A 72,089-nucleotide genomic window follows, 5' to 3' on the forward strand; every position below is an offset into this window, starting at 1 on the left:
ATTTATAGCAAAAGTTTACAGCGTGATGCAGCTGCAATTGTATATTGAAAAAGACCTGGATTACATGGATCCCACATACACACACAGACACACACATACCCACCCACATACACACACACACACACACACACGTAAGTCTGTGGGGTGAACTTGTACTTGCTGAATTATATTTTACTTTGCTCAAAAACTGCATGAATCCATGTAAGATTCTGTAAATCCCTTTTTTAGATTAGAATCAGTTTGAACATTGGGGCATAGACAGCCTCACTCAGGGCACCTCACACCTTCAATGCATTATCTGAGATGACATGGCACCTATTGTTAAAGTTCATTTGAGAATGTAACTTTAAAAAAAGTTCTAGGATTTACATATGAAAGAACTGAAATCAACACGGTCATTCTAAAAAAATGAGAGACTTTTTCAATATATAATTTCAGTTGCATTACACTGTAAACATTTGCTATAAATTCTGTGTTTTACGATCTTATACTCCACAACCACTTGATGAAAGAGCAGTGCTCCAAAAGCTAGTGCTTCCAAATAGACCTGTTGTACTATAATCTGGTGTTGTGTGATTTTTAACTTTACCTGTTTTTATTTTACTGCAGTGGCAGCACAGTGGCTTAGCGGTTAGCACTGCTATCTCACAGCACCAGGGACATGGGTTTGAACCCAACCTCGGGCAACTGTCTGTGTGGAGTTTGCACATTCTCCTTGTGTCTACATGTGTTTCAAAGATGTGCAGGTGATTTGGCCATGCTAAATTGTCCATAGTGTTCAGGGATGTGTAGGTTAGGTGCATTAGTTGGGGGTAATGTAAAGTAGTAGGGTAGGAGAATGAGTTTGGGTGGGATACGTTTTGGAGGATTGGTATGGACTTGTTGGGCCCAATGGCCTGTATCCACATTGCAAGGATTCTATGAAATGTGTCTGGGAACTGAGATCCTTAAATTGCCTTTCCGTGTGATTACGGACAAAACAAATGCAGATGCTGGAATCCAAAGTAGACAAGCAAGAGGCCGACAGGATGCACCTACTACCTGTATTCACCTATCACTACCTCACCACTCCATCCCTCTCCCCACCCGTAACCCTTCCCCCATTCATTTTATCAGTAGCTCCCCTTCACCCCCCACCCCTCCCCCCCACCACCACCCCCAATCCTGAAAAAAGGTTATACCTGAAACATCAATTCCTCCATTTCTTGATGCTGCCTGGCTTGCTGTGCTCTTCCAGCCTCCGGCTTGTCTACTTTCCTTGTCATAAATCAAATCTTCTGCACATTGCACTGGCTAACCCAACGTTTGTTGGTTTTACTGTGAACTCTCATGTTAGATGAACTTTTCAACACAGAGGGTGGTGCATTTTTAGGGAATGAGCTGCAAGAGGAAATGGTAGAGGTGTGTACAATTACAACATTTAAAAGACATTTGGACAGGAACATGAAGAAGAGTGATTTAGAGGGATATGGACCAAACACAGGGAAATGGGACTGATTCAGTTTAGGAAACCTGGTTGATATGGATGAGTTGGGCCAAAGGGCCTGTTTTGATGCTGTATGACTATTATGCATTAAATTATGGTCTCTGAGCTTTTGTCATACCAAGAATACAAGAATTAAGGTTAAAATTAGGACTCTGTATTTTTAGGGCATTATTTTCTGCACAGACTACATTCTGTTATTGTTAATAAGAAGGAGGTAGCACAAAGTTACTTCCTGCCTGCTTCAACAAGATCATGCACTGAGTAATTGCAAATGCAGGACTCTGAACCTTGTAGGCTCTTCCTAAGGAGAAGCACCAAGATAATTGGTGCAGAACCATCAAATCAGTGGAAGATGGTCTTTGGTCTGACTGAATATGTTTGCCCATCCATTGCAAAAAGCTGTGCATGACCAAGTGTTGAAATGTGGCGTACTCCAAGGCCAAAGAATATTTGCAGAGGCATGCACTAATACATGGTGCAGCCACCGCAATGTTTCAAAATGAGAAGTCAACAGCCTGAGGCCTTCCTACCATCATACACCAAGAACCTGTGGAAAACCACTGTGTTGTATGCTCCAGAGAATGTTTTTACAAGAAATGTAAATGAAGCACGTACAGTTGTAAGTGTAGTTAGGCACCTCAGAGTGCCATGTATTGAAATAATTTGTATTGCACAAAATTTAACTACAATATAACTTCTGCTAATTTTTTGAAGAGAGCACTCTTCAAAAATATACGGTTGTTTTATCCCAATAACTAAAACTCTTCTAAATGGCCCCACTTACTAATAATTGGTTGCTCTCTTCCTGCCTGCCCATATTCTTTATGATTCCCAGCTTTGAAAGCCTCAAGGGAGAGCCCAGTGCGGTTTGGAATCAAGAGCAAATGCAGACTAGAGTTTAGGTGCCAGTGTGGAATGGATTGGAATGACTGTCATTCTGAAATTTTTATGTCTTTATTTTTCTAATTTATTGCTATGATATGTAATGTAGGACTTCTTTTATTTTATTTATTGAACTTTTTCTTCCCTCAGAATTTGTACTTAAGAATCTGTACCAGGTGTCTTTGTACTGAAGAAGGTGCCGTTACATGTGAGAATAAAGTTAATTCTAATTCTAATGCTCTTCTTCCAATCATCCATTTTTATTCCCGCTGTCTCCCTTGCTCCCAATTGTTCTACCCTGCTGTTATGAGGTCTGTTGCTGGCAATTCAGGGATTCCAAATTACAATCCTGTTACCCCTAGAGTTGTCTGTGGACCTTTCAGTGGATATCACCAGTTTACCAATCTAAATGAGGCCAAAGTCCAATATCAGGTATGCATCAAGTCTAAGCTTCCCAGCAATGAGAATGTCCAATCAACAGAAAAATAATTGAAATATACTGAAAAACAGATATCCTAGAGTTTTGTTCAACTACCTCAGTGGTTTAAGAAGAAAGTCCAAAGAATTTCTTTTGAAAGATTAAAATAGCTAAAACATAATTGTGATAATATTTGTGTTCTCATTTAAAATACATAACTATTGGCATCAAAGAATAACATTTGTGGTGATGAGTAGAACCATTAAATGGCTGTAACAACAATAGCTACTTGCATTTATGAGTTACCTTGAAGACAACACAGAATAATTCATTATAGCCACATCAAATTAAACTTAACATTAGGCTCATGTCAATGCAATGGTCAAGAAAGCACAACATCTCAAGTTCCTCAGGAGGCTAAGGAAATTCAGTATGTCCACAAAGACTCTTACCCATTTTTGTAGATGCATCACAGCATGATTTGGCAACTGGCCTTCCTGCAAGAAACTGTCGTGAACCCAGCCCAGTCTATCACACAAACCAGCCTCCCATCCACTGACTACTTGCTGCTGCCTCCAGAAAGCAACGAACATCATCAAAGACTCCTCCCGCCCTGGTTATACTCTCTTGATCCCTCTTCCATTGGGAAGAAGATATAGAAGTTTGAATACATGTACGAACAAATTGAAGAATAGCTTCTTCCCTGCTGTTATCAGACTTTTGAATGGATCTCTCAAATATTAATGTTGATCTCTCTCTCTCTGCACCTTCTCTGTAGCTGTAACAATGTATCCTGCATGCTGTTCTGCTACCCTGATACGTTTTGTATGGCACGATCTGCCTGTATAGCACACAAAACAACATTTTACACTGTATTTCAGCACGTGACAACAATAAATTAAACTCAAACTCAAGCCACACAAGGAGATATTAAGGTAGGTCACAGAAGGTATTTGTAAATTCATTTGTGGGATGTGGGCATCACTGGCTAACAAGCATTTATCGCCGGTCCTTAGATGCCCTTGAGAAGATGGTGGTGAACTGCCTTCTTGAACTGCTGCAGTCCATGTCCTTATGGAGGGAGTTCTGGATTTCACCAAATGACAGTGAAGGAACAACAACGTATTACCAAGTCAGGATAGTGAGTGGCTTGGAAGCATACTTGGTGGTGTTCCCATGTATCTGCTGCCCTTGTTCTTCTAGATGGAAGTGGTCATGGGTTTGGAAGATGTTTCTAAGGAGGAAGGAAGCAAAGTCCTGGGAAGAAAATGTTTATAAAGGGAGTTTAGATTAGGTTCCCTACAGTGCGGAAACAGGCCCTTCGGCCCAACAAGTCCATACCGACCCTCCGAAGAGTATCCCACACAGCTACTCCCTACTAATGCACCTATCACTATGGGCAATTTAGCATGGCCAATTCACTTGACCCGCACATCTTTGAACTGTGGGAGGAAACAGCACCCGGAGGAAACCCACGCAGACACAGGAAGAATGTGCAAACTCCATGCTGTCACCCAAGGCTGGAATCGAACCCGGGCCTCTGGTGCTGTGAGGCAGCAGTGCTAACCACTGAGCCACTGTGCCGCCCCTTTTAGGGCTTAAGCCTCAACAACTGAAAGCATATCCACTGTCTGTGAAATGGTTAAAAGTAGGGATGAGCAAAATTGTAAGTGGACAGAAACCACATATGGTTGTAAGATTGGAGGAGGTTTCATCAATAAGAAAGAAGAGCTCTAAACAAAGATAAGAATCTTGAAAATGAGGTGTTGTTTAACTGGAAGCCAATGTAGGATAGTGAGCAGAGGGTGACAACAACTATTGTGTGCTTGAATGCAAGGTTTTGGATCAGCTCAAGTTTATGGAGGGTCAAGATATAAGAGTCATGGACATGTACAGCATGGAAACAGACCCTTTGGTCCAACTCATCCATGCCGACCAGTTATCCTAAATTATCTCGTCCTATTTGCTAGCACTTGGCCCTATCCCTCTAAACACTTCCTATTCATATATCCGTCTGGATGCCTTTCAAATGTTGTAATCGTATCAGCCTCCACCACTTCCTCTGGCAGCTCATTCCGTACATTCACCAACCTCTGCGTGAAAAAGTTGTCCCTCAGGTCCCTTTTGAATTTTTCTCCTCTCACCCTAAACCTATAGCCTCTAGTCCTGGACTCCCCCACCCCAGGAAAAAGACCTTGTCCATCACAACACCCTCATCTTCTGCCTTGGGACTCTCCAACCACATGGCATCAATGTGGATTTCACCAGTTTCCTCATTTCGCCTCACCCCACCTTATCCCAGTTCCAACCTTCCAACTCGGCACCGCCTTTGTGTCCTACCTGTCCAACTTCCTTCCGAGTCATCCGCTCCACCTTCCTCTCTGACCTGTCACCTTTACCCACACCTCCATCAATCTATCACACTCTCAGCTACCTTCGTCCCCAACCCCAACCCCTCTCATTTATCTCTCCACCCCATTAGCCCACAAGTCTCATTCCTGATGAAGGGCCCTTGCCCAAAATGTTGATTGTCCTGCTCCTCAGATGCTGCCTGACCTGTTGTGCATATCCAGCACCTTACTCTTGAATCTGATCTCCAGAATCTGCAGTCCTCACTTTGTCCTTGTCTATTTACCCTATCCATGCCCTTCATGATTTTATGAACCTCTATAAGTCACCATTCAGCCTTTGACATTCCAGGGAAAACAGCCCCAGTCTACTCAGCATCTCCCTGTAGCTCAAATTCTCCAACCTTGGCAACATCCTTGTAAATCTTTTCTGAACCCTTTCAACTTGGACCAAAGGGTCTGTGACATCTCTGTGACACTATGACTCTAAGTTTCACAACATCCTTCTGATAGGAGGGAGACCAGAATTGGACACAATATTCCAAAAGTGGCCTAACCAATGCCCTGTAGAGCGAAAACATGACCTCCCACCTCATTAACTCAATGCTCTGACAGGAATTACAGGGTAATAGAGGGATATGGGCCAAGTAGTGGCAAATGGGACAAGATTAGGTTAGTATATCTGGTCGGTATGGATACGTTGGACCAAAGGGTCTCTTTCCAAGCTGTACATCTCCATGTCTAAGAAAGGCAACTGAAGAAATGCAAACATCCTGATGTGGCAAAGTAGGGTACAGGACGGCTGCACTAACTGTACAGGTTTTGATCAAGAGACATATCCAATTTATCTCTTACTGTTTCTTGTGCTAAGCAAACTTCCTGACATTTCCACCATTTTCTGATAACATTTTGCTGTAACTGTATTTGGGTTTTGTGTTTGTTTATTATGTGACTTGGTTTCTGAATTCAGCCCAGTTACCTAATTCTCACACCAACAGTGAAGTCCACAGCTCTCACAGGAACTCTCTGCCTCATCAGCTCAGGAATTCAGCAGGAGTTTAGAAAAAACAAGATTTAAGTGCTCCAAGCATTCCCACTTCCCACAAATGGATTGAACTAACAAAGTAAACTGCAGTGTTCACCATGCTGTTAGTACTTTTCTGGTAACAGTAAAAACAATGCCTATTGTCTTCTGGAAACTGTAAATAAACTTTAAAGATGTTTCCAGTTATGCAGGACCAAACTGATAAAGGCACAGCTCTTTAAAGAATCTCTCGTTATAGTGCATCAACTGAAATGCATGAGAACAATATAATTACAACGTGTGAATAGGCTATTCTTTGTAACTTGAGGTTATCAACATCCACAACAAAAGCAGGATACAAGGTAACCTCATTGAGCTGAGAGTAAATGGCCATTTATGATTAAGATTGCAATTATGTGTGATGTTTATCTACGCTACCTTATCAGCGATTTTAGTCCTGTTTTAACATCGAACGAGTTTGTATTATGATCCAAAATGTGATTACAGCGTCAAAAATCTGATTGTGGATTGACTCAAGGAGGCAATAATTGTTCATTAACTTTGTCAAAATGTTATGCTTATCATATAACAAGTACAATTTTGGGTAACAATTGTAGTGAAATATGTTTTGGATTAAATTAAATATATTGTTAAGTAGTCATATATTAAAGAGAGGGCAAGAACATTATTGAGTCAGATTTGAATATCACTCCATGACTTTCTGATCATACCAGATAAACTTACAATGTAGGAGATGGACTTACAATGTAGCCTAACAAATCAGTTATAAACTCTTCTGATTATGCTTACAGGGAGAGGGTGGGTCTGGGTAGGATGCTTTTCGGAGGGTTGGTGTGAACTCGATGAGCCAAATGGCTTGCTTCCACACTGTAAGGATTCTATGATTCTATGAACCTGTTCGGTTCTAAGAGGAGCGTCTGATGGTTCATTTAGAGTGCTGCTCCTCCAGCCACAGCCACTGGCGATGGAAGAGTGGCCTGTTCCAGGTTAAAGTTTAAAAATCACACAACACCAGCTTAAAGTCCAACAGATTTAATTGGAAGTAAAAGCTTTTAGAGCACCGCAATCAGGTGCTGTAAAATCAGGTGGTTGTGGAGTGCACAGTTGTAAGACACAGAATTTATAGCAAAAGTTCATAGTATGATGTAACTGAAATTATATATTGAAAAAGACCTGGATTGTTTGTTAAGTCTCTCATCTGTTAGGATGACCATGTTGGTTTCATTTCTTTCATATGTAAATCACAAAATTAGTTGTGATTTTGAAACTTCTGGCATCGACAGAAGTTTATTTAAGCCGAAAGTATTTCATTTGCTGCACCACGCATCTGTCTGAGTCCTGAAAGTTTTAAAGGTGCTATATCAATGCACGTTCTTCCAAGCAGAGGCCAGGTTCAATTAACGTGGTGCATTTGGACTTTAAGCTCTGTTGGAAATATATGCTATCTTCTTCAAATCAATGATTATTAATGCATAGGAGTATTAAGTCAAAGGTGTGATTTGAGAACAAAGTTTATTTACACTAATGAAACAAATTCTAAGTCATAGCGGAATTTTAAACACAAACGAAATACAACATAATTTATCTTATTCAGCCTTATTTCTCTCCTGTTCTGTATGAAGTCCTGCAAGTTGGTCATTGGACCATCAACTAAACTCCTTAATTCTGTATTCTGATAGGAGAAGGTGAGGACTGCAGATGCTGGAGGTCAGAGTCAAGAGTGTGGTGCTGGAAAAGCACAGCAGGTCAGGCAGCATCCGAGGAGCAGGAAAATCGATGTTTCAGGCATAGGTTAAGAAAAAGAAGGAAGCATATGTCAGGTATAGACAGGATAGATCGAGTGAATCCTTAGAAGAGTATAAAGGAAGTAGGCGTATACTTAAGAGGGAAATCAGGAGGGCAAAAAGGGGACATGAGATAGCTTTGGCAAATACAGTTAAGGAGCATCCAAAGGGTTTTTACAAATATATTAAGGACAAAGGGTAACTAGGGAGAGAATAGGGCCCCTCAAAGATCAACAAGACGGCCTTTGTGTGGAGCTGCAGAAAACTGGGGAGATACTAAATGAATATTTTGCATCAGTATTTACTGTGGAAAAGGACATGGAAAATATAGACTACAGGGAAATAGATGGTGACATCTTGCAAAATGTCCAGATTACAGAGGAGGAAGTACTGGATGTCTTGAAATGGTTAAAAGTGGATAAATCCCCAGGACCTGATCAGGTGTACCCGAGAACTCTCAGGGAATCTAGAGAAGTGATTGCTGGGCCTCTTACTGAGATATTTGTATCATCGATAGTCACAGGTGAGGTGCCGGAAGACTGGAGGTTGGCAAACGTGGTGCCACTGTTTAAGAAGGCCGGCAAAGACAAGCCAGGGAACTATAGACCGGTGAGCCTGACCTCGGTGGTGGGCAAGTTGTTGGAGGGGATTCTAAGGGACAGGATGTACATGTATTTGGAAAGGCAAGGACTGATTTGGGATAGTCAACATGGCTTTGTGCGTGGGAAATCATGTCTCACAAACTTGATTGAGTTTTTTGAAGAAGTAACAAAGAAGATTGATGAGGACAGAGCAGTAGATGTGATCTATATGGACTTCAGGAAGGTGTTCGACAAGGTTCCCCATGGGAGACTGATTAGCAAGGTTAGATTTCATGGAATACAGGGAGAACTAGCCATTTGGATACAGGACTGGCTCAAAGGTAGAAGACAGAGGGAGGTGGTGGAGAGTTGTTTTTCAGACTGGAGGCCTGTGACCAGTGGAGTGTCACAAGGGTCAGTGCTGGGTCCTCTACTTTTTGTTATTTACATAAATGATTTGGATGCGAGCATAAGAGGTACAGTTAGTAAGTTTACAGATGACACCAAAATTGGTGTAGGTGTAGGTGGAGGTGTAGTGGACAGCGAACAGGGTTACCTCAGATTACAACAGGTTCTTGACCAGATGGGCCAATGGGCTGAGAAGTGGCAGATGGAGTTTAATTCAGATAAATGCGAGGTGATGCATTTTGGGAAAGCAAATCTTAGCAGGACTTATACACAATGGTAAGGTCCTAGGGAGTGTTGCTGAACAAAGAGACCTTGGAGTGCAGGTTCATAGCTCCTTGAAAGTGGAGTCACAGGTAGATAGGATAGTGAAGGCGGCATTGAGTACAGGAGTTGGGAGGTCATGTTGCGGCTGTACAGGACATTGGTTAGGCCACTGTTGGATTATTGCATGTAATTCTGGTCTCCTTCCTATTGGAAAGATGTTGTGAAAGGGTTCAGAAAAGATTTTCAAGGATGTTGCCAGAGTTGGAGGATTTGAGCTACAGGGTGAGGCTGAACAGGCTGGGGCTGTTTTTCCTGGAGCGTCGGAGGCTGAGGGGTGACCTTATAGAGGTTTACAAAATTATGAAGGGCATGGATAGAGTAAATAGGCAAAGTCTTTTCCCTGGGGTTGGGGGAGTCCAGAACTAGAGGGCATAGGTTTAGGGTGAGAGGGGAAAGATATAAATGAGACCTAAGGGACAACGTTTTCACGCAGAGGGTGGTACATGTATGGAATGAGCTGCCAGAAGAAGTGACGGAGGTTGGTACAATTGCAACATTTAAAAGGCATTTGGATCGGTATATGAATAGGAAGGAGGGATATGGGCTGGGTGCTGGCAGGTGGGATTAGATTGGGTTGGGATATCTGGTTGGCATGGACGGGTTGGACCAAAGGGTCTGTTTCCATGCTGTACATCTCTTTGACTCTATGACTCAATAAGCCCTTCCTCAGGAATGAGGCTTGTGGGTCTGGGCTGAGAGATAAATGGGAGAGGAATAGGGTTGTGGGGAGGTAGCTGGGAAAGCAATAAGTGTTTAAAGGTGAGGGAGAAGGTCATAGGTCAGAAGGAGCTGTGATGGACTGGTTCGTGACACCCCCCTCCCATTTATCTCTCAACCCCGACCCACCAGCCTCATTCCTGATGAAGGGTTTATGCCTGAAACGTCGATTCTCCTGCTCCTAAGATGCTGCCTCACTTGCTGTGCTTTTCCAGCACCACACTCTCGATTCTGTATTCCCATTCCAATATTACATCATTCTCCTCCATCTCCTTCCATGACACAATAAAAAATATATCTTTAAATTGTTCAGAAACATTTTTTTTCTTACTTCTACCAATTCAACCTACCTTCTCGAATGTTTCCTGATTTTAAGTCTTTTAACCGAGGTCTTTCCAGCTTTGGATGAAAAGTCACCAGACTTGAAAACTTAATGCTGCTTTCTTCTATAGATACTCTGAGATCTGCTGAGTTTTGCCAGCAATTTTTGTTTTGAGTCCCTTCAAGCAGTTTCAGATGAATGTAAGAGAGACCATGGTTTTGTTCCAGTAAGTGCAGGAACGATTTCCTAACGTCCTGGCCAATTTTCACCCCTCAATCATTCTCACTCAAAACAATTGTCTCATTGTTTATTATATTTTTTAAAAATGTTGTCTTGGTGTACTATTGCTGGATTTGTCTATATTATAAGAGTAATTACACTTCAAAAGTATTGAATTGGTTTTAAAGCACTATAAGATGTCACAAGGTTATGAAAGACCCTGGAATATGTTACATCGTTAAATGCTCTTGGATTGAACATCTTATTTGTTCTCAAAAGGGTCTCGAACAGATGTTCTATGAAGCAAGTCTTATAATGCCCAGTTTCCTCTGTTGGGCTAATAGATCGCTCCTTTCAACAACTCATCATACTCTTAAGCCCACTCTATCCAGCCTGAAATCCTCCTTCTACACTTAGGATCACTGTAAGAATACATTTCACACTTAATGGAATTTAAAAAGAGACTAGATTTGATAGACTTTCTGGCTCATCTCAAACCTGCATATATCCTATTAATCCCAGTCTCCTTTTCTTCTGTTCTCTGTCCCTACTGTAATCATTGTATCTCTCAATTTTTCCCTTGATCCCCCTTACACTGAAGATGTTCCATTTCACACATTTATTATTTTCCAATCAGCAAAACTCATTTTAGTGTCTGTATTTTGATGTTTTTTTACAAACACCATCAACATGTAATTACTAACTCATTTACCTTTACAACAGTGTACAGCATTAGTTTGAGGAAAGAAGAGTCTGATTAGTTTTCTTTTATTTGTTCAGTTAATTGATTATTCATTTTATTCAATCAATGCAGCACAGCTCTTAGGAGAAAGTATTGCATAGATAAATGTCCGACCCTTTAACCTTCAACTAGGAAACATAAAATGGTGATAGAAATTCCAGATGACCAATGTGAAAAGCATTCTCATCCAGAGTCCTCATTATGAAGCTTTTACAAGTCAATAAAAAGTTAGCCAATGTCCTAAATTGCCATCAGTGTGAATTGCTTTCTTCAAAGACTGTTCGGCTAAAGTGATCATATCTGTTGTTGATCAAAAAGAAATCACATCAGTTGCAACCTGTTGGTGGGAAAGTATAAAATGTTCTTTCATCGTGACACTCTTTGTCAGAAGTACCTGGGGGCCATACACTGATTCAAGTGGTATGATTGACCCAAAGTTGGTATAAATTTCTCTATCAGTTAATTAGGATCAGTCATGGTCCTCACTATTATGTGTATTAACTTTCTAACTAATAATTTTTTGCTTTCCATCTGCAAACGTGCTCAATGTTGCAGCTTATTTGCCATCATTGTTTGCGGGAGCATTGAGAGGGATGATATTTGACCCATGATCATTAATTTTCACAGAAATAAAGAAAGCAAACTACTACAGGTGTTGGGGATCAGAAATGAAAACAAATGCAGGTCTAGCAGCATGTATTAACAGAATTAAGTTCTGAAGTGAAGAGTCATATTGGAGTTGTTACTCTCTCTCTTTGTTGATGCTGCCAGGCCTTCTGGGTTTCCCCAGCACTTTTGGTTTTTATTTTTGTAGCAATGGCTTGTTTTGGTTCAACTTACTACTATCACAAAGTATCAGAATCATTACAGGAACAAATTACTGCTGATGCTCAAATCTGTACTGCAACTAACAAATGCTGGAGATCATGGCGGGTCAGGCAGTATCTATGGAGAAAGAGCAAGCTAACGTTCAAGTGTGGATGACTCTTTATCTGATGAAAAGTCATCTAGACTCAAAATGGTAGTTTGCTGTCTCTCCATGGATGCTGCCTGATCCACTGTGAACTCCAGCATTTGTAATTTTCAGTATCAAAATCATTGTTGACACAGCATAGTACAAAATTGCTTATTGAAACAACAATGTAATTATATATTGTGTAAAGAAGGCTTTAAATGGAACAAAAATCTTACAAAATGGGCCCCAGAAGTGAAGATTACTCTTATAGATTTTTAACTGGTATTGTGATGAGATTGGAGTAATCCCAGGAAGGAACCACAAGAGATCTTTTGAAATTCAATGAACATTTCCATGGGTGAGCGAAAGCACCTTGTTAATGGTTCCCCAGAAGCTGAGAATAACACTGGCACGATCGCTACACCCTGACAATGAGAGCTGTTCAAGTTAATGGCCGAGAAACTTCAACATGATTTTAGCTCCAAATTAAATAAAAGTCTGATCTGTTGTGTATGCTTAGACAATCCAATACTTAATGCTCAAATATAATTTGCCAGTTTGGGATAGCAACCAGTTTATGTTTTGTTCCTTATAAGATTTGCTGGAAGCAATCATTTTATGCAAAATCCCCCCCCCCCCCGGGAAGAACTCTGAGATACAGAGTCATAGAGAGTGTTCACAAAGAAACAGGAGCTCAAAGTGAAAAGGAGACAAAACCATTGGCTATTGTACAGGAAGAGTTCAGGCAATTGGCAAGTACCATCACTGCAAACCTAGTGAAGGACAATGAACAACCTCTCTCTCCCCCAAATCCTGATGACCAACTGAGTACAACTGTATGGTAATACCAACTACAAAAGCAATCCTATTTGCTGAAGCTGACTTCAATTTTGCAACTCCTTCACTTCAGGCGAGTAACCGGTTTAAAACAACCTTAGAGACTGATCTCACATTCGTCTGTATTAGTACTTCCACCTAGAGTGAGTGAGAGAATGAGGCAAAAATCAGATAGGGGTGTTGTACCTAATTAATGAGGTGAGTTTGGGACGAGAAGATTCATTAGGCCTGATGGAGAGAAACTCTACATTTACCATGGTGAAAATGTTGCTTAGCTAATTTATGGTAGGATTGAGTCCTCAGAATCTAATCTTTAATTGTCACTATTGATATGTTGATTAGCAGGTACTTATTTTTATGTTTGTGCTAAATTGGGTATCAATCCATGACAGTACCTGTCAGAGGGTGAAGGGGGAGAATTTGGGCATTCTCTTTCAATCTGCATGAACTAATGTGTGATATGAGCATTAAATTGTTAGCATTATGAATGACTTATCTTTTTTTCAAAAGACTCATAGTTAATAACCGCACTGCCCAGCTGCAACAGCAGCCCCATCTGATATTAGATCAGATTCCGTACAGTATGGAAACCGGCCCTTCGGCCCAACAAGTTTACACCAACCCTCCGAAGAGTAACCCACACAAACCCATTCCCCTACCCTATATTTACCCCAACTCATGCACCTAACACTATGGGCAATTCAGCATAACCAAGTCATCTGACCTGCACATCTTTGGATTGTGGGAGGAAACCGCTGTACCTGAAGGAAACCCATGCAGGCATGAGGAGAATGTGCAAGACTTCACCAGAGATGGGAATCGAACCCGGCTTCCTGGCGCTGCGAGGTAGCAACGCTAACCATTGAGCCACCATATATTCCAAGGACCAGGGCTGTCATGGAAATAATGCCAAAAAGCAATGCATGAATTTAAAGATCAATGTTTTTTTTAACTGCCCTATTTTTATTTATTTCTGTTTTTTGGCTACAATTCATGGGCGGCACGGTGGCGCAGTGGTTAGCACTGTTGCCTCACAGCGCCAGAGACCTGGGTTCAATTCCCGCCTCAGGCGACTGACTGTGTGGAGTTTGCACGTTCTCCCCGTGTCTGCGTGGGTTTCCTCCGGGTGCTCCGGTTTCCTCCCACAGTCCAAAGATGTGCAGGTCAGGTGAATTGGCCATGCTAAATTGCCCGTAGTGTTAGGTAAGGGGTAGATGTAGGGGTATGGGTGGGTTGCGCTTCGGCGGGGCCGTGTGGACTTGTTGGGCCGAAGGGCCTGTTTCCGCACTGTAAGTAATCTAATCTAATTCAGCAGCTGGTTGACCTGGCATCTATGTTCAGTGAGCAATATTAGCAACAGGCTTCCTCATTGCACCATTTCCTTACCTCAGCCAATATAGTAATTAATGGTTGAAGTAGTGACATGCTTTTATAGGTACTACCATGGCAAGACTGTTGAATAAAATCTAGCCAAAATGGTAAGTCTGAAATCTGGCACCAAGACCAACTGACTGACAGTTCTAATTACACTGACTGCTCCAGTTGCACACATACAAACACAAAGAAGCTACAACGATAAGGCTGTCATTGACAGACCCTGCTCTAATTAAAATGCCTAGGGTGGTTCCTTCCATTCTGGTGATATAATCAGGGCAAGTGCTGTAGCAGTGAACTTCATTCATTTACAACGGGAAAATTACCAATCTAGAGGTCGGCATTAGGCGATACTGCAATTTGTTTTCAGTGCAATTTGTGCCCAGGTTTTTACAACTTATTTCACTGGAAAAGCTAGTTAGATTTTTTTCCCCCCCTGTTCTCCCTGACTACAGCTCGTTCCTTGTAAATTAGTGTGCTGGTTGTTCATTAGCATGCAAACAGCCCACTCCTAGCATGTGTAATGACACAACAGGGTGCAATTCAATCTGGTTCTTAGTTCAGTCGTGGCTGAGTTATCACCCACAGAATTTACTGTAATGTACTGAGAATGGAATAAAGAGATCCGTGCTGTGCAGTATGTTAATGTTAACAATGCCAGTAACTGGGCTGAATGGATGAAAGCCCGACTTTAATGCCGGTGTCCTATTACTAACGAGTTTGGTCAAATAGCTCTCCTCAGAATTGTTATTACCTAGCAGCAAAAATACTACAAGAAAATAACAAAGATAATTATTCATACAAGTTGATGAGATAGACGCGTAGATGTTTCCACTTGTGGAAGAGACCAAAGGGAGGAACTAACAATATAAGGTACTCCTTAATAAATTCATTGTGGAATTCTAGAGAAGTTTCTTTAACTAGATGGTGGTTAGAATGTCAAACCTGTCACAGGAAGTGGTTGAGGTGGATAGATGCATTTTGGGGGAACCTAAATAACCATTAGGAACAAAAGGATAAAAGAGTAAAATGATATGTTTATGGTGCTAGGTGATGAGGTGTGAAAGGAGATTCGTGCAAAGCATTAACTCTGGCATGAACTAGTTAGACTGAATGTTCTGATTCTGTGCAGGGCAGTTCAGTATTCAAAGCCAAGTTTGCTAAACAGAGCAAAAATCAGATAAAATCTCAACAAAAATTACTTTAAATTGTCACATGATCTATGTTATGAAAGGATTACTAACATTTCTCAGTTACTTCTTACTGTTTTAAGATTTCTGCTTGTGGATAGCTTGGGAGCAGATATTTTGAGAAAGATTTTCAGAGATGAACTGATCTGTACTGCTAGACTAATGCCCTTTAACGTCTGACTGAAAGTTATTACTGGAATCAAAGGTTTAAAATTAAAATAATCCATTCTGAAGGAGGGTCACTAGGCCTGAAATATTCACTTGCTTTCTTTCCACAGATGCTGCCAAACCAATCAGATCAGTTATAACTTTGCCATTTTATACAAGGTAAAATCGCAAGCTTCGAACCCAATTTATTTTATGATGTCTTTACAATTTTCCTTTAAAGTCCTTGAGAGTAATGAGATGAGTTTATTATACCTACTTGTCCTAAGCGTCCTAGTGTGCTAGCATTGTTCTCTCGGTAACCATCATGCCAATATTATCCTGTTGGCCATCCAATAGCTTCATGACCAAGTCATCCATTGTTGACTGAAGTATATTTAAAAAGCCTTATCAAGATTTATGGCAAGGATTCACGGCTGCTTCTAAACCTTTCTTCCTTCCTTTGCTCTTTCTACTTATGATTTGGAACTGCCGGTGTTGGACTGGGGTGTACAAAGTTAAAAATCACACAACACCAGGTTATAGTCCAACAGGTTGATTTGGAAGCACTAGCTTTTGGAGCACTGCTCCTTGTGGAGTACTCCACAACCACCTGATGAAGGAGCAGCGCTCCAAAAGCTAGTGCTTCCAAATCAACCTGTTGGACTATAACCTGCTGTTGTGTGGTTTTTATTTTTCTACTTAGTTACTCAGAGGGCTCCCTACCACATGTTCTGACACAAAATATAAAGACAATTGCTAGATATCTGCAACAAGAACAGAAAACGCTAGAAACACAACATGATCTTGCATCTATTCTGATGAAGCACACAATCCTGCAAAATCACACTTTCCTTTTGTAAATGCTGTCTGACTGATCTATTGGATATTTCCAACATTTTCTGTTCTGGCAGGATGATTATTGTCTGGTGTGTCCTGATATTGCAGCATGATGCAGTGTTGATTCTGTTCAGATCTGTAGGCAGAGTGTGCATTTACCCGTCAGTGACTGTGGAGTACTCTCGTCACCAACAATGATTCATCTGACAGCTACACACAGAGCTCTGTCATCTGCTGCAAGGATACCTGCAGCATTCTCAATTCTTTATTATTTGTTCTTTGGATGTGGGCAATGCTGGCAGGACCACCTTTAATGTGTGTCCTGAATTGTCCCGAGAAGGCAATGGAAGTTATTCTCCTTGAACCACTGGTCTCTTTATTCTGCTAATGATTCGACTACAATGCTGTTAGGCAGGGGATTTACAGATCTTGAATGGAATTTTAACAAAACCCACCCATTTGCAACTGTGAAACCAGTAGCAGTTTGGGGATCTCAGCTCATTGATGTGAGGCTTTAACTGAGCCAGGGGTGTAGCACTATAGGAAGGATGTTGTGAAACTTGAAAGGGTTCAGTAAAGATTTGCAAAAGATGTTATTAAGTTAGGAGGATTTGAGGCTGAATAGGCTGGGGATATTTCCCTGGAGTGTCAGAGGCTGAGTCGCGAAAGGCAGTCCTTATAGAAGCTTATACAATCGTGAGGGGAATGGATAGAATGAATAACTGAGGTCATTTCTCCAGGGTAGGGAGTCCAAAGCTAGAGGGCATAGGGTTAAGGTGAGAAGGGAAAGATTTTAAAAGTGACTCAAGGGACAAAGTTTTCATAAAGAAAGTAGTCCGTGTATAGAATTATCTGCCAGAGGGGGTGGTGGAGGCTAGTACAATTACAACATTGAAAAGGCATCTGATGGGTATATAAATAGCAAGAGTTTAGAGGGATATGGCCCAAGTGCTGGCAAATGAGACTAGATTAGGTTAGGATATCTGGCCAGCATAGGCAAGTTGGACTGAAGGGAATGTTTCCGTGCTGTACATCTCTATGGCTCTATGATGGGCAACATTCTGGCCTTTGTTTAGAGGGACACCCAGAAAGAGTCCAGTAATGTGGAGGCATCTTACAATCTACCCTGCACAGTGGAAGCCATGCGGTTACAGTATGCAGGGATCAGAGGAAGTAGATGAGAAAGACTTCGTAATTGTGGAGGCAGATTCACGTGATTGTCAATACACATGTTAATGATGATTATTTCAACCAATACGAGGCATTATTTGAATTCTTCATTCATCTGATTCCCACTTGGGCAGCCAATGTAATCAAAGAACCATTCCACCCTGGTTATAATCTCTTCCAACCTCTTCCATTGGGCAGAAGATACAGAAGCATAAACACATATCCTGACAGATTGAAGAACACTTTCTTCCCTGCTGTTATCAAACTTCTGAGTGGATCTCTCAAATTACAACTTTCATGTTGACCTTGCACTTTCTCTGCAGCTGTAATATTACATCCTCACTCTGTTCTATTAACCGTATGCATTTTGTATGGTATGATACACCTGTACAGCACTCAAAACAAAACATTTCACTGTACCAAGGTACATGTAATAATAAATCAATCCATTAATCAAAATCTGATGCTGGAGCAATGTACAACTGGAAGAAAGCTATGGGGAGCTTTATCTCTCATTCTTTTCCAGAGGTTATGCTGGAGGCAGTAAAGACCAGAGGAGAAATTCTGTTCCCTGTAAATGGAAGAGGATTAAACACCCAAATAAAGCAGCAAGTTGCAACAGATGTCAGAAGCTATGAGTGGCAGGAGTGTGGTGTGACTCATTGTTGGAAAAATGTCAATAGTAACGTTGGAAGATTTGAGCTAGAGGGAGAAGTTGAGTAGGCTAGGGCTGTTTTTCTTGGAGCGTCGGAGGCTGAGGGGTGACCTTATAGAGGTTTATAAAATCATGAGGGGCATGGATAGGGTAAATAGACAAGGTCTTTTCCCTGAGGTGGGGAATCCAGAACTAGGTTTAGGGTGCGAGGGGAAAGATGTAAAAGGGATCTAAGGGGCAACTTTTTCACACAGAGGGTGGTACGTGTATGGAATGAGCTGCCAGAGAGGGTGGTGGAAGCTAGTACAATTGCGACATTTAACAGGCATCTGGATGGGTCTATGAATAGGAAGGGTTTGGAGGGATATGGGTGCTGGCAGGTGGGACTAGATTGGGTTGGGATATCTGGTCAGCATGGACGAGTTGGACCAAGGGATCTGTTTCCGTGCTATACACCACTATGACTCTATGACTCTATGAGTGTCCTACTGTTTTCAGGTGGCAGCCATCACTTTCTCGTGTTCTCCTGCAGTATTTTGTTTGGACCAGTTTGTAGTTACACACATTCCCTTCCCTGCAGGCATCTCCCAAATCCCCAGCTCAGCACACGCCACTTACACTTACCCATTGCAAAGTTTGTGAAGGTTTGGAGCTCAGGTTGAGGTTTAGGGTTTAGGTTTGCTCACTGACCTGTAGGTTTGATATCCAGACGTTTCATTACCTGGTTAGGTAACATCATCAGTGGCGATCTCCAAGTGAAGCAAAGCTGTTGTCTCCTGCTTTCTATTGATATGTTTGTCCTGGATGGGATTCCTGGATGGGATTCCTGGTGTTTGTGGTGATGTCATTTCCTGTTCGTTTTCTGAGGGATTGATAGATGGCATCTAGATCTATGTGTATCTCTGGGACAACACATCTATCCTGGGACAGGCTAAGCAAAGACATGCCAGAGAATTCCTAGAGGCCTGGCACTCCAACCACAATGCCATAAACAAACACATGTGTCGAGGTAGCTGTGGGAGTCGGTGGGTTTGAAGCAGATGTCCATGTGGAGTCGGTCAATGGAAATAAAGATGGAGAGGTCCAGGAAGAGGAGGGAGGTGTCTGAGATGGTCCAGGTGAACTTGAGGTCAGGGTGGAAGGTGCTCATGACATTGATGAACTGTCCAATCTCCTTGTGGGAGCACAAGGTGGAAGATGGATAGTTCCACGTACCCGACAAAAAGGCAGGCATAGCTGGAGCCCATGCGGGTACCCATGGCTACCCCTTTGGTCTAGAGGAAGTGGGAGAAATTGGGCATGCGAAGGAAAAATTGTTGGGGGGGGGGGGGGGAGGGGAGCTAATTCAGCCAATTGAGTAAGTATGTCGGTGGAAGGGTACGGGTTGGGTTGGCAGGAGAGAAAGGTAACATGGACACATCTAGCTCCTCCATTCCTTATTTTTACACCTTCCTCGATTGCAGCTACATTGCTCTCTGCAGCACACTAATGAGAACAGGGAAGCAAACTACAACAATGCTGCAGATTCTTAACAGGGAAAACTAAAAGACTCCTGGAGATCTGACTCAGCACTCAATCTGTTAACTCACATGACACACACCTTGGGCATGAATTCACACTATTCACCTCCATGGACACTCAGGGTCTCCATATTAACTTAATAGGGGCATGTGTTAGCATGGTGGGTATGTGTTAGCATGGTGGGTATGTGTTAGCATGGTGGGTATGTGTTAGTGTGGTATGTGTTAGCATGGTGCGTATGTATTAACGTAGTGGGTAAGTGTTAGCATGGTGGGTATGTTTTAGCGTGGTGGGTATGTTTTAGCATGGTGGGTATGTTTTAGCGTGGTGGGTATGTGTTAGCATGGTGGGAATGTTTTAGCATGGTATAAATGTGTTGGTGTGGTGGATATGTGTTATCATGGTGGTTTGTGTTAGCATAATGAGTATGTATTAGTGTGGTGGGTATGTGTTAGCACGGTGAGTATGTGTTAGCATGGTGGATATGTGTTAGTGTGGTGGATATGTGTCAGCATGGTGGGTATGTGTAGCACGATGGGTATGTGTTAGTGTGGTCGGTACGTGTTAGCACGGTGGGTATGTGTTAGTGTGGTATGTGTTAGCATGGTGTGTGTGTATTAACATAGTGGTAAGTGTTAGCATGGTGGGTATGTTTTAGCGTGGTGGGTATGTGTTAATACGGCGGGTACGTGTTAGCGTGGTGAGTATGTTTTAGCGTGGTGGGTATTTTAGCGTGGTGAGTTTGTGTTAGTGTGGTGGTATGTGTTAGCATGGTGGAAATGTTTTAGCATGGTATAAATGTGTTGGTGTGGTGGGTATGTGTTATCATGGTGGTTTGTGTTAGCATAATGAGTATGTGTTAGTGTGGTGGTATGTGTTAGCACGGTGAGTATGTGTTAGCATGGTGGATATGTGTTAGCATGGTGGGTATGTGTTAGCATGGTGGATATGAGGGATCATGTAGTTGGGTGGGTTTATGAAGTGGAATGAGTTGGCATGGATCCATCATTAGCAGCATAGAGGGGATGTGAGGGCTTGAGAGTTGGAAGTTAGGGGAGTCATATTGTTTTGATTGTAACTGGGCCAAAGTCCCAGTGTTTCAGATGGCTCCACCCCCAAATGAACATCTGAATATTTGGGAAAGATTCTCCCAGGTTAGGTTTGTACAGTTGAGAATTGTTGTTATGATCTGTATGTCCTAGAGAAAGTGAATTAAATGATTCTTTGCAGACGATCTTTGATGCTATTCTGATTTTGTCCGTTTCCCATCTTAAACCATTCTGTAAAACCTGAATACAAAAAAAAGCTGCAAGTTATATTTTAATAAATTATCTGATTTATGATGGAGGCCACATCTTATGTGCTGTCCTTAAAGAGGCATTAAAGTCATCAGAATGGTCTTGTGATTTTACAGTTAAATATCCTTTTAGGCAACAGCAAAAGCTTGCTGGACTTCAAATTCTAATTATATGAATATTGCGTAGAACAGGGATATTTAGGGGACACAGGAAATTCATCCGTTGCATAAATCTTCTGGCCAAGTGAAGTCCTTGCATATTCTGCCGATGAAAATAAATCAGAAAACTATGTGGATGAGTGAAGCTCCAACCTCCTTTTCCTCCCAGTTCTGAGGAAAGGTCATATTGGACTTGAAATATTAACTCTGTTTATCTGTCCACAGATGCTACCAGACCTGCTGGGTTTCTCCAGCATTCTCTGTGTTTCAGCAGAACTCTTTAACTTGCAATTTTATGAAAGTTTACCTGGAACCTGCCAACAAAGGTGATTTTTCCAATTAGAATTTCTACTCAACTGGATACTTCAAATGATAAAAGTGGCTCCTTTCTACATTTCCCTCAGACTACACTTTAAAGCTTAAAAACTGTATTTTCTTATTTTTCTGTTATTTCACAACTGAAACTTGATGGCAAATGCACCATGAGAGCACTGGGTGTAATTATTTTGTTATTTGTTCTCAGGAAATGTGCGCCATGATAAAGTCCAGCATTCATTGCCCATCTCTAGTTGCCCTTGATGGAAGCCAACTGTTCCTAGCCCTGCAAGAGGGTGACATTTTTAAAAAAAAAACAAAATACCTGTCTGTTGATAGACACTCTTTAGACCACAGAGAACACCAAAAATTAAATGGAACAGACCTGACACCTAATCATCTCAATATTGGTCAAGACTGGACAGTGTCTTTAAAGACTCTTATTAAAATATTTAAAAGGGCCAAATGTTTGTTTGAAGCAACTGCCCTGTTACCTGAAAATTGTTTGAGGGCATTGGATCAATGAACACAATCAAGCATCCTATGGGACATGACACAGCAATACCAGCTCTGTATGCCACAATATCAGTTATAATGGGGGGTTCATTTCTTGCTGACTGAAACAAATGCATGGCCATTTTTTGTCAGTATATTTCTGGTGGAAAATGCAACTAAATCTGTGATTGTTTATCTTTGTTTCCATGAGCATCCGAATACACACTTTACATAATGTAATACATGTTGTGTTTTATTATCATTAATATTTAGTTCATATACTTTACAGCGTAAAGTTTAATTTTAGACTTCCAAACTTTAATTGTAAAAAGTATGAATGTCTGTTTCAAAAACTGAAACTAGTTGTAATCCAAACAAGCTTGGAGTTTATTACACTTAAATTTGGGGCCATGTTGATTTCAACAGTCAGCAGTTGCAATGGTAACATCATATAAAGGAAAAAAAAAATCACACAACACCAGGTTATAGACCAACAGGTTTATTTGGAAGCACTAGTTTTCAAAGTGCTGCTCCTTCATGAGGTGGTCCCCTGATGAAGGAGCAGTGCTCTGAAAGCTAGTGCTTCCAAATAAACCTGTTGGACTATAACGTGGTGTTTTGTGATTTTTAACTTTGTCCACCCCAGTCCAACACTTGCATCTCCAACTCATAAAAAGGAAAGAGGACTTACCTGGCTAAGGAACTGGAGATGTATTCCAGTAAAGATTAAGTGGTCCATATGATTTCCCAGGATTAATGAAAGCCTTGCGATTAAAGCATTGTTATTATCCATTTCTATCCAGGAACAGGCTGTGTGTTTAACATTGGCTTTGTGATGGAGGGACCGCAGTGAGATCCTTTGTTTTGTGAATTTGTTAGGGCATAGCCAATTAGCAAGACTGGTTATCTTTGGAAAGCGTAGAGACTGTGTCTGCTTTGGGTCACATGGAGCTTGTAGCTCCTTGGAAGTTAGGAGATAAAGACATAGAATAAATGTTGGAACTAACATCCCTGATGCAGCCTACATTTGAGTGTTGTCATTCAGTATAAGACAAAGTTGGAAAGAGGGAAAATAAAACAACTGGAAGGTTTGTTTAGCCGGACTCTAAATGAAGAAATTTGCTGTGATCGTCTAAATAAATTAAATTCAATAATACCTTTTCTTGCAGTTGAAGTTCTTGAAATAATCAAACTTAGCTGCTGTTTGAATCTATTACAGTGGGCTTTTGGAAATCAAGAGTGCTTTCTGATTTTTTTTTAAGCCACTGCAAGGAATGACAGTGTGACGTGTGTCAGGTCGTTGGAATCCAGCGTTGTGAGGTCTGTAAAGATTTTGAAGGATCCCATAGCCAAGGGCTAATGTCAGGACTTCCTTGAAATTTTGTAACTTGGAGAAGTGCAGGAACACTGAAGAGAAATCAAAGTAAATTCCAGAGGGTGATGATGAATCATGTGGTTTGGAAAAGAGAATCAATATTCAAGATCCTTGTAACATTATAAGAGAACTCTTGGGGAGAAGTAAAAAGTAGAACTGAGTTTATGTCATAAGCCTTTATCAGCTATTGTAATAACTTAATAGTGAGCAGTTAATTTAGCTTTGCCTCATACACAATAAAAGTTGTTTTTGTTTGAAAACATGAAAACTTCCTGTGGGGTAATTTTGTCAGTGCTGGATGTACAGATTTCTTCTTTAAATGTTCCTTCTGAGATCTTAATATTTTCTGTGAACTATCAGACACAGTCCTCAAGCAGCTAGGGAGGATGGTCAGCTCTTTTGGTGTGTTTCTAGGAACAGTTTTGTCCAATGACAGACTTTCGCTTGGATTTTCAATTAGGACCAGTTGTATTGGTCAGGAGTACTCAGTAGATGAACAACTTCATGATTAGTTCTCAAGCAAGTGGCGACATACTTGTGGAACAGCCAATCTATTTTCAGCTACTAATGGTCCTCAGTACCTGCTTTTCTTCCTTCCTGGCTTACTATTGTCCATCTCTTTGACTGCCTACCTGTCTTTCTCTCTCTCTGGGCTCCGTCTCCACCTATTTGTTCACACCTTCTCCTCCGTATCCCTGTCCTCAGCATATATATCTCCTTTTCATAGCTACCATCAGTTTTGAAGGAGGGTCACTGAATTCGAAATGTTAACTCTGCTGTCTCTCCACAGATGCTGTCAAAGCTACTGAGTTTCTTCAACAAAGTTTGTTTTTGCCTACAGATTTGTGTTTGGATATTACAGCAAAGACATCCAGCCTATAAAGAAGAAGGCATCTCTCTCTCTCTCACTCTCTCTTTCTATCCTTCTGTGAGTGGAGAAATAAATAACATTGTGTGCATCTAGTTACTCTATCTTTTGTTGATTCTTGAAGGGGTAACGGAAAAACATACCTTCAGAGGTCCTGAACAGATAAATCTTGAAATGACAAATGAAAGATTGAGAATTGATGTGTTCACAACTTCATGTCTTCAAGAATTGGAAGGTACCAATAGGAAACTGAAAGAAAATCTCATTAATACCATCTGGACTGCAGCCAGAATTGTGCTATACTGACTTTATTTAAAGTTCCTTCCTCACTCATAATTTTGTGTCTTATCTTTGAGTGTTTGTTTGTGTGTGTATGAGAATTCATTTTTAAAAGGGGGGCAGAGCTTGAGGTACAAAGAGATATAAGTTATTCATTCATTTCTTTTCTTTCCTGCCATCAATTAAAAACAATCTGTTTACAATAAATAACTATTTTCTTAATTGTTGAAACCTGGTGAGTGTATTATTTTAACTTAGATTCAGCAGTTGGGTAAGTTGAATTATTTGATTCAGTCTTTTCACGTTTGTGATGACATCAAGACGAGTGGGACTTCCAGCGCACTGAGAGTTGTGGTAGTATAAGTCTCTTTTTTGAAGAAAAGCTATTCAATATTAATTTCACATTTATGGTAATAGTTTTGAGTTTCAAAACTTTGAAGAAAACTAGCAAGAAACTCTGTCAGGTTCTCTTATATAGTTTTGATTCTTTCTGATTTTCTTCTCTGCTTTAAATCTCGGCAAATCTATAAATTTAGTAAGAGCAAGAGAAAGGAAAACCTGCCTATGTTTTGGCTGCTAGTGACTTATTTTGCTCTTTTTGTGAAAAGGAGATGAAAAATGAAATTAAATCAGAATTAGATTCGCTTTTGCATTCCTTCAGTATGTAACATGTCATATAACTGTCTATGTCATACATGATTTGGAGATGCTGGTGTTGGACTGGGGTGTACAAACACCAGGTTATAGTCCAACAGGTTTAATTGGAAGCTCACTAGCTTTCAGAGCATCACTCCTTCATCAGGTGATAGTGGAGAGCTCAATCCTAACACACAGAATTTACAGCAAAAATTTGCAGTGTGATGTAACTGAAATTATACATTGAAAAATTGATTGTCTGTTAAGTCTTTCATCTGTATGAATACCATGATAGCTTCACTTCTTTCATGTGTAAATCACAAAACCTTTTTTTAAAAAGTTGCATTCTCAGGTAAGCTGTTAACAATGGTGATAGCTAGACAATATGTTGAAGGTGTTAGCCCCGTGTTCTCCGTCTATGCCATGATGTTTAGATTGATTCTAATCTAAAAAGTGAGATAACGGAGTTTTACATAAATTCATGCAGTTTTTGAGCTTAGAGTTCTACATGAATGCATGCAGTTTTTGAGCAAAGTACAATGTAACTCTGCAAGTACAAATTCACCCCACAAAATATATGTGTGCATGCAGGTCTTTGTCTATCTGTGTGTGCCTATCTGGGGTGGGGGTTGTGAGTGTGAGAAAGTGTATGAGTGTGTGCATAGTGAGTGTAGAGTGTCTTAAGTCTGTGAGGGGGTGCATGTGTGAGTGTGGGAGTGTGTGTGTCTGTAAGGGTGATGTGTGGGTGGCTGTGTGCACGTCTGTGTATATGTGTGTGTGTGTGTGTGTGTGTGTAGGAGTGTCTGTGTGTGTATAGTGCAATGGTGGTCACCTGTAATGTGACATGAACCCAAGGTCCCAGACAATCAATTTTTCAATGTATAATTTCAGTTACATCACACTGTGAATTTTTGCTATAAATTCTGTGTGTTGGGATTGAGCCCTCCACTATCACCTGATGAAGGAGCGACGCTCTGAAAGCGAGTGTGCTTCCAATTAAACCTGTTGGATTATAACCTGGTGTTGTGTGATTTTTAACTATGTCATGCATGTCATATGTCTGTCATATAACAGTCCAACATGTGGTTAATATGGCCCAATAAAGGGTTATTGAAACATTTGGCTCATTGAGTCCTTACTGACTCTCCGTGGAGTGACCACTCAGTGCCATTTCCCTGATATATCCTTGTCGTTCTTCAAGTTTATTTCCATCCTATTTAATTTCCTTTGGATCCCAGTTGTCATCTCCAGTTCCAACATCCTGGGTAGACAGTGGATCCCAGATCATGATTACCTGCTACGTACACAAAAAAAAGCTGTTCCTTTTCAATGAGAACGATTTTGAGATGTTTTAGATAACTTAATGTGAGAAATGGGTAATGCAAACATTGTGCCAGGGTTCCAAACACCCACACATGGCAGCAAACTGTAAGAGATTTATTGATCTGACTCTTGCTGATGACCCTGAACTGACCACAACCGATGGCCTAGACCAGAACTCTCCTGGCTAAGTCTGACCTTAACGGTTGATTCTTTTTGTGGAGAGGAAGGAGAAAATGTAGATTGAGGCTTTCAAATTCAGCAGAAGAGCATAAAACAGGTAGTTGTAGGTTAACCAGCCGTTATATATCCCGATCAGCTGTCTGTTCCATTGAAGTCATTAATTAGTCAGTATTGCTGGCAGTTCTGTGTTAGATAGGCGAGAGCAGAGAAATTATTGGGATAACAATACAAAATCATGATAGTCATGAATGAGGGAGGTTATTTGAGCCAATCTAATATCCAGAGTTCAAAAGGTAGTGTTAATCCTGCCACATTGTGCCATCAAGCTGCATCTCAATTGGATCCAATATTCTTTCACCTCCATTACCATGAAGACCCTTGATTAAATATTTTGAAAAGCTCTGCAAAGCGTTTAAAAATCCCTGGGTCTCATCCTGATTGGAAAACTATCTGCTTTGACCCCCACATACTTCCGCCAACCTTCCTTTCCACCCCCCCCCACCACCCCACACCAACCCCCCACCACCCCCCACCTCTCACCCCCAAGTTAAAGTTGACTCCCAGGCTTTTACAACAGAAGCTTGGCATTGTTCATTCACTGTCTCTTCATTAATCTTGCCTTCTCAACTTTGGTGGTATCCTGCAGCACTGACCTTAACCTTTCATCTCAGTTTCTAAGCAAAGCCAATTGATATAAATAACATAGGATTTGAAAGAAGAAAACAATGTCATGGAAATGCACAAAATGTTGAAGAAGAGCCACTTCTGATATTTAAAATCGAAACAACATATTCACAACTTAAAGAGGACAACATAAATTAAAATTTGATTGATGAAGTCCATTGCATCTGAAAGGAGTTTGAGCAAAGATAAGCTGAGGAGGCAATAATGGAAGCAAAAGGAATTCATCACATATTTCTTCTGCTTTCATGTACCTATCTATATGGTGGTATAGCTCACTCTTATGGCATGCGAATGTGATAAAAGCTAAATTGTTTTAAATAAAATGTAACACATTCCCCGACAGATTTTTTTAAAAAATGGACTCATTCTGAAATTCAGCAGTAAAGGTTGAGATTATGTCCAGATGTCTGTAGTAGCAGTGTGTGGTCTATGGTTCAGCATTTTAGTGATCTGTTACGCAGTTTTGTACTGGTGTTGCCGTTAATAGAAAAGTGGGGTCAGGGAAATGCTTCAAAAACAAAGTTTAAGAAGGAAAGGCTTGGTTTTCTATTCCTTGTAATGATGAAACCTGCTGCACTCTCACAATCATGCTGTTTCACTTTGCTGTTTGTTTCAATATGGCTTCACTAATTCTGCAAGGAAATTGCTTCCCTCTTATTGTGCCTCGATGTATGAATACCACTGGAAGTAAATACTGATTTGATTCATATCTCGTGGAATAAAAGACCACTTCAAGGTCAATGATCACAAGAGTGAATTAACATGATGACTTGTAGCTTGTTTAAAAAGATAGGCTGGAGTGCTCGTTTCTGATACATGCTTTATGAGTAAGGTGTCTATAACCAGTTGTCTCATTATTGAGTTTTTGTATTAATTTAAAGGAAATAAAACAGTATATCTACAATCACATTTTGTTCAGTTTTATAACTGTGACTGCAAAATGTTTCATTGTTTTGACAATCCTCAGATTTTTATTAACTTGCGTCTATATGTCATCATTCATAACCTCAGGTCTTTCCAAAAATCATTGAAGACAATGAAATATATTTGAAATGTCGTCGTTGTAGTAATATAGGAAATGTAGCAACCAAATTGCAGCTATCCCAATTCTGTTTTTAGCTGAATATCCAACATTGTATTGGAACATACTGTTGGACCTTTCCTGACTGCTGCACTTTAGCCAGATAATAGCCTTCAAGAGCTGTAGGTGAGTCACTTCCCATCTCTTGAATGTCAACATACTTTCAAAATAGACCAGTACTGGTATGTACCACAAATATTTGGGTGGGCTTGAACTATTTGAATCCTGCACAGAGCCATAATCAGTATTCTGAGGTCCTACCAACTTAGCTCCAGGAACAGAACATTTCTTCGATAATTAATCACAGTTAGTCCGTACATTTACTTTATGCTTCTCTTATTATCATATTATTAAGGACTTAATACCCACAGAACAGAAATGTATGAAATCCCAACAAAAGTGTTTAATGATGCATTGGTTACCTATCTGAGCTTGGAAAGGACTATATGATGACGCAAATTGAACATTGTCTGTGAAAAACCAAGCTTCAATGGATCATATGGCATTTTTCTCATTGTAGAGTCAAAGTTATACAGGCATACAGCATGGAAACAGGCCCTTTGGCCCAACTCATCCATGCCAACCAGACTTCCTCGAATGAACTATTCCCATTTTCTTTGTTTGGCTCATATCCGATAAGCCATTCCTATCCATCTAACTGTCCAAATGTTAAGAAGTCTGGAATGCTTTACGATTTTGTGTCTTCTTTCAGTGGCTTTGTTTGTTCTCACTTTTTTGCATATTATTTATTTGTGGTAAAATGATGAACAGTATATTTAGGTTGTGTTGAAAAATTCACCCTCATGGGAGAGGGTCTTTGTACATCCATGTAATAAGATAAATTAAATGAAATATTGTGTAAGTCCTACATGATTGCAGCAAATTCCGTATTGGCTGATGTTCCCTAAAACTCAGTCTATGTCTTTAACATATTTATATGCTGAAAAAGGTTACGTTTCATTCTCTTGCTGTTTACCTATTTTCGTTTGAGCTCTTACAAATGGTGAAGCTGTATTTTAAGTTTCAACGTTTATATGAAACAGCAGTCCCATATCTTTACAAAAAAAATCATCACCATCATTTATAGCGTCCCATTAAAAAAGAAATAAGAATGTTATTCCAGGTACAGCCTCAACAGCCAATGTATTTTAATAACCTTATCTGTGTTTTGGCATAAAGGAATTGTTACCATCTTTGGTACCTGAACTGTCAATCTAAGTGGTGCCTAGAAATTGTTTCGTACTGTGACAACTGAATAAAAGGTATGAATAATGAAGAGATGTTTGGTGAGGGTGGTACATGAGGAGCATGGAGATGTGGTTGGGAATGTGGAATAAGTAATTAGTCTCAGTTACACCTAAATTAACCAGCAAAAGCACATTACTGCATTATAAAAGTGTCAAAGCAGAAAACAGAAAACACTCACTTGACATTTCTGAGATTCCTCAGTTCCATTTGGGGTAATTTAAAGCTGGAACAGCTAATTGGTTCTAAAACAGCTTGAGAACTTCTTTCAAAAATAATTAGGGATCCAGATGGGAATGGTTGGAGTTCGTTGTGACGGATATGGCCCAAGAAGATTATTAGGGATAATGGTTTGTCTATTTCCACAGCTGTAAATTTGAGGAAGGCTGAGGATAAACAGGAGTGGGAGAGAGATGTGGGATTGTCCTTTGGAAACAGATAGCCCCTGAACAGTGGGGATGAGTAGATATTTTGGATTTATAAGCTTTTGTTTATTAAGAATATTTATACAGAAAATTCTGTTAGGAGATAAAATATATAAGTTAGGCTTTGATCTAGGAGATCCTGTGTGTGATGTTATTTTATGAATGTTCAATATACCTATGTCAAATTCTTCTCATTGTTGTTTTCACTGGGACACACAGTGATGTTACCACCAACAGCATACAGAGCATTAATAGAAACAATTCACATTGTTGAGGAAAATCCAACTTGATGCTCACTACTTTCTCCTTGGATTATTAGGTGTGGTATTTTTCTGTTAGTCATGTGTATATTGGGAAAATACAACCACAAACCCACAAAAACTAAACCCTACTCTTATTTATTTCTTAGCTGCTTATTTCTCCTCCTTAAAGTTTATAGATCTGAGATTTAAATAATCTGTTTTTAGTCCTGTTGTTTCCTGCATCAGAATTTGTAGACATGTTAGTATCAGCAGCATCTCATGTTACACGGAGATCTTTAGGAGTATGGAACTAAGCTTTGCATATGGCCCTTGAGAGGCTTCATTTTATACACCAATGTGGCCCTAAAATATTAAAGAACTGAACATCTCTCGTCCATAACAGATGTTGTGTTCACTGGATGTGAATTTCCATAGTACTTCCCAACCCTCTGTGCACATTGTTTCTTTACCACTCTGTCTGCCTGCGACTCTACTTTCAAGGAGCTATGATTCTACATCCCCAAGTCTCTTGTTCAGCAATTCTTCGCAAGGCCCTACCATTAAGTGTATAAATCCTGCTCTGATTTGCCTTACCAAAATACAACCCCTTACACATAACTAAATTAAACTCCATCTGCCACTCCTTGGCCCAGTAGCTCATTTGATTAAGGTCACATTTTACTCAGTGATAATTTTCTTCACTGTTCACTACACCACCGATTTTGGTGTCACCTGCAAATTTACTAACCATTCCTCCTATATCCACTTCCAGTGGACCCAGCACCGATCCTTGTGGTGCACTGTTGGTCACAGGCCTCCAGTCTAAAAAGCAGCCCCCACCACCACCCTCTGTCTCCTACCTTTAAGCCAATTTTGTATCCAATTGGCTAGGTCCCTCAGATCCCATGTGATCTAGCCCTAATATCCAGTCCACCACGTAGAACCTTCCTGAAAGCTTTGCTGATGTCCATATAGAGAACATCTACTGCTCTGCCTTCATCAGTCTCCTTTGTCACTCAGTTGAGTAATGAGAGATGATTTCCCATGCAAAAAGCCATGATGACAATCCCGAACTTGTCCTTGCCTTTCCAAATGCTTATGGACCTTGTCCCTCAGGATCCTCTCTAATGGTTTACCCACCACTGACATCAGGATAACCAGTGTATTGTTCCCTGGCATTTCTTTACAGCATTTCTAAATGATGGCACCACATTAGCCAATCTTCATTCTTGTGGCACCTCACCCATGGCTGTCAATGATACAAATACCTCAGTAGGGAGCCCAGTAATCTCTTCCCTAACTTCCCACAAAGTTTTTGGAAACACCTGATCAGTCCCAGAAATTTATCTACCTTAGTGCCTTTTAAGACATCCAATATCTCCTCTTCTGCATTATGAACTCTTTCCAAGGCATCACTACTTATTTCCCCAAGTTCGCTAGCTTCCAAATTCTCTACAATAAATACTGATGCAAAATATTTGTTTAGTATCTCACTCGTCTCCTGCAGTTCCACACATAGACAGCCACATTGATCCCTAAGGGCCCCTATTCTCTCCCTAGTTATTCTTTTGCTCTTATAGAATCACCTTGGATTCTCCTTAATTCTATTTATGAAAGCTATCTCATCTTACCCTTTTGCCCTCCTGATTTCCCTCTTAAGTATACTTCTACGGCCCTTATATTCCTCCAGGGATTCACTCGATTCCAGCTGTCTATACCTGAAATATGCCTCCTTTTTCCTGATCGGAGCCTCAATTTCTCTCATCAGCCAACATTCCCTGCACCTTCCAGCCTTATCCTTTGTACTAACAGGAACATACTGTCTCTGAACTCTCATTGTCTCATTTTCAAAGACTTATCACTTCCCAAGCATCCCATTACCTGTGAGTAGCCTGCACTTAACTTTTGAAAGTTCATCTCAATACCGTCAAAATTGGCCTTACTTCAAATTAAGAACTTTAATTTTTTGCTCAAGTCTATCCTTTTCCTTAACTATTTCCTTATCAATTATGATTACTTGCCCCAAAGTGCTCCCTCACTAACACCTCAGTCACTCGTCTTGCCTTATTTCCCAAATGAAGGTCAAGTATTGCTCTCTCTCTAGCAGGTAATTGATATATTGAGGAAGTATTCTTGTACACACTTAACAAATTCCATCCCATCTAAACATTCAACGCTATGACAGTCCCATTTTCTGGATTAGTGGTGCTGGAAGAGCACAGCAGTTCAGGCAGCATCCAAGGAGCAGCGAAATCGACTATTTGGGCAAAAGCCCTTCATCAGAGTCCCGGTCTATGTTCACAAACTTTGCTGATTTTTGTCATCTGAATGTTTTTCAGTGATGGTAGAAGTGGAAAATATTTCTGCCAGGCCTGTGTGATTGCAGATTTCCATTCTTTTGACAGTAGGAAATAATTCTTTCAGGTCATTTGGTGGTCATTTCAATGGATTCTTTGATCTTCTTGTGTTCTGCCGTGACTCTAGGAAGGTCAATGAAATCTTCCACTGGTTTTCACTTGACCAGTTGCTCAACATCAGTTTGTTCAATATCTTACATTTCTTTGACCTGTGATTCCATAGTTGACTGCTCCTTGACTTATTGTTGACCAACTGGCATCTCTTCAAACAGACCTGGCAGATTTCATTGTCTTTAGACTGTTTGTTGTTGATTTTAATCAGTTAAACTCCTTTCACTATTTGAATAACATTAAAATCAAGACATACACTTGTGTTCAAGAATGAGAATTTTTGAAACATAGATTTTCAAATCTCTTATACTCTTTGCGTGCAGAGGTGTCTGAAGGCCATTAATCTTGAGATCTATACCTTCCGGACCATGCACTTTCCATAGAGTGTAATTTCTGTTTTTTCAGCCATGGTGTATGATCTGATAAAATATGACACTTGCCCTGTTTTCAACAGTAAAGTTAATGTGATGTTCATTCAGTGCCAAACAAATTGGTTGGATTATCAAATTTCCTAAGGAATACTTTGGATGTCTCTTATATTTCAGATTATTCTGCCTCATTAACATCTTTGTGTGAGTAACTATTTGACTGCGTGCTCTTCTGGAACTGAGTCCTACTTCTGCACATCTTCTGAAAGTAACCTATTGTTTTACGGATACAGAATCATAGCTGGACACTGCTTGTGCCTGAGAAGCTTTTATTGGTTTCACTGTGCTGACTGACTCTTAGTATCTGCTGTCTGACCTACCGTTTGTATTGGCTTGTGACATGGAAAACTAGGGGTTTTACACTTTAGAAACTGAATCGATTTTGAATTAGAGATGAATTATCCACTTAGCACTTCTGGCAGAACATTGTTGCAAAACCTTATGTTTTACATTGATGGGTTGCTCTGTCTCCATCATTGAGGATGAGGATATTTGTGGAGCCCCCTCGCCCACTGAGTTGTCTAATTGTTCAGCACCATTTACAACTGCACATGGCACGAGTGCAGAGCTTAGATTTTATGCATTGGTTGTGGGATCACTTGGTTTTGTCTAACACTTGATGCTTATGCTGCTTGGTATACAAGTAGTCCTGTTTTGTAGCTTCACCAAGTTGACAGTTCATTTTTCTATGCGCTGGTGCTGCTCCTGCCAAGTCCTGCACTCTCTATGGAGCCAAGGTTGATTCCCTGGCTTGATGGTAATGGTATGATGGGGAATATGCCAGACCATGAGGTTACCAATTCTTTTACAAGATAGTTCTGGCAGGGTTTTGAATTCTTGTTCCCAGAACGTTAACCTATTGATTCGTAAACATTATCACTGAATTATTGCCTTTCCACATCCTAGTTACAAGGTGCAATGAGATTAGGTGGAACTGAATGCAATCATAAGCATTAACCTTTTCAAAATCATTCCCTTAAACAGCATTATCTCTATGCATTCGTTACATACCAACATTCACTCTCAAATTCCTTGGAATTTTCTTGCAGAACTATTAAAAAAGTTCTCATATTCTTCTAAAACAGATGATAAGATGCTAATGATGAATTGTTAATTGCTGCTGGTTGACTGAATATTTTCCTGCTTGCATCTTTGCCAGAATTCCCAGCAGTGTCTCCTTACCAATTCATGGATAAACTTTCTCAGCATTTTTACATACTGTATTGATCTCTAAGGGATACAAGAAAAGCTCATTTGCCTTCATTGTGTATCATTAGGAACACTGGGAGCTTAATGAGCACATTGACGGTAACAATTTTCACCGTCAATTCTTTATTTGCTTTCCAATGACAGATTATAAGTAAAGTATTATTGAACGGAAGCTACTGTTGTCAGACATTCTTGTGTTTTATTTGGGGACTAATTTTGGATGTGCAAGGTGAAGTACATTTCCTGAATATTTAGTGTTTGCTGCCAAACTGGTCTTCCAGGAAACAGCTTCCATACACTGCAGTGTTGAAATTCTACATTGTTCTTGTTATAATTAGTTATAACCGAACAGCAGAGGAAGTGTCCTACTTGTCTGTTGTGAGAGCTGACCTGATGCATAGTGGAAGTTCATTTAGTGAAATTTGATGTTGAATTCAATGCTCCTCCATACCAGACCTCTAACAGCAACCTCATGACAGAACATAAAAATGAAAAGCTCTTGTCTAAACCCCTTTACAAGCATCTGCTGTGTACACAGAATTGCTGAATGTGTTTGGTAACTGTATAGATCAAACATTCTTAATGATGTTATTCATGCAACGCATTCATGTGATTCCTTCTATTATGTTGACACTAAATCTGGTAGCTCCCTGATTTAGTTTTAGTTTTGTTGAAGGTATCATTAAACAGTTGTGAAGATAGTGTTTCAGTATGTTTACCTGTGACAGGTATGTTACACCTCACGAAAATGTTTATTTAGTTAAGGGAATTTTGTCAAGCTGACATCTTCATCCTGATAACCTGCCACATTCTGAGGCTTCAAAAAGAAACAGTCTAATTTCATTAGTTGATGCCATGCCTCTCCTGCTCCCATGCCTCTTTCTCTTCTAGACTGGACATTGGCCTGTATGGTCCAGTACCTCTCTCTTCTCCCTCATTCCTTCCAATAGTATTTCCAGGGCTGCAGCTGCAAGTCTGAATTTCTTCTGCTGAGAGTTTGCATAACTCACCAAAATGGGGAGATGGTGGCTAAGTGGTAATGCCAGTGGTCCAAAGGTCCAGCTTCATCCTCTGGGCAAAACGCATTCAGATGGCAAATAGTGGGGTATAAATTCAAATGACAAATATCTTGAATTTTAAGAAATCATTCATTCAGGGGCTAAGGTCTGGATCAGCATCCTTAATCACCCATGAGAAGGAGGTAGTGAGCTGCCTTCTTGAACTGTTACAGTCAAATTGATGAAGATACATTCACAATACTATTCGGGAGAGAGTTTCAGGAATTTAACCCAGCGACACTGAAGGAATGATGACATATTTCCAAGTCAAGGTGGTGAGTGGCTCAGAGAGGAACATGCAGGTGGTGTTCCCACCATCTGCTACTTTTATCCTTCTAGATAGTAGCGATTGTGAGTTTAGAAGGTGCTGTCTTAGAATCTGTATTGAGTTTCTGTAGAGCACCTCGGAGATAGACACACTGTTGCCACTGAGCTTCAGTGTTTGTGGAAGTGAATGTTTGTGGATGTGGTGCCAATCAATAGAGCCACTTTATCTTGGATGGCCAATAGCAATAGGGTGGGTAAAGAGTTGAGCTGGAAAAAGCACAGCAAGTTGAGCAGCAACAGAGGAGGAGGGGAGGTTCATCAGTCGACTCCCCTTCTCTGCTGATGTTGCTTGCCTTGCTGTACTTTTTCTAGCTCAACTCTCTATTCACTCTGACTCCCCAGCATCTGTAGTTCTCACTATCTCCAAGCTGGTCGAAGGTAACTCCCAGGATGTTGATGTTGAGGGATTCAGCAATGGTAATGCCATTAAATGTCAAAGGGCTTTGGTTGGATTCTCTTTTATTGGAGATCATAATGTGGAGGTGCTGCTGTTGGACTGGGATGGACAAGTTAAAACTCACACACCACACTGTTACAGTCCAACATGTTCATTTGGAAGTGCTAGCTATCGGAGTGCTGTTCCTTCATCAGGTAGCTGAGAAACACGATCATAAGATAAAGAATTTATAGCAAACGATTACGTCATACAACTGAAATGGTATATTGAATAAACCTAGATTGCTGTTAAGTCTTTGAGCTTTTTGAAGATTCTAAAAGATGAAAGACTTAACAGCAATCTCGGTTTGTTCAATATGTCGTTTCAGTTGCATAACATTGTAATCTTTTGCTATAAATTCGTTATCTTATGATCGTGCTTCTCAGCTGCCTGTTGAAGGAACAGTGTTCCGAAAGCTAGTACATCCAAATAAACATGATGGGCTATTACCTGGTGTTGTGTGATTTTTATCTTTATTGGAGGTGGCATTTGTGTGGTCTAAACGTTAGTTGTCATTTTTCAATCCAAACCTGGATAGTGTCCAGGTCTTGTTGCATTTGGATATAGACTACTGATTTTGAGAAGTTATGAGTGGTGCTGAACATTGTGCCATCATCAGTGAATGTCCAACTTCTGACCTCATGATGGAGGGAAAGTCACTAATGAAGCAACTGATGATCCTTAGGCCTAGAACATTAGCCTGAAGAGGTTCTGCAGGAATGTCCTGAAGCTGAGATGACCGACCTCCAACAACCACAGCCACCTTGTTTCATGCTAGGTAGTACTCCAATATTAGAGAGATTTCCCCGATTCCTATTGATTCCAGTTTTGATAGGACATCTTGATGCCACAACTCGGTCAAATGCAGCCATGATGTTACGGGCTGTCACCTTCACCTCACCTCTGGAATTTAGCTGTTTCGTCCATGTTTGGACCAAGGCTGTGATGAGGTCAGCAGTTGAGTGGTCCTAGTGAAAAAAAAACTGAGCACCAGTGAGTAGGTTATTGTTAAGTAAGTCCTACTTAATAGTGAAGACTGTGAGTAGAATGATCATGTGGCAATTGCCCAGGTGGAATTGTCCTGCCTTTTGTGGAGCTCTACTTTGCAGAATACTTCCATTCAGTCCAAAATAATAATCCTAACCTTCTAGTTGTTTGTCATTTCAAAACGCCATCTTGCTCCCATGCTAACACTTCTGTCCTGGGCCTTCTGCAATGTTCCAGCGAAGCACAAAGGGGACCTAAGGAACAACTTTTTCACACAGAGGGTGGTGCATGTATGAAAGAAGCTGCCAGAGGAAGTGGCAGAGGCTGGTACAATTACATTTAAAAGGTATTTGGATGGGTATATGAATAGGAAGGGTTTAGAGGGATATGGGCCAAGTGCTGGCAACTGGGACTAGATTTATGTAAGACATCTACTCCACATGGACAAGTTGGATCAAAGGGTCTATGACTCTATAGCTCTATAACAATTAGAGATGGGCAACCACATTGGACATGCCAATGGCCAATAGAAAAATAATGAGGGGTGGTTACACACTCTAGGTTCTAGTTGGTCACACAGGTTTTCTCAGTGCTTCAGTGTTGTATGTCACATGTCCACTTCCTAAGAATTAAGCTGACTCCCTAGTGAGCAGCCCTTGATTTGGGTTTTGACTTGCTACTCCATGCAGAATCGAGGGTGAGGAAGTTTTTGCATTAATCAGAAACATAAGTAAAACTTTACTGAACTTCAGTTGCACCAACAACAGTCTTTAGGCTTCTATTACTTATTCTGTCCTTGTTAGTTTAGATTGACAGTGGGACAGGGGAAAAATAACCTGAAATTTTAAGTAAGTAGCAACATTCTGATCAGAAAGATAGCACTCAGGTGCAGCAGGTTATCAGGAAGGCTAATGGAATGTTAGCCCTTATTTCAAATATGTTGGAGTGAAAGGATAAAGAAGTCTTACAGCAACTGTATAAAATGCTGGTTAGGCCATATCTGGAGTACTGCGCACAGTTTGGTCTCTTGTGTTAGAAGAGGCAGTTCAGAGAAGGTTCACAAAGATGATCCCTGATCTGGAGGGATTGTCTTATGAGCAACGGCTAAACATGTTGGGACTCTACTCACTGCAGTTTAGATGAATGAGAGATGATCTCATTGAAATATATAGGATTCTTAAGGGGTAAATGCTGAGAGGATGTTTCTCCTCATGGGAGAGTCTGGGACCAGACGGCATAGTCTCAGAAGAAATGGGTGCCAATTTAAGACTGAGATGAGGAGGAATTTCTTCTCCTGAAAGGTTGTGAGTCTTGTGAGTCCTTGTCACAGAGAGCTATGGGGACAGAATCCTTGTGTATATTTAAGGCTCAAATAGATAGATTCTTATTTTGTAGGGAAATCAAGCATCATGGGAAAAACTCAAGAAAGTGGACATGAGGAATGTTGGATCAGCCATAATCCTATTGAATGGTAATGCAGATTTGAGGGGCTAAACAGCCAACTCCTGTTCCTATTTCTTTCTGTCTTATGTAACAAACTGTGCCAACAAAATTTACACCACAATTACATAAATTTGAAAAAAAAGGTGTTTGCATACATCATGCATTGTCATTATACCTTTTTAAATATTTAATATCTAATCTAAATCAATCCTCATTTCTGTATATCCACCAATGGTACAAAGTTGCAAAGCCAATAAACTAATGTAGGACTTGTTTATTATTAGTTTAAGGTAAAGTACTTGACATTGTGCAGTTGATCAGAAGCTACACAAATTACAGGAAGTGATTTCTCATACTGTCTTTAAAACAGTGCTAGAGATTCTTTTCCGTTGAGTAAAGAGCAAGCACAGTCAAGGTCATACGCTCAGAATAATAAAAGGGTTGTAAGACAGAGCCTTTACTTTCTTGTCTCTTATACTAATGTAATCAAATATTGACTGGATGACCTGCAGTGTTCCAAAGCTTTCTGCAGACTTAAGTTTATAAACTTAGAAGATGAAGAGTGACATTATAAATAAAGAACCCTAAAGATAACTGAAAAGGTATCAAACTATTTCTTTTGGGCTTAATAAACGGAGATGAATATTTTTACTTCAAGGTTAGCACTTCCATTCAAACAGAAAGAAAGGATGCAGTCAGTGGAATATAAATGTCTACCTTTTCTGTGTCTCTTTGTTGGTTGTTAACCCCTTCCCTGATACTGGGTAAAACTCAGCTTCCAATTCTCCTGCTCCACAAACCCTACCCCACATACCTCCACCACATGTAAAATACTGTGTCAGATGGATAAGGTCAGCTAGAAGGAGAAAAAGGTCCTTCTTTGTTATGTTAAATTATAAATCAATTCCTTCGACTGGCGCTTCTGATTTCTCTGTAAGTAAAGAAAGTCAGAAATCACACGACGCCAGGCTATAGTTCAACAGGTTTATTTGATATCACAAGCTTTTGCAGCATAGCCCATTGGTCAGATGAAGTGAGAGAGAAGCATACGGACAAAGAATTTATAAATCACACAACACCAGGTTATAGTCCAACAGGTTTATTTGGAAGTACTAACTTTTAGAGCACTACTCCTTCATTAGGTAGCTGTCTGATGAAGGAGCAGTGCTCCAAAAGCTACTATTTCCAAATAAACCTGTTGGACTATAACCTGGTGTTGTGTGATTTTTAACTTTGTCCACCCCAGTCCAACACTGGCACCTCCACATCAAAGAATTCATAAGCAGAGCGATCAAGGGCAGATTGATCAGAAGGTCATATAACTGGTGTGAGTGAAGTGTCAAATAATAAGTCTCTGCAGGTGATCAAGAGTGTCAGATGGTGTGAGTAAAGTATCAGCAACTGAATAACAGGTGAAGAGTTGACATATAACTTGATTAAATGAGGCAGAGATAATAACAAAAAAATTAAAATAAAGTGGTATGGGAGACAAACCAAATGGTTGGAATAACATGGTATTATAAGAGTTGCATGCTGAGGTCTAACCAGAATAATTAGTAACCCAAAACTGTACAAACAATTAAGTTAGAGAGATTGTATCAAGTTATCAAGGTGATGGTGTCAAAGCAGGACAGTAAGGAAGATTTCATAGATACAGAACAGTCACATGTAACCTGACAGGAACCCCAGATGATGGTTGAGGCTGTTTTCATGGGTACAAAACTTGGCTAATAGTTTCTGCTCAACGTTTATGCATTGTTGTGTGTCTGCAAGTAGCAAGCACAAAAAAACTTCTCCACAGGATGTAACTGTACAAGGTGCTGGTGTGACCAAAGCTGCAATACTGTGAACAGTTTTGGTGCCCTTCTTTAAGAATAGATATTATTTCAGTGGAGATAGTTCATACTTTCAAATGGCTTTCCTAGAATTGTATTTGGCATAAAATAGAAGCATTAAAAGCTGGAAACTATAAAATCTCCAACATTTGGAATGGATCAAACCAGTCAAAGTTTAAATTGTTAAAAGAACTGGAGGAGAAACTGAAGGAAGTACCATATTGAGTACAGGGTTTTGTAATGTACTCAGTGCCACTGAGGCAGGCAGCGATCAAACTTCAGGATATCTGCTTATCTAAATGGTTTCAGCATGCTCCTCGCCAACCTCAGCTGCACATGAAGCTGATACCTTCAGCAATGCTGAAAATGCTGTGGATGATGGTACATTTCCACCTTGTGCCCCTTCTCAAATCCCACCTTACCCTCACCCTGCCGTCTCACATTAAGTGCAAGCTTTGGGCAATGATTTCATGGGGGCCACCAGAGCATGCTGGGTCACTCATTTGGGGCAGTTTATGAAATCTCACTTTCCTGATGGTGGGCTTAGATGCAATGATAGAGAGTATGGTGTGGTTGGTAGGGGCATTGAGCATTACCATTATGCCAGCCTACTTGTAATATTTGAATGCAATACATGCTTAGTAACATGAAATGTCATGATTTGGAGGAACCAGAAGTGAACTGGAGTGTACAAAGTTAAAAATTACACAACACCAGGTTAAAGTCCAACAGGTTTATTTGGAAGCACTAGCTTTCGGAGCGCAGCTCCTTCATCAGGTGGTTGTGGAGTATAAGATTGTAAGAAATACATGAAATGGTATTTAGTAAAGTCTTGCATTTAATATAAAGTCAGTGATACACAAGAATCTTGGGGTAGCTGAGAATTTTAGGATGCCTCTTAAAAGATGGAATACACCGCTCAGCTCTATGCAGTTATTTGCAGGGCCAGTGGTTTCTTTTGTTTAACTCTATAGCACAAGAACAGGAATGGGAGAGGGGACTCTAACATGGAGTCTTTGGAAGTGGCAAGGGCAAGCCACTCGTGAGGCGAGTTGTGGAGTGGGGTTGGGGGTATGAAGGAGTGAAGTGGGAAGGGTTCAACACTCTGTGTTTGGGCATTAAGGAGGTGGCAGTGGTAAATCATGGTGAGAAAGCAAAGGGCTTGAAGAGACAAAGCAGAAGTGGTGCACAGTTCCAGCTGACAACATCGGGAATGGCACAGTTCTGGCATTTTTCATTCCAGCCCATGTCCCCCTCATCCTGCCCTGTCCTACATTTCTAGGTCTGGCTAACCAAGGGCTGGCAGCCCACCAGCCAGAGCAGAGTCTGCACCAAGTGTGAGGGCTGCAGGCAAGGTTCCCCTGTTACAGTTTCAGAGGGATTACCCCAAACTGTTATGTTGCGGGCTGAGAAGAGATGAAATCACTTCCTTTCTTTAGTCACCAGTCCCTTGGTTGGTCACAACAGAATTAATTTAGAAAGGACCCCTTCTTATGTGGATATCGTTCTCCTTGATCAATAGAATTTAAGTTTTAAGATGAGCCAATTTAACCAAGTTATCTTGAATTAACAAAAGAATGAGTTTATTAGTTACAATTTGTGAGAAATAGTAATACAACGCACATGCACACAGGTTATGGATAAGAACTGAGTCCAGAAGAAGACAGAAGTTATAAAAAATATACACAGATCAAGTCTCTGAGTTGTTCACGACAGGCTGATAACAGAACATGGATTCTGGATTAGTGGTGCTGGAAGAGCACAGCAGTTCAGGCAGCATCCAAGGAGCAGTAAAATCGACGTTTCGGGCAAAAGCCCTTCATCAGAACATTGCAGCTGTTACTTTGAACGTTACTGATGGTTGAGCAGTCATCTTTGAGATTCTTGGTTTTGCAGGATAATTGAAATTCTTTTGTCCTGGTTCCTTTCAATGGTGGCTTGCTGGCAGTAAACAGAGTGAAAGAGTCTTTATGTTCCTTTACCCCAGTGCAGCGGTGTTTAATGGTTGATCTCAAAACTGTAATCTTCATAGTACACTAGTCCACACACCAGGACATCAGGCCACTAATACATCCAGACCAGGGTTAAAATTCACATTTAATTCTGTTTATTCTTGAAAGGGAAGAACAAAAACATGTCTCTCAGACAGACTGATGTTTCAGAGTCTGACATTACCACAGGGGATTACAGTTCAGTTGTTGTGCACTTTTCCCTTTCCAGCTTTTTTGACACTTTCAGGTGTGACATTCCATACATCCATTGGATCTGATCAACAGTCGTATTTTGAGTTTATTTCCTTTTTAAAATTTTTCAATTACCAAGTTTAATAAATCCATAGCTTATCTAGAATTATGATCTATGGACATGAGTTAAATTGCCATTAAACATCAGTGCTACCAACAAGTGCTATTAAAGCCCATGTTTTACCATTAGGTGAAAGTGAGGACTGCAGATGCTGGAGATCAGAGTCAAGATTAGAGTGGTGCTGGAAAAGCACAGCAGGTCAGGCAGCATCCGAGGACCAGGAAAATCGATGTTCCAAGCAAAAGCTCTATATCAGGAAAGGGCTTTTGCCTGAAACGTTGATTTTCTTGCTCCATGGATGCTGCCTGTCCGACTGTGCTTTTCCAGCACCACTCTAATCATGGTTTACCATTCCCTAACTAGGTAAAGGTAAGGTCGCCATAGTCTTAAGACCATAGGCAGCTCTCTCTTTAGAGAAAGGCAACTAGTGTGGTTTAACCTGAGGGTTACCATACCTCCGGTGAGGGGAGAGGTTGAGAAGGAGAATCCTGCATGGTAATCTCATTCGGTGCACATTGACCCATTGTTTGCATAACTCTGCATCACAAATTAGCGGTCCAATCAACTGAGGTAAACCATTACATAACTATTCCCTTCTGATTTATCGCAAATGATTCTAATAGTTTGAAGAGGTGAGTTGATAAGCAAGTAGAGTATTTGGAAATAAGGGAGAGTAGGGGAATGGGATTCTTGGTACAGAGATCGTGATGTTTGGGGATGAGGAATAGAGAGATATGAGGGAATGGAATATAGGGTAGGGAGAAGAAGACTAAGGAATAAGGGTCCTGCAAAAAAAGGAGTCTAGGGAATCAAGCATAGGTAAGAGAGGGAGACTTGGTGACAAGTACACTGAATCTCAGAAATATATCAGCAACACAGGAAGTAATATTGTATTATTGGCTTCAGCATTACAGAGCATTTCACAACATTAACCATTTTCTATAAATGCAAACTGATGTTCCCCTTTCTTCTGTCCTTCATGCAGAATGAAAATCTAAATTTATATACAGAAAACAATTCAGGTTATTTTAAGGCACAAGGAGTCTACAAATGGGTGGTATGTTCCTCCCTGGACATGGCTGGACTTGTTCCTCCACCCACCCTCAGACTTTCTCATTGAATATAGGTATGGGTAGGGTTACCAACAGGATAGCTTCATGGGTCATGGAGCCCACCTTGAGGAATGGTGACAAATCACTTCTGTGGAGTTCCTGCTCCTGATGAGGCAAAATGATCAGCTGCCTCTTGAAAAGGCAGAAATAGATTTTTTTTCTTTTACATTTTAAAAATTCCAGGCAGAAAGTATGTGATTAATTATGCCCTGTTTGGTAATAGTCACTTGGCGACTTGCATTTTAAATGTCCTGCTCCATCTCTATAGAAACGCTGGACACCACAACTGCAGGACATTGATAGTGGTGAATCCATTGGGGAAGAATTTCTGGTTGCTAACACATCGGGTTAAGGGTGGCTCAGTGGTTAGCAGTGCTGCGTCATAGAGTCAGGGAGCTGGGTTTGATTCCAGCCTTGGGTGACTGTGTGGAGTTTGTGTGTTCTCCCTATATTCTTATGGGTTTCTACTGGGTACTCCAGTTTCCTCCCACAGTCCAAAAATGTGCAGGTTAGGTGAACTGCTCATGCTAAATTATCCCTAATGACTAGGGAGGTGGAGGTTTAGGCAGATTAGCAATGATAAATGTGGGGTTATGGGGATAGGGTTGGGAACTAGGTTCTGGGTGGGATGCTTTTCAGAGGGTCAGTGTGTCACTGATGGACCAAGCGGTCTCTTTCTGTACTGTAGAGGTTCTATGATCATTGGAATATATTTGGATAAGAATAAGATGGGGTATAAATTCTAGATTGGTGGTGTGGAGTGGATTAGTAGACCAAAGTAGGTGATAGAATCAGCCACTCATTTTAGACTGCACATGTCTCCTTCTGTGTTAAGCTCTTCAGAATAAAAATTGCAATCAGATGTGAAGGCTGGGGGGACAATTTGCTTTTGACCATTTTGCACTGAAGTCAAAGACCGATTTATAATGCGTTGAATGTGTGTTATATTGATGACTCCCTGTGAGTGGCTGTTTGCTGGGAATGCCAGCGAGTAGTTTCCAATTTCTAGTCTCCAACCATCCTTCGATGAGAAATAGCCTTATTATGTCTGCGACTGAAACCTGAGGGAGGGACCAAAACTTTAAAATTAAATCATCTCTTGCAGTTAATGAGCTTTACATCCTAACATTCTGTCTGAAAGTAAAGCATTCCAGTTTAAATCAGGTCACTGCTTTATGTTTCTAAGGCACAGGGGGTGGAATTGGCCTATGCTGGTAACGCAAACTGTCAAGTTGGATATAGCAAATCGATCAAAGTCCAAACATAGAACACAAACTATTTTCCTTTCTTAAGCTGGGTGCCCATTCACTGTTGACCTGTTTCGCTCTACTGCTGGAGACTAATTTCTCCCACACTTGTAACTCTTTCTCCTGATTGATGGCGACCCTATGAGAAATGCAGTACATGGTCTTGGGGACTCCACTTTCATTGGAGTACTGCGTTACAGTAAATCACTGGACCAAAAACCCAGGTAAGGAAACAATTGTGCTCTTTGTGCTGAGATGATTTATTTAGTGTAAATAAATTTATGTGCCTTTCAGAATTGACAATGCCTCACTTTCCTTTAAACTATGCTCTGGAGCATAGAGATTCATTTAACGCTTACTTACTTAACACTGGTATTTAGTCATTCCCTGACTTTACTTTGATCTGAAGAGAAATTATTCTTTTTAATCTAAAATTATATTCCCGGAAGGCATGGAATGTTGATTCATTGCTCTCCCTGTTCTTAATCCTTAATGAAGCAAAGTACAGTCAGACCTCATTAGCCTGGCTCACTTTACATTGTCATTCATGCTTACCATAAAACTTGAAATCAAACATAAGAATATTATTCTCCCTATTAATTTTACCTCATTATTAAAACTTTACTTGTGGTGCATACTGTTCAGCCTTTTCAAAAGCCCAGGTGCTTATTGCTTAGTTTGTACTTGAACTGTAAAAAAAAATTGCTAACGAGAAATCTATATATATAACTGGATTAGTGGTGCTGGAAGAGCACAGCAGTTCAGGCAGCATCCAAGGAGCTTCGAAATCGATGTTTCGGGCAAAAGCTTTTGCCTGAAACATCGATTTTGAAGCTCCTTGGATGCTGCCTGAACTGCTGTGCTCTTCCAGCACCACTAATCCAGAATCTGGTTTCCAGCATCTGCAGTCATATAAATATAACCCCATATAAATATAACTTTACCCCATATAAATATAACTGCAGAGTCCACATCCACATCCACATCCACATCCACATCCACATCCACATCCACATCCACAAAGAAAAGGAAGTAGCGGAAAAGTCACATTTGCAGCCCAGAGTCAAGCCAAGCTGGCAATTGGGTGCCATATGTCTACTTTACATTGAACGTAACCTCTTTGTAATGTGCTGTAAATGTGCTTATGAGATTACACTTCAGTTCATTGCCAGGGACATCAACTGACAAATTCAAGACATACTGGATTTGTGGTGCTGGAAGAGCACAGCAGTTCAGGCAGCATCCAACGAGCAGTATAGCCTATCAGGTTAGCAGTAATGATATTGGGTCAGTTAACACAGTTGTCTGGGCAGCTGCTTTGCATGTAGAGTGGTATCAACATCACAGGTTTGATCCCTGCACTGGCTGCGATTGCCATGAAGAATTCTCCTTTTCCACATCTCCCACTGCCTGTGGTGTGATGACCCTCAGGTTAAACCACCACCAGTAGAAAGTGAGGACTGCAGATCAGCCACAGGGCAGTGGGGTCTGCTTAGTGTGTGTGACCCGAGCATCCCTGGGACACATGCATCAAACAACCCCAATGCCCTGTGGCTGATCACTTCAACTTCCCACTCCCACTCTGCCAAGGGCTTGCAAGTCCTGGGGCTCCTCCACTGCCATATCCAAGACACCCGATGCCTGAAGGAAGCATGCCTCATCTTCCGCCTTGGGACCCTCCAACCACACAAAATCAATAACAATTTCACCAGTATCCTCATCTCTCCTCCACCCCACCTTATCCCAGATCCAACCCTCCAACTCAGCACCACCCTCTTGAACCATCCAACCTGTTCCCATGTATCAGCTCCACCCTCCACTCTGACCTATCACCATTACCCCCACGTTCATCTACCTATCACATTGCCAGCTACTTTCTCCCCATCCCCACTCCCATTCCCATTTATTTCTCAGCCCCCTTGGGTCACCCCCACATTCCTGATGAAGAGCTTATGCTCAAAATGTCGACTCTCCTGCTCTTTGGAAGCTGCCTGACAGGCTGTGCTTTTCCAGTGCCACACTTTGTGATTTGAACCACCACCAGTCATCTCTCGTCAATGAGGGAACGGTCCTCCAGTACTTTTCTTATAATTCACAGCAGCAAGTGGGCGTCACTGGCTGGGCCAGCATCCAATGCCAGTCCCAGGTGGCCCTTGAGAAGGTGGTGGTGAACAGCCCTCTTGAGTGGGCTGTAGATGGACCCACAATTCCCTGAGGGAGGGAATTCCAGGATGTTGACCCAATGAGAGTGAAGGAACGGGGATATGTTTCCAAGTCAGGATGGCGAATGGCTTGGAGGGGAACTTGCAGAAGATGGTATTCCCATGAATCTGTTGCCCTTGTCCTTCGAGATGGAAGTGATTGTGGGTTAAAAGGTACTGTCTAAGGACCTTTGGCAAATTTCTATAGTGCGTCATGTAAATAGTACACTCTGCTGATACTGAGCATTGGTGGTGAAGGGAGTGAATGCTTGTGGATGCAGTGCCAATCAGGCTGTCTGTTTTGTCTTGGATGGTGTCAAGCTTCTCAAGTATTGTTGGAGCTGCACTCATCCAGGCAAATGGGGAGTATTCTATCTTACTCCCGATTTGTGTATTGTAGATGGTAAACAGACTTTGAGGATTGAGGAGGTCAGTTAGTAGCTTCAGTTTTCCTAATGTTAAACTGCTGTGGTAGCCAATGATCATAGAGGATGTCAGTGATGCTAATATCATTGAATGTCAAGGTGCAATGGTTAAATTGTCTCTTATTAGAGATGGCTATTATCTGGCACTTGTGTGGCATGAATGTTCCTTGCTACTTTTCAGCCAAAGCCTGGATATTGTTTAGATTTGTTGCATTTGGAAATGTCTGCTTCAGTATCTGAGGAGTCATGAATGTTGCTGAACATTATGAAATCATCAGTGAAACATCCACACTTCTGACTTTATGATGGAGGAAAGCCATTGATAAGCAACTGAAGATGGTTGGGCCGAAGACACTACTCTGAGGAACTCCTGCAGAGATGTTCTGGAGCTGAGATAATTGACCTCCAACAACCATGACCATCTTCCAATGTGTCAGGTATGTCTCCAACCAGTGATAGTTTTCCTTCTGATTGTCCTTGACACCAGTTTTGCTCAGGCTCCTTGATGGGCTCACCTCATCTCACCTCTTTTGTCCATGTTTGAACCAAGGCTGTAATGAGGTCAGGAGCTGACAGAACCCAAATAGGCATCACTGAGCACGTTCTTGCTGAGCAGGTACTGTTGACACCTTCCATCAGTTTGCTGATGATAAAGAGTAGATTGATGGGATGGTCATTGGCTGGGTTAGATTTGTCCTGCTTTTCTGTGTACAAAACATACTTGGGCAATATTCCATATTGTCGGGTAGATGCCCCTGTTACAGTGACACTGCAAAAGCTTGGCTAGGGATGCAGCAAGTACTGGAGAAGAAGCCTTCAGTACTATTGGATGCTGTCAGAACTTATAGACTTTGCACTATCCAGGGCCCCCAACCATCTCTTTATATGAAGTGGAATGAATCAAATTGGCTGAGACTAGTATCTGTAATGTTGGGGACCACTGGAGGAAGCTGAGATGGATCATCCACTTAGCACTTGTGGCCGAAGATTGCTGCAAATGCTTTAGCCTTATCGTTTACACTGGTGTGCTGGGCTTTTCCATCAGTGAGTCTGAACATACTTGTGGACAATTCTCCTCAAGTGGGTCGTTTAATTGTCCACCACATTTTCGGCTGGATATGAAAGAGCTTATCCATTGGTTGTGGGATCAGTTCGCCCCGTCTATCATTTGTTGCTTATTGTTGTGTGGTAAACAAGTAGTTCTGTTTGGTAGCTTCACCAGGTTGACACCTCATTTTCAGGTACACCTGGCGCTGCTCCTGGCATGCCCGCCTGCAATCTCCATTGATCCCTTGGTTTGATGGTAATGGTTGAATAGGGAATGTTTGAAGCAGCATGGTGGCTCAGTGGTTAGCACTGCTACCTCAGACCGGCAGGGACCTGGGTTCAATTCCAGCCTCTGGTGACTGTCCACCTGGAGTTTCCACATTCTCCAAGTGGCTTTCCTCTGCATACTCCTATTACATGTTTGTAATGTGGACGATGGAAACGTCTGACCAGTCACTAGACCCTAAATACCTTTTCTCCACAGATGCTGCCAGGCTTGCTGAGTTTCTCCGACAATCTTTGCTTTTGTTTTATATTTCCAGCATCCGCAATTCTTTGCTTTTTAATTCCCTGAACATGAGCTGAGTTTCTGAGTTTCTAGCAATAGTACGATTGGGACATTGCCTCCATAACAATGGTGACTTTAATTGAGGAAAGATCAATTGCACATCAGGAATTTTCTTTATTCATTCATGGGATGAGGGCATCACTGGCCACACCAGTATTGATTGCCCAGAGGGCACATTGTTGTGGGTCTAGAGGCACATGTAGGCTAGATCAGATGGCAATTTCCTTCCCTAAAGCACAGATGGCATGGTGGCTCAGTGGTTAGTATACTACCTCATAGTGCCAGGGTCTTGGGTTCGATTCCAGCCTTGGGCAACTGGCTGTGTGGACTTTGTACATTCTCTCTGTGTCTGCATGGGTTTCCTCCCACAATCCAAAGATGTGTGGGTTAGGTGACTAGGCCATAACCATAGGTTAAATTGCCCATAGTGTTCAGGGATGTGTAAGTTGGGTGCGTTAATCAGGAGAAATGTAGAGTAACAGTCTGGGGGAATGGGTCAGGGTGGGTTACTCTTCAGAGGGTCAGTGTGGACATGTTGGGGCAAATGGCCTGTGTCCACACTGAAGGAATTTTACGAAAGGACAGTAGTGAGCTGGATGGGTTTTTCCCAACAATTGACAGTGAATTCATTGTCATCATTAGACTCCTAATTCCAAGCTGTTTTCACTGAATTCAAATTCCATCATCTGCCATGAAGACTACATAACCACTGCCAGTTGTCATTAAGGGCCAATCTATTTTATTAACATCCATTGGTGAAGGAAACTCTCCATCCTTACCTATGATTCCACACTCTCAGCAATGCTTTAACTCTTCACTGCTGTGGCAAGCCATTACATTTAAGAGATAATTAGGGATGGGCAACAAATTCTGGCCAGAACAACGATGTCCACATCTCATGAATGAACTAATATTTTTTTAAAAATCAACTTACTTCTGGAGAGGAGAAAAATGTTGTTTGTGCTCTTTGTGTCAAGACAACAGCATTTTGTTATTCTTTCCTTTATACTATGGTCTAAAATGGGAAAAGGATTGTATTAAAACAAGTACTGTTGATGGGATTGCTGCACTTTTGAAAATGAGTTACTGGAATACATTGTGAGTCCTGTACACACTACAGTTTCAGAAGCAATGGGAGAGTGTGATAATATGTCATGAAACTGGGGTATGTGTACAGAGTACAATTTGGCCAGCAACAGGTAACTGGTTGGTTTGTGCAATCATGACCAGTTGTCAACGTGCCAACCTTTGCTTGGTTCCTGGGCAGTTCTACAGGTGGTGTGTGTGTGAACATTACAGGGGCAGAAGGATGGCCAGACTGGGAGAAGTAGGGTTTGTCTCTATATCTCTGAGCAGAATAGTAATCCAATCCTGGAGATAATCTATTAATCTCTGCTAAGCATTTGCAATAAACTGTAGCCTCGAACATATGACTGCAAATCTGAACAATCAATGAGTAAATCTCCTGCATCTTCGATGAACAACTGAGAATCTGGAAGAAAGGGCTTTAGAGAAGGAATGACTTTTGGAAAGGAAAAGGAACACTTACTTAAACCTCCTGTTTCTTCCCAATCTCCGGAAGCCTACTTCTCCGAGCTGCCTCCTCATGCCCTGTACCTCCTTGCCACCATTCGCACCAACACAAAACACTATGCAACCGAATTTCACCTCACTCAAGTCCTCCTTTCTCTCACTCCAGGAGAAGACATCATTCAGTAGGGAGAAAGGTTCTGGGCAGGAGGGGGTGCTTGATATTTGACTTCTCAGCCCCTACAAGGACAGAATCCTGGTACTTTCAAAAAGACAAGGAGTACTTCTGATGGGATTCCAAGATCTCAATGTCCTGCCAATGGAGTAATTACCTGTCTTTATTCCACTGCAAACTTCACAGCAACTCAGCTGTCGGCCTCACTCATTGTACATCACATCTAACCAGTGGCCGCAATGCCTCTCTCTCTTTTATCTTGTAGGTCCACCACTGCTGCAGCAAGATGGCCTCCTCTCCGAGAACCACCTCCTCCCTGTCTGAGTAAGCGAAGGCCTCAGATAATCCGTGAGAAAACCTGCTTCCTACAAAAACCCCGCAAGCTCAGACACGGACATCTTGGGGGGGCCATTCTCCTCAGGATGAGATGGGAGTACTATCAACTTGAGGAAGGATCACCCCAAGACCTCCTGAGACCAGGAACCTGCTCAGGCCCAGAGCAAGAGAGGACTCTATGACATTAACAATCAGGAAATTCACCCAAACACACAGTGAGGAATAGGAACAGCATACAGGTACATGGGACACAATGGCCCTTGTTGACCAGAAGATGCAGCAGTGCAGCAACACATGTGAGTGTCCTTCACAGACTGGTGGGTGTAAGCACTATGAAGCCATGGACCATAGACAAACATCCTTCCCCCATGTTCTGTTGAGTTACAACTGTTTGTTTGGTAAAATCCTCATCAATTCTACATTGTTGCCCTTGCTGTTCATAACAGATTCATCTGAGGTTTTCATTCATAGAGTCAAAGAGACATAGAATCCTACAGCACGGAGACAGGCCCTTTGGCCCGAACTGGTCCGTGCCAACCAAAAGGTCCATCCCCCATTTCCCCGCGCTTGGCTCATATCCTTCTAAACCTTTCCTATCCATGTATTTGTCCGAATGCCTTTTAAATATTGTTAATGTACCCGCCTCAACCACTTCTGGTGGCAGCTCATTCCATGTACGTACCATCCTCTGTGTAAAAGAATTGCCCCTCAGGTTCCCTTTCATTCTTTCCCCTCCAACCTTAAACTGATGCCCTGTAGTTCTCGATTCCCCAGTCCTGGCAAAAAGATTGTGTGCACTCACCTTATCCATGCATCTCATGATTTTATACATTTCTATTAAATCTTCCCTCAGACTCTTACCCTGTAAAGAAAAAAGACCTAGCTTGTCCACCTCTCCCTATAACTCAGACATTGGAGTCCTGAATTGAATTTATTGTCATATGTACCGAGGCACAGTGAAAAGCTTTGTCTTGTGAGCAATACAGGCAGATCACAGAGTTAAGTAGCAGAGATAAGTAAATAATAGGTAAACAGCGGCAAAAACCAAAACACAGGTATAGGCGAATGTTAAGAGTTTGTGATTCCATTCAGTATTCTAACAACAGTAGGGTAGGAAGTGTCCCAAAATCGGCTGGTGCTTGTTTTCAGGTTTCTGTAACTTCTCCCTGATGGTAGAGATTGCAGAAAAGCATTGCCAGGGTGGATGGATCCCTGGCAACATCCTTGTGAATTTATTTTGCATACTTTCCAGTTTAATAATATCCTTCTTATAGCAAAGTGACAAAAACTGAATACCAATGTGGCCTCACCAATGTCCTGTAAACCTGCAACATAATTTCCCAACTTCTATACTGAATGCCCTGACTGAGAAAGGCCAGTGTGCCAAAAGCCTTCTTCACTGCTCTGTCTACCTGTGACTCCACTTTCAGTGAACTGTGAACCTGACCGCCAAGGTCCTTTTGTTCCACTACACTCCTAAAGGCCTTACCATTCACCATGAAACTCCTATCTTGATCTGACTTTCAAAAATGCAAGACCTTACACTTCGCTACATTGGGCGGCACAGTGGCTCAGTGGTTAGTACTGCTTCCCCACAGCAGCAGGGTCCCAGGTTCGATTCCAACATCAGTCGACTGTCTGATTCTCCCCGTGTCTGCGTGGGTTTCCTCCCACGGTGCAAAGATGTGCAGGTCAGGTGAATTGCCCATGGTAAATTGCTCATAGTGTTAGGTGCATTAGTCAGAGGGAAATGGGTCTGGGTGGGTTCTCTTCGGGTGGTCAGTGTGGACTGGTTGGGCCGAAGGGCCTGTTTCCACACTGTAGGGAATCTAATCTAACCTAAACTCCATTTGCCACTTCTCAACCCACTTCCTCAGCTGAACAAGATCTTGCTGCAATTTCTGAGAACCTTCCTCACTGTCCATGATACCATCTATTTTAGTGTCATCTGAAAACTTATTAATCATGCCTTGTACATTCTCATCCAAATCATTGATATAAATAACAAACAGCAATGGGCCCAGCATCAACCTCTGAGGCACTCCAATAGTCACAGGCCTCCAGTCCGACAAAAATCCTTCTGCTATTTCCCTTTGCATCCTAACATCAAGCCATTTTTATATCCAATTTGCCAGGTCCCTTTGGATCCCATGCGACCTAACTTTCCAGAGCAGCCTACCATGTGGAACTTTGTCAAAGGACTTACTGAAATCCATATAGACTACATCTACCACCCTGCCCTTGTCAATCTTCCTGGTCACTTCATCAAAGAACTCTAACAAATTTTTAAGGCATGGTCTCCCACTCTCAAAGTCATGCTGACTACTCCTAACAAAACCCTGTATTTCCAAATGCATGTATATCTTATCTCAGAATCTTCTCAAATAATTTACCTACCACAGATGTTAGGCTTACTGGTCTATAGTTCCCAGGCTTTCCTTTGCAGCCCTTCTTGAATACTGGCACAACATTTGCTACCCTCCAGTCTTCTGGCTAACGATTATGCAAAAATATCAGCCAGGGCCCCCACACTTTCTAATCTAGCCTGTTGCATGGTTTACTGCTATATCTAACTTCATGCTTTTAATGCATTGTCTGAGCTTAGATGTCACCTTTTTTATAAAGCCTTGAGTTATCTCAAGAATGTGACTTAAAAGAAGTTCTGGGAATTACATATTAATTAAGCAAATTCTGCAACCCATTCTATAAGATAGCATTAAGGGTTTAAAAGGAGAGAAATTTGTTAAGTGTCTACAAAACAATTTTCTGATTCAGTATGTGGATGTACCTACCAGAGAAGGTGCAAAACTTGACCTACTCTTGGGAAATAAGGCAGGGCAGGTGACTGAGGTGTCGGGGGGGAGCACTTTGGACCCAGCGACCATAATTCTATTAGTTTTAAAATAGTAATGGAAAAGGATAGACCAGATCAAAAACTTGAAGTTCTAAATTGGAGGAAAGCTAATTTTGATGGTGTTAGGCAAGACCTTTTAAAAGCTGATTGTGGGCAGATGTTCACAGGTAAAGGGACGGCTGGAAAATAAGACCCTTCAGAAATGAGATAACATGAGTTCAGAGACAGTACATTCCTGTTAGGGTGAAAGGAAAAGCTGGTAGGTGTAGGGAATGCTGGACGAGTAAAAGAATTAAGGTTTTAGTTAAGAAAATGAAGGAAGCATATGTCAGGTATAGACAAGATAGATCGAATGAATCCTTAGAAGAGTATAAAGGCAGTAGGATAGCTATGGTAAATAGAGTTAAAGAGAATTCAAAGGGATTTTACAAATACTTTAAGGACAAAAGGGTAACTAGGGCCCCTCAAAGATCAGAAAGGTGGCCTTTGTGTGGAGCCACAGGAGACGGGAGAGATACTAGATGAGTATTTTGCATCAGTTTTTACTGTGGAAGAGAACATGGAAGATATAGAATGTAGGGAAATAGATGGTGACACCTTGAGAAATGTCCATATTACAGAGAAGGAAGTGCTAGAAGTTTTGAAACACATAAAAGTGGATAAATCTACAGGACCTGATCAGGTGTACCCTAGAACTTTGTGGGAAGCAAAGGAAGTGATTGCTGGGCCCCTTGCTGAGATAAATGTATCATCGATAGTCACAGGTGTGGTGCCGGAAGACTGGAGGTTGGCTAACGTGGTGCCACTGTGTTAGAAAGGCGGTAAAGACAAGCCAGGGAACTTTAGACCAGTGAGCCTAATGTCGGTGGTGGGCAAGTTGTTGGAGGGAATCCTGAGGGACAGGATGTACATGTATTTTGAAAGGCAAGGACTGATTAGGGATAGTCAGCATGGCTTTGTGCATGGAAAATCATGTTCCTGCAAACTTAATTGAGTTTTTTGAAGAAGTAACAAAGAAGATTGATGAGGCGAGAGCAGTGGATGTGATCTATATGGACTTCAGTAAGGCATTCAACAAGGTTCCCCATGGGAGACTGGTTAGCAAGGTTAGATCTCATGGAATACAAGGAGAACTGGCCATTTGGATACAGAACTGGCTCAAAGGTAGAAGACAGAGGGTGGTGATGAAAGGTTGTTTTTCAGACTGAAGGCCTGTGACCGGTGGAGGGCCATAAGGATCGGTGCTGGGTCCACTACTTTTCATCATTTACATAAATGATTTGGATGTGAGCATAAGAGGTACAGTTAGTAAATTTGCAGGTGACACCAAATTTGGAGGTGTAGTGGACAGCGAAGAAGGTTAGCTCAGATTACAACAGGATCTTGATCAGATGGGCCAATGGCTGAGAAGTGGCAGATGGAGTTTAATTTAGATAAATGCAAGGTGCTGCATTTTGGGAAAGCAAATCTTAGCAGGATTTACACACTTAATGGTAAGGTTCTCGGGAGTGTAGCTGAGCAAAGAGACCTTGGAGTGCAGGTTCATAGCTCCTTGAAAATGGAGTTGCAGATAGATAGGATAGTGAAGAAGGCGTTTGGTGTGCTTTCCTTTATTGGTCAGAGTATTGAGTACAGGAGTTGGGAGGTCAAGTTGTAGCTGTACAGGACATTGATTAGGCCATTGTTGGAATATTGCATTCAATTCTAGTCTCCTTCCTATTGGAAGGATGTTGTGAAACTTGAAAAGGTTCAGAAAAGATTTACAAGGCTGTTGCCAAGGTTGGAGGATTCGAGCTACAGGGAGAGGCTGAACAGGCTGGGGCTGTTTTCCCTGGAGCTTCAGAGGCTGAGGGGTGATCTTATAGAGGTTTATAAAATCATGAGGGGCATGGATAGGATAAATACACAAAAGTCTCTTCCCTGGGGTCGGGAGTCCAGATCTAGGGTGAGAGGGAAAGGATATAAAGAAACCTAAGGGGCAACCTTTTCACACAGAGGGTGGTACGTGCATGGAATGAGCTGCCAGAGGATGTGGTGGAGACTGGTACAATTGCAACATTTAACAGGTATATGAATAAGAGGGCTATGGGCTGTGTGCTGGCAGGTGGGACTAGATTGGGTTGGGATATCTGGTCTGCACGACAAGTTGGACCGAAGGGTCTGTTTCCAGTCTGTACATCTCTCTTACTATGACTCTATGTAAGACTTAACAGTGATCTAGATTTGTTCAATATATCATTTCAGATGCATGACACCTTTAACTTTTACTATAAATTCTGTGTCTTATTATCCTGTTCCACAGCTACATGATGAAGGAGCAGTGCTCCGAAAACTAGTGCTTCCAAATAAACCGGTTGGACTGTAACCTGGTGCTGTGTGATTTTTAAATTTGTCCACCCCGCGTATCTGAACTATGTGCTTTATGGGATGGGAGGTGAGGTTGGAAGGTTGTGAACTCAAACAAAGGAATGTTCTGTTTAATATTCTGTTAATATGAAACCATCCTTTAATTATTCATCTAAGAGCAAAAATGGAACTGCAGCATTGTTACTTACATCAATAAAAAACTCAAAATTAAGACTAGATCCTAATATGATGGTAGATCTCTATAACATCCTTAAAGCTTTGTCAAAATACCACTATCCATCAATGCACTTCAATCCTTTGGTGACTTTTGTACTGGCAGTATGAACATCTTCCCATTACTGATCCAAATAATACTTCATTCTGTCAGTTTGTTGGTGAAAAGTGTTTGGAAGATTGATCCTTAGAGGGAGATTTTGGATTGGAACTAGGTCAGCGGGTGTTCCATATGGATCAGTGACTTTAACACAATGTTTTGATGTACATTGGGGCTTCTGACAAAGATGAATGATGATCTGAATGAAATATAGGTGCTGCACAAAAGACAGGCAATTTGAAAACCTGCTTTGGTCTCACACAGCAAAGTATATCTATTAAAAGCCTCCTTTACATTACAGCTGCGAATTGTTTTTGCAGGGAATTGACAGCTGATTTGTGGTAACATTTTTCACTAAAATGTAACAACGCTATTTATTTCAGAGTTGAAAGTGCTATGGATGACAGATCTGAGTGGCAAAGTGAACCAGAGGATTCTCATCAGGCTTCCAGAACAACTAAAGCAAATCTCTTTTTTTTTGTTCACAAGCGATGCTGGTAATTTGCTACTGTTCTGTTCACTGCTGAACCGGGGCTGATAGTATTACCAATGATGTAGGTGCACTCTGAATCAGGATTATTCTGATCTGAGCTGAATGGACTTTCTGATGAGAAACTTGATTCGTCAGAAAAGCAACTCAATACAACATATAACACGCATTATTATTTCAAAACAACAAACTATTACAATGATTTAAAACAAATAATACAGGACTAAAAGAAATTCATACCATTTCGTGGTCCAATATTGAGTATTGGCTTTCTATTGACACATCTTAAATATTAATTTAATTTGATAAGAGTCAAGGTTACCAGTAGATAGAATCCCTACAGCGCAGGAAGAAGTCATTTGGACCATAAAGAAAACTCTGACCAGAAAACCAACTATGGCCAATCCCCCTGAGTGATACCGAAGGGTCAGTGTAGACTTGATGAGCTGAATGACTTCTTAGTGCATTATAGGGATTATATCTGTTGCCTCGACAATAAAGTTGTCCGATAAATGAAAATGATGGTTTTCAAATCTTCAATAAGTCTCTGTAAAACTGACTGTTGTATGTAGTATTATGACTTATTCCTTATTTTCACTGAAATCTGGTAACAATTCACCAGCCTTACCTTGAATCCTGGCAAAAAAAAACAAACATTACAGAGACCACAAGGTATATACCTATAGCATACTCACAAACTTACTATAAAAGAGTTTGCAGTTAAATGAGTTCTTAAATTCAGGGCTTTTCCATTGAAGATGAAAAAATAAGGGCAAATCTGATAAAGGTAATAAAGATATTCAAGGGTTTCATTGAGGTAATTAATTAATGAATTGTAAAACTGATCAATGACAAGTTAAAGAGCGATGCTCTCTCCAATCACCAATCACTTTATGCAGACTATTTTTCCCCCACATGCTAAATATTGCACTTAAAAGTTTTTAAAAAATGAACAGGAGGGTGCAAGTTCAAGACAATCACAATCATAGTCATTAAAGTGCTTTCGAAGCATAGGCACTGTTATGGTGCAGAGAGACACAGTCATCAGTCTGCCAAGATCCATAATATGATTGTGATCATGTTCATTATAGGACACTGGAAGAACGACTCTACCCTTCTTAAAAATTGCCATGGGATCATTGATGTCTCCTTGGAAGCACAGGCAGGACTAAGAGTTGTAGAGTTATAGAGATGTACAGCATGCAAACAAACCCTTCAGTCTAATTCATCCATGCTGACCAGATATCCTAAATAAATCTAGTCTCATTTTCCACATTTGGCCCATATTCTTCTAAATCCTGCCTATTCGTATATCCATCCAGATGCTTTCCAAATGTTGCAATTGTACCAGCCTCCACTACTTCCTGTAGCAGATCAAACCATACGTGCACCAATCCCTGTGTAAAAAAACTATCCCTTAGACTGCTGTTAAATCTTTCTTCTCTCACCTTAAACCTCTGCTCTCCAGTCTTGGACACACTTGCCCTGCAGAAAAGATCTTGACTATTCACTCTATCCAGGCACCTCATGATTTTACAAACTTCTAAAGAGTCACTCCTCATCCTCCAGGGAAAATAGCCCCAGCCTATTCAGCCTCTCCCCTAGATGACAAAAAAACAAATGCCCAAGTGACAATATGGGACCGCTGCACTATTAAATGGAATAATCAATCTATTATGTTTTCAAGTCTCTCTGGAGTGAAGTTGGACTTGAACCTACCACCATGTGACTCAGGGACAACAGTGTTACCAATAAGAAGCCATTTGCACTTTACTTTCTTAAGAAAAAGGAAAATAGAAGGTTGCTATTTTATGTTCATAGTCAATGGATAGGTAACATTTGCAATTTCTGCATTGATTCATCAGTGTGCGGAAAAGTCCTCATTGGCTAACCAAGGACGGGAGAACACACACCAAGAAAAAACCTTTAATTATTGGTGAAAGAAGTATTGTTTTGTTGAATCTTTTCATCTTGCACTCATCAGGATGAAATGTTTTAACAGACCGTCTTTTGGATATAGGTTTGCTCACTGAACTGGAAGGTTTGTTTTCAGATGTTTCATCACCAGACTAGGTAACATGGTCAGTAGGCCTCTGGATGAAGCACCGGTCATGTAGCCTGCTTATTATTTATATGTTTGGGTTTCCTATGGTGATGTCATTTCTGATTCTTTTTCTCAGGGGGTGGTAAATGGGATCCAAGTCAATGTGTTTGTTGATAGAGTTCTGGTTAGAATGCCATGTGTTTAGGAATTCTCCTGTGTCTCTCTGTTTGGCTTGTCCTAGGATGGATGTATTTTCCCAGTCGAAGTGGTGACTTTCCTCATCCATATGTAAGGATACTAGTGAGAGAGGGTCATGTCTTTTTGTGGCTAGTTGATGCTCGTGTATCCTGGTGGCTAGTTTTCTGCCTGTTTGTCCAATGTAGAGTTTGATACGGTTCTTGCATGGTATTTTGTAAATGACATTAGTTTTGCTTGTTGTCTGTATAGGGTCTTTCAAGTTCACTAGCTGCTGTTTTAGTGTGTTGATGGGTTTGTGGGCTACTATGATACCAAGGGGTCTGAGTAGTCTGGCAGTCATTTCTGAAATGTCTTTGATGTAGGGGAGAGTGGCGAGGGTTTCTGACATGTTTTGCCTGCTTGTTTGGGTTTGTTGCTAAGAAATCGGCAGGCTGTGTTCATTGGGTACCCTTTTTTCTAATACACTGTATAGGTGATTTGCAGTATGTGGTGGCTCAATAAAATAATGTTCTGATGCAGCTTTGTTTGTGGATGTTGGGATGATTGGTTCTGTAGTTCAGTATTTGGTCCATATATATCGTTTTCCTGTAGACGCTGGTTTGAAGCTCCCCATTGGCTGTTTGCTCTACTGTGACATCTAGGAATGGTAATTTGTTGTTGTTTTCCTCCTCTTTAGTGAATTTTATGCCATTATTGATGGCCTTGAAGGTGACACCACTAACCCAAGGAAACCCAAACCTATAAATAGAAGTGGGCTACACCACCAGTACTTCATTCAGAGGCTTACTGAAGATGTTACCCATAAGGGTGACGAAACATCTGAAAATGAACCTTCCAGCTCAGTGAGCAAATCTACATCCAGAACCTCAACCCGAGCTACAAATCTTCTCAAACTCACTAAGACTATCTTTTATTCAATTTTTTTTATTTCAAAAATATATTTTATTCACAAAAATATATAAACATACAAAGTCACTAAAGCACTGCAGTTCTGTACAGTAATATATGAAGGAAAACAAATGAACTTTGGAGTTTGACTGTATACAACAAATAAAGAAATGGCATGTCTTACTTTTTTAGTTTTATATTTACATATAAATGAGGCACGAGAGAGTCCAGTAACTGAATGCACACCCTATTTAACTTCAGGAGAAAGATGTCAGACAGTGGTTTTCTCTCAGACAGTGGTCTTTTCCCACCACACCTGGCGATTGCTTCCCCAAGCTTAATGTGTCCCTCAGCATGTAGCCCTGGATCTTACTATGGGCCAGTCTGCAATGCTCAATCAGAGCCAACTCCTTGCTCTGGAAGACCAACAAGTTTCGGGCAGATGAAAGAACGCTTTTGATTGTCTTCCATGTGCAGTCGATATTTCTCTTAGTGTGCGTCCTGGGAAACAGACCGTAGAGCACAGAGTCCTGCATCATGGAGCTGCTCGGAATAAACCTTGACAAAAACCATTGCATCTTCCTTCAGACTCCCTTTGCAAAGGCACATTCCAGCAGGGAATGTGTGACAGTCTCTATCCCCCTGCAGCTGCTTCAAAGGCAGTGTGCGGTGGTGCAGAGTGCCCGGGCTTACAGGAAGGATCTCACGGGTAGTGCCCTTCTCACCACCAGCCCAACGATGTCTTGGTGCTTGTAGGAACGTTCTGGTGATGAGGCATTCTCTCCTTTTCCTGGAGGGTCCCGCGGACATTACGTGCTGATCACTTTTGATGGGCTTGTGGTCAAAGGTGCTTCTCTTTGCAAATGTCTCCAGAAGAAGGTAGATGATATGGAACAGTACAACTACTTGGAACATTTCGAGGTAAAGAAGCCAGCCCATCCTTTGCAACACTGTTTGTTAGAACCTCAGTATATAGTGACATTTGATGTTTACATACCCAGGGCCTACGCACAGCTTGATGCAGCTGCACATAAAGGTGGCCATCAGAATGTGGGCTGTATTGGGTACATTCTTCCCTCCCTCATTCGGAGTTTGTACATGGAATCCCTGCAGACAAGGTCCACCTAACCTCCAGATGAAGTGGACGATGGATGGAGTGACTGCAACGGCACACGTTTGGGGACTGGGCTAGACCTGGGCCACATAAAACAACAGAGAGAGTGCGTCACACCTGATGATACCTGCAATCGAAAAGAGGCGGTTCTCCCAAAAGACAAGTTTCTGCCTCACCTTGGCAATGCACTCCTCCCAAGATTTGCACACGTCATGGCTCCTCCAAACCATATTCACAGCCCCTTCAGGTAATCTGTCCTGACGGTGAAGGGGCTAAAAGATCAGTCAGCCCAATTCCCAAAGAACATGGCCTTGTTCTCGCTTTAATTTACCTTGATCCCGAGGCCAGTTCAAACTGGTCTCAGATGCTTATGAGCAGATCTGAGCAGAAAATGATGACATCATCCATGTACAGGGAGGTTTTGACCTTCAAGATGCTGCTGCCTGGAACAGCCATCTCTCTAAGGCTAACATCCTTCTTTGGGCTCTATCTCCACCTGTCATTCACTCTCACCACACCGCCCCCTGCCCCCCCACCCCATCTTCAATATAAAAACCATCCTTTTCCTACAGTCAGTTTTGAAGAAGGGTCACTGGACCCGAAACGTTAACTCTGATTTCTCTCCACTTATGCTGCCAGACCTACTGAGATTTTCCAGCTATTTCTGTTTTCATTTCAGATTTCCAGCATCTGCAGTTCTCCCAGGGTTTTGTTTTGCCTCATATTAATTTTTAATTTATCAGTTGGAGTTAGACTTTGAACTTGTTAAAAAGTCAGTTTTCTACCAAAACAAGGTCACCAACTGAAACTAAAAATAGCCGACAATTTCCATTTAGTTGAACGTCTAAGCAAACTCCACACGATACAATAATCTCTCGAAATATATAACTAACACCCTTCCTGCTTTGTGAAAACACACAGTACACACACATGAATGAAAGAAGCATTAAAAATTAATTCCTTGTAAAACAGACCTTGATTTTCTTCTGATGGCTGTGCAGGGGTAAACTAGTCAAATCTTTCTTTTGTAACATACATTGGATTTTTGAACTTCTGACTGAAGCTGGGGTTTCCAGAGGACAAAGAAATATCAACTACAATCTTAAACTGCCAAATGAGGTCTAAAATTGTTGGATAGTCCCATAGTCTGGCATACAGATAGCTACAACCCAGTGCTTTCTTACTTAATCTTTGCTTTCCTTATTGAAAATTAACTTGACCATAGTTAACCTTGTGGGCGGCACTGCCTCACAGTGCCAGAGACCCGGGTTCAATTCCCGCCTCAGGCGACTGACTGTGCGGAGTTTGCACGTTCTCCCTGTGGGTTTCCTCCGGGTGCTCCGGTTTCCTCCCACAGTCCAAAGATGTGCAGGTAAGGTGAATTGGCCATGCTAAATTGCCCATAGTGTTAGGTAAGGGGTAGATGTAGGGGTATGGGTGGGTTGCGCTTCGGCGGGGCAGTGTGGACTTGTTGGGCCGAAGGGCCTGTTGCCACACTGTAAGTAATCTAATCTAAAAACCTTCTCTCCATTATAATTTCTAGCATTGTATATTTAGTTTGACAGATCATGTTTCTGCATGATTTGAAGAAGTGAGGACATGCTTTTACATTTTGAATAGTTTTTTATTATTCAGTTATTTTCCATAAACCACACATAAACAGATAAATACACACTGTATCCTTTCTAAATTCAAAATCCTGTTACAATCAGATGGGGGGATGAGGGAAGACTGGAGCTATTCCTCACCTGGTTACAACAATAAGTGGTTCTTCTGTTTCAACAGAAGAATTACCAAGATTTCTACTAATGGTAAGGTTAAACTCAGCATTAAAAGAGGCAGTAAAAGATAAAACTGTTATCACTCCACTCAGTCATAATTCAGTTATAGCATGCTAGGCAAGTCTGCTTCATACTATAAAAGTTCTTTATGTGGCTCATAAACAAATTGTGCAAAATGAAATGAAGAAGCCTAACTAGTCAGGATCTTGAGTGACCAGAAAATAGTCACAGATGCAGTTTAGGTGTCCCAAGTTGTGCAGGCATGTGACAATTGTAAGTTCAAGTCAAATAGGTATGAAAGCAGTCTGATCAATTTACACCTTTTTTTTGTGGACCTTGGACACATAAAATTATACTTCAGGCTGTACTGCATTAGTAAGACCTTGTTGTAACCTGGAGCATTGTGATTCTGGTCAACAAGAGGGTACAAAATTAGAGGTGGGCATTAAGATGTGAGATCAACAACATTTTGTCTCAAAAGTGGCAAATTACAATTTCTCTCTCCAAAAATTCAGAGATACCATGTTAGTTGAAATGTTCAAGACTGAGAATGACAGATTTGCATAAAGGTGGAACAAAGACTAGTATTAGGTTTGAGGAGGTGTCACTTGATCTGAAATGTTAACTCTGATTTCTCTCCACAGATGCTACCAGACCAGCTGAGCTCTTCCAGTAATTTCTTATTCTTGTTTCTGATTTACAGCATCTGCAGGTCTTTTGATTTTTATTTGATTTGTGGTTCAGCTTGGGTTGTTTCGGGATCTAATCCAATGGCTTGAGAGATAAATTCAACATTCCTCTAAATTTAGTCCCATCCCGCTTCAATCAACAACTTTGAGGAAATTTGTTAAACTGTGTGGGAACTTGCATTTTGCAAAGCCAAAAAAAGGAACACTTTTCCTGCATCTTTTGTTTTCTGTTTATGGTAGTCTATGTTTGTGTTTAAGAGGGTTATCTCTGATCCTTGATTCTAACTGTCCTTTACAGATAAATTGATTTAAGACATATTTCCAATACTTTCAGCATTCAGTTCAGATAGTGATTCAACTACATTCTACATACTGATATTTAAGTATGGGAAATGTAATAGAACATAGAATATAGAATATAGAACAGTGCAGCACAGGAACAGACCCTTTGGCCCACCATGTCCACACAGACTATGATGCTATTTTAAACTAATGCCATCTGTCTGTACATGGTTTGTGTCCTTTCATTCTCTGCCTGTTTGTGTGTCTGTCTAAATGTCTTTTAAATGTTGCAATTGTATCTGTTTCTACTACCTCCACTGGCAGTGTATTTATATACTCTGTGTAAACAAATCTGCCTCCTACATCTCCTTTAAGCTCTCCCTCCTCACCTTAAACCATGGTTGATTCAGGAATGGTGGGCCAACATGTTCCTGTGCTGTTCTATGTTCTATGTCCTAAACCCCCTAGAATTGGACATTTTCACCCTGGGAGAAAGGTTCTTACTATCCACCCTATCTATGCCTCCCATAATTTTACATGCTTCTACCTCAGCCTCTGAAAAAAACCATCCATGTTTGGCCACCTTTTCCTTATAGAAATTACACTCCAATCCAAGCAACATCCTGATAAACCTCTTTCCACCCCCTCCAAAGCCTCTACATTTGTGTTGAGTCTGCACATTCTCCCCGTGTCTGCGTGGGTTTCTTCTGGGTGCTCCGGTTTCCTCCTACAGTCCAAAATGTGCAGGTTAGGTGGATTGGCCATGCTAAATGAGTGCTTACAGGAATAGGATAGGAGACAGGGATCTGGGTAGGATGCTTTTCAGAGAGTTGGGCTAAAGAGCCTTTTTCTGCATTGTAGGGTCTCTGTGATTCTACATCTTTCCCATAATATGGTGACTGGAACTGCACACAATACTCCAAATGTAACCTAACTAAAATCTTATACAGCTGCAACATGACTTGCCATATTTTATACTCAATTCTCTGACCGATGAAGGGAAGTATACCATTTGCCTTCTTTACCTTCTTACCCACTTCTGTTGCTACTTTCAAGGAGCTATGGATTTGAATTCCAACATCTCTGCTCCTGAAGGTTCTGCCGTTTGTTGTATTTTTTCTTCTTGCATTTGACCTCCCAAAATCCATTACCTCACACTTGTCCGGATTAAACTCCATCTGTCATTTCTCTGCCTAATTTTCCAACTGATTATTTCCTGCTAAATCCTTTGACAACCTTCCTCACTATTCACAACTCCCCTAATTTTTGTATGTCTGCAAACATACTAATCAGACCATCTACTTTTTCATCCAGATGACTGAAATACATTTCAAACAATGTATTTGTGTTACAAAATATTTGGATAATGAATAAATTCCAGTAATAAGTTTAAACAAACTCCTTAATTTTGATGTATTCTAAGTCTTCATAGCAAAGAAAATCCTGTGTCTCTTATTTGTTCTACAAGCAAACACAAGATTTCTTAAATGACATGTGCTCAGTTAACATTGTTACTGGCTTTCTGTAATTTAACTGATAGAATGATAACAACCTTCTTGTCTTCAATAAAGAAACAACTGATTCCAAATAATCATATCACCCAAGGAGGCTGCATTATATAGCTACTCTGTGTTAATAACTTAATCCCTTCTAAGCATCACCATGACAACTACATAATTATGAAGCTGGAGACAGTTGTCAGCCCAGTACTGGTTACAAATTCAATATATTGCACAGTTCTATTAATGTCTGTTATTTTCTCATCTCTGATTTAGCTCTTTCCTTTTTTGTGAAATCTCATTTATCCCTCTGTTAATTTGCACATTCGCTACATTATCCTGCTCTGTCACATTAACCACCTGCACAGCGTAATATGTGAATTTGAAAAGACAAGTTATACCTGATGTACAAATTATAAATGCTCGGAAGCTGAAATAAAAATGGAAAGTCCTCGAAATTCACAACTTCTTGAATGGAAAAGGCAGATTAATGAGTGGAACTTAGCAAGGCTCAGTGTCACCTGCATGATCGTACAGCCAGAAAACAATGAAGGTGTCACTCATGACTTACTGCACGTTCAGATCAGTAGATGGAAAACTGCAAATTCACTATCTGTGATGTTCCAGTGTTGCGGTTTAGGAACCTAGAAATTCTTTTTGGACTTAGATGCATCATAAGAATTGGGATTGGGAGATAAACTTTATAGTAGCAAAGAATTAAAGAAGCTATTCTTCATTGTGCCTGACTGTGATCCTTTATCCCTATCTTAGCTTCTCTGTGTTTTATTCAGTCATTCAAAGAAACTTATCTCTGTCCCATTTCCAGTTCAGATGTAAGGCCTGCATTTGGAGCATTCTAGTACCCCTTCTTTATTCAGATGTTGGCGAATGAGATGTCAATTGGTCAAGATATTCATTTCAGAATCAACTTTCTGCTGTAACAATATTTTAATCCAGCTTTGTAATTATGCTATTGCATTCACCAAATAACCCAGTAACATCTAGTGGTTGGATGGAAATACTGCAGCAACTTTAGCTCTGCTTTCAATGACAGCCTGTCCAACTTGATATGTAGAAATTAAACTGTCAACTGCCCATCAATGTTTGAATACCTGATTCACCCTGGTTTGGGAAAATACCACTCACGTAGTTGATTAGAAAATCTTTTATCTGCAGTTACTGTTTCACGTCTTTTACTATAGTAACTGTTGAAAAATTGCCACATATGTTATCGATTTACCAATCACCCGTTCATGCCATTGCTTAAGAACAAAACAATATTTCTTTTGTAAGGTGGCTGCCTTTTACCTTCTACCTTCTTCAGATCTTCCTGCTCAATGTGCACCGCAGAGGCTGACCCCTGCTCAGAGCTCTGGTACTGCTTTAATCAATAATCAATTACAGACCGAAGTAACTGAAGTTTTAGGAATTCACTTTGCAAAGAATTTTACTTAAGAATAAGAAGTCAAACCTTTTGGTTTGTTCAGCCAACCTGCAGTCCCAGTGCTGTGTCTTGAGAATTTGGTATGTTGGAGAAAGATGCATAACCCCTGATTTTTTTGACCAATGATACTATCAATTTAAGATGATGGCCGAATAAGGTGCTTCAGCTGTAGCTTGTCCTCTCCATCTGTTTCTTTCTTTTTTTTTCTGTCTTTTTTCCTTTTCCTCGTTTCGTTGTTTCATTTCTCCTGTCTTCCCCCAGCCCGGTAAAGCATCCTCCTGGCATGTAGCCGGAGTCTTTCAATGGCCCATGGAGGTGTCTCAGCAGCCTGTGGTGGCCTCTCAGTCCAGCATCCAAGGTGGTCGGCATTGACAGCAGGGCACAGTGGCTGCAAGCGGCTCCTTCCTGGGCATGTTCCGGAGGCTGCAGGAAGAGTCACAGAGTCATAGAGATGTACAGCACTGAAACAGACCTTTTGGTCCAACTCGTCCAGACCGACCAGATATCCTAACTCAATCTAGTTCCATTTGCCAGCACTTGGTCCATATCCCTCTAAACCCTTCCTATGCATATACCCATCCAGATGCATTCAAAATGTTGTAATTGTCCCAGCCTCCACTACTTTCTCTAGCAGCTCATTCCATACACGCACCACCCTCTATGTGAAAATGTTTCCCCTTAGAGCCCTTTTAAATCTTCCCCTTCTCACTCTAAACCTATGCCTCTATCACCCATGTAAAAGACCTTGTCTATTTATCCTATCCATGCCCCTCATGATTTTATAAACCTCTTTACTTTCACCCTTCAGCCTCCAATGCTCCAGGGAAAACAGCCCAAGCCCATTCGGCCTCTCCCTAGAACTCAAATCCTCCAGCCCTGGCAACATGCAGAGACCAGAAGCAGCAGCAGAGGCGATGGCATTGTGACTCAACATGGGGAGAGTGAATGGTGAGGGACATCCCCTGCTATTTGCAGCAGCAGCTGAGATCTCCCAGAAGGCAAGCTAAGCAGAAGAGATTGGGCCCCAGCAAGCACTCATCAAAGACTGTTGAACTTCTAACTTTTTTTTTATTTTGCTAGTTTATATTAAGAAGGACTTTAACATTGACTATTACCTTATTTCTTTGTTTTTCTATCTACTCTATGGAAGTCTGTAATGCTTAACTTTTTAACTTTGTTTCTTTTACAAATTCATACCTGAGTTTTTTGTAGATTTGTACTAAGATGGTGCCTCTGTGGCTACTTTCAACACTTCTTTCTGTGCTCCCATTCTTCTGTATTTGAGTACATGTGACAATGAAATCTAAATCCAAATCTAAACTATCTTGTGAAGCTCATTTCTGGGTTTGAGTGATTGCTGAATCTGTCATTTCAGAATCAAAGGTAAACCAAATTACACCTTGGTGGAAATCTCAAAACTCAAAATTGCATGAGTTTGACAGGTAAAAGTTTTAAAATTCTGAAATCCAAGAACAAGCCATCTCCTACCCATTCACATCTGCTTATAAAGGAGCCAGAATGTGCAAGTAGTAATCATGGGAAAGCATTCCATCTACAAGATGTAGGTTGCCAATTTAACTATTACAATGAAGCTGCGTATCTCAGATTTGACCAGCATTTCACACTGGACCCAACCATGTCTCCTTGGCCTTGGATACTCATTGGCTAAAAGGAGGCAAGGATTACTGGATCCATTTACCTACTACATCCTGTTTAACTACTTCATCCACCCAGTCCCTGATAGGATACATTCATCCTTTTCCAGTCTTCCTCCCAAAATCTTCTAACTTCCTCTCCCCTTTTCCAACCTCCCAACTGACTCATCACTTATTCCCACAACTGTTGAGAACATGCCCGATTTTTCCCAACACCAACAGATCTGGTTGGTCTTCTCCCTCAATCCCTCTGATCAACCACCCCAACATTTCTGATCACCCCAGAGATCATATTTGTTTCATCCTTCCTCCCCCTGATGGGAGGCCTGAGGCTGAATCTCTACTCGGTCCAAGGACAGCTCATCATTGTATCAAGTTGGCTCTGATTGAGACACTGAAATGGTAGATGTTAGTCAATCTCAAATGAACCTGCTCTTCTGAGTTTCCTGACCAAAAATATTGCCTCAACCCCCTTCGTCCCATCTCTAAGTTTAAAAAAATAAAAAATATTGGACCTTTTGTCTTCAGTGAAAGAAAGAACATTGCAAAATTTGCCAATGCGATTGTAATAGTTTGAAAATCCATTAACATCCAGCAGTCATCAATATTCCAGATTATATCCTATTTATAATGAGGAACAGAAATACAATTAATCCATCCATATTTGTCACAGTAGAGAAGAATGCTACTCCTTCCACAAGATTAATTGCAAGTAGATTCTTTCACTCAGTTGTTACAATTTACATGCTGTTGGTGGTTTAAGTAGTGTTTAAAGTTGTCAAAGGGAGTGGAGCGTTATTTGCTGAAGAATTTTTGCCAAGTTCATGGCTTCTCAAAACGAGTTGCACCTAGCCATAATGATGTGCCAGGAGCCATTCCTCTTGGAATACAGCCTGAATGGAGGACTGAAACGGAGTCATGCAGGACAGGACAAGAAAAGAACGAGGGAGACAATGCTTCTCAGCAAAAAGCCATATTTATTGAAGTGTTCAAGAACCAATTTTCCGAATGAAACTTCAGCAAAAACCAATGTGTGTGTGTGTGTCTGCACTTCAACAAGCAGTCTCACTGCCCCTTACTACAGTCACAAATGCAACCTCAAAACAGGACAAGGACTGCATTGCCAGTAGCTGTAAATGTGGTTGTGGATACGAACTGTAATGCACCTAGTCTCTTTAGTCTGGTGTTGGAGATATTTGCAACATCTCACATTTTGCTGTCCATAGCTGTTAAGAGAAATGATCAAATTCTATGTTCAGTTTGAGTAAGATATCATTCATCCCGGTGCACTGTGTTATAGACAGCATATACATTTCTTTCCAGATCCTCCAAGGCAACTCTGCATTGTCACAGATGAAAGAGACTCGATTCCCTCAACAATCACTTTGTGTATCATCAAATGTCATCAGTCAAGTTGATCAAACCTTGGATTCTAACAATTGGCATTATTGCCTTCACTGCACCGTAGTCCTCTCTGTGTATTGTGTTGAGGTACCATGAGAAAATCAAATCGTGACTACTGGGTGATGAGGATTATCTGCAGACCAATTAGCTGTTGAATTCAATGTGTAGCCTACGCATTCATGCACAGCTTGCATCCATTTAAAGCCATGCTGCTGTGTAAAAGGTGATAATGCAGATCATTTGTGTGCTGGAATTGAGGGTGTGTGTGTGTGTGTGTGTGTACGTGAGCCCAGATTCATAGAGCTTGAGAATGCTAGGGGTAACTAGGACATAGTGAGGATTGCAAATGCTACAGAAGTCAGAGTCGATAAAGTATGGCGCTGAAAGATGCACAGCAGATCAGTCTTGATGAAGGGTTATGCCCGAAACATCAACTCTCTTGCTCCTCAGATGCTGTCTGACCTGCTGTGCTTTTTTCCAGTGCCACATTTTTATCGACAATGATCGAAGTAAGATGAATTAAGCAGTGTGTAAGGCTGGTGGTGCAGTTGGTTGGATATCGCATTTGAAAACTATTTTTACTGCTGGTGTGATCTCATAAATATGGGCAAAGTTAAAAATCACACAACATCAGGTTATAGTCCAACAGGTTTGATTGGAAGCACACTAGCTTTCGGAGCGTCGCTCCTTCATCAGGTGATAGTGGAGGGCTCAATCCTAACACACAGAACTTATAGCAAAAATTTACAGTGTGATGTAACTGAAATTATACATTGAAAAATTGATTGTTAAGTCTTTCATCTGTTTGAATACCATGATTGCTTCACCTCTTTCATGTGTAAATCACAAAACCGTTTTTTAAAAGTTGCATTCTCAGGTTAGCTCCAAATCATGTCTCCAAAAGCTTGTCCTGCCAAATAAACCTGTTGGACTATAACCTGGTGTTGTGTGATTTTTAACTTTGTCCACCCCAGTCCAACATCTACACATCCACCTCATAAATATGTTGGAAAACTGTTTCCAAGTCCTCAGGATTAGTCTTCAGGCATCAACCTCAAAGATGGAGGAGTTATGTTCTCCTTCCCGACTCTTGCAATATGACTGCCAACGTAGTAGAAACCTGGGCTAATACTCTCTCTCATGTGCAGCCATTGTTTTCTCTTTTCCAGGTTATTCAAGTAACAAAGAAATGTCAGCATGGCTCTAGCCACACTAGACATCCTCTTTAACTGGTGCTAAGTACTCACAGTATTTGTCTCCTGATGATGCACCCAACTAATTAACACCATTGTTAACACTGACTGGAAGCTGAGACCATCAAAATGAGTAGACAGCATGAGGTTAGCATGCTGCCCACTTGCAATT

Source organism: Chiloscyllium punctatum, chromosome 3 (assembly GCF_047496795.1).
Source record: "Chiloscyllium punctatum isolate Juve2018m chromosome 3, sChiPun1.3, whole genome shotgun sequence".
Classification (NCBI taxonomy): Eukaryota; Metazoa; Chordata; class Chondrichthyes; order Orectolobiformes; family Hemiscylliidae; genus Chiloscyllium; species Chiloscyllium punctatum.